Source organism: Drosophila novamexicana, unplaced genomic scaffold (assembly GCF_003285875.2).
Source record: "Drosophila novamexicana strain 15010-1031.04,08,12 unplaced genomic scaffold, DnovRS2.1 tig00000770-arrow-pilon, whole genome shotgun sequence".
NCBI lineage: Eukaryota > Metazoa > Arthropoda > Insecta > Diptera > Drosophilidae > Drosophila > Drosophila novamexicana.
Window position 1 is genome coordinate 1,832,408 of NW_020824821.1, and position 51,148 is coordinate 1,883,555.

General features: G+C 40.7%; 3 protein-coding genes across 7 annotated transcripts; 2 read left to right on the forward strand and 1 right to left on the reverse strand.

The window, feature by feature from the left end:
* The first annotated feature begins 13,517 nt into the window (after positions 1-13,517).
* Positions 13,518-15,368, forward strand: LOC115763656 (geranylgeranyl transferase type-2 subunit alpha). Its single transcript, XM_030706324.1, has 2 exons — positions 13,518-15,143; positions 15,206-15,368. Exon 1 carries the CDS (start codon positions 13,605-13,607, stop codon positions 15,132-15,134), a length of 1,530 nt encoding a protein of 509 aa, XP_030562184.1. The 5' UTR covers positions 13,518-13,604; the 3' UTR covers positions 15,135-15,143; positions 15,206-15,368.
* Positions 15,369-23,501: 8,133 nt separating this feature from the next.
* On the reverse strand, positions 23,502-25,739 carry LOC115763672. Of its 4 annotated transcripts, none has more exons than XM_030706344.1 (2): positions 25,696-25,739; positions 23,502-23,849 (listed from the first exon to the last, which is right to left on the reverse strand). In XM_030706344.1, exon 2 carries the CDS (start codon positions 23,831-23,833, stop codon positions 23,600-23,602), a length of 234 nt encoding a protein of 77 aa, XP_030562204.1. In that variant the 5' UTR covers positions 23,834-23,849; positions 25,696-25,739; the 3' UTR covers positions 23,502-23,599. The 4 variants fall into 4 exon arrangements, 3 of the variants coding, with proteins under 3 accessions (XP_030562204.1, XP_030562203.1, XP_030562202.1); XM_030706343.1 differs by lacking the exon at positions 25,696-25,739 and adding an exon at positions 25,608-25,689 and having other exon boundaries at positions 23,502-23,868; XM_030706342.1 differs by lacking the exon at positions 25,696-25,739 and adding an exon at positions 25,608-25,689 and having other exon boundaries at positions 23,505-23,849.
* Positions 25,740-35,877: 10,138 nt separating this feature from the next.
* LOC115763658 lies at positions 35,878-49,336 on the forward strand. Of its 2 annotated transcripts, XR_004017928.1 has the most exons (7): positions 36,134-36,525; positions 45,915-46,465; positions 46,547-46,826; positions 47,020-47,246; positions 47,309-47,414; positions 48,934-49,109; positions 49,211-49,336. XR_004017928.1 is itself a non-coding variant. In XM_030706329.1 (6 exons), the coding sequence occupies exons 1-6, from the start codon at positions 36,351-36,353 to the stop codon at positions 49,050-49,052; spliced, it is 1,458 nt and encodes a 485-aa protein (XP_030562189.1). In that variant the 5' UTR covers positions 35,878-36,350; the 3' UTR covers positions 49,053-49,336. The 2 variants fall into 2 exon arrangements, 1 of the variants encoding a protein (XP_030562189.1); XM_030706329.1 differs by having other exon boundaries at positions 35,878-36,525; positions 48,934-49,336.
* The last annotated feature ends 1,812 nt before the right edge of the window (positions 49,337-51,148 follow it).

The window sequence follows — 51,148 nt, forward strand, 5'->3', positions numbered from 1 at the left end:
GCTGCTGGGGGTGCATTGTGGAGGAGTGTGGAGGGTAGGGGGCGGTCTGGAGATGGGACACCTACCATTCGCTTGCAGTCATCATCATCATCATCATCATTCGGCAACCTCATCGCTGCAGTTGGCGTCATTGGTTTGTGTGTCATTGAAATGAAACGCCGGCCGACGCCTCTTGAGCGGAATTATTATTACCACTTATGGATGTATGTTTCTGAGTGTGTTTCTCTGTGTGTGTGTATGTGTGTGTAAGCCGTAACCACAGACGGAGCCGGAGCAAAAGCCAGGCCAGCAGCCATTGCCATATCCATTGTTTTCCCACTGCGCGACTTGGTTTGGTTTTATTTTCTTGTTTTTTTTTTTTCATATTTTTTTTTAAACTTTTTTCTTATGTTGTATGCAACTTTGTGTGTTGCCTGCACTCATTTCCACATGAATGCGCCAGTCATGACACCGGGAGGGGGTAGTGTTAGACACAGAGCGGGCATATGGCCAGGGTTGGGGAGGAGGTAAGCCACACAAAATGACATAAGCCGCAAATATATTTAAGAATTGCTGGAGCCACGCAAATGTTACTGAATAAGTAACTATTGGCGGGAGAGAGAGAGGGCGAGAATGAGGGAGAGAGAGGTAGAGAGAGAGAGAGAGAGAGAGAGAAAGGGGAAGATTTTCTATAGCTACACACTTGAAGAAAATCCAAGAAAGTTTTACTTCAATAAAGTGTGTGTTTCTGTGTGTGTCAGAGAGAGAGAGAGAGAGAGAGGGAGAGAGAGAGAGAGAGAAAGAGGGAGATTTCCTATAGCCACACACCTGAAGAACACCCAACAATATTTGAGAGGGAGAGAGAGAGAGAGAGAGAAAGTATCCTTACACATTTATAAGAAAGTGTTTGTATAATTTTTACTAAAATTAAGTATCTCAATTCTATTTCTAAGCCTGACAACAAGTTTTTTATATCAAGAACTATTTGTAATCCAAAAATTTCCCATTCAAAATTTCCTTAAGCACGTTTTACGCATATTTTGTGCTTAAAACAAGACACTTTTTTGTGTGTTTTTAATACTTTGAATTGCAGAATGATTCATATTTAATCTAAGCATTTTAAAAGAACGACTTTACGAATTTCCGCCTCGTTATACTAGTATTCAAATAGGATTTCTTCACTGCGATACTACGAAATGAAAGTTTTGTGAATATCCATCATGGGATATCGGTGGGCGGGCAATTTTTAAAGAGCTTGCAACAGCTTTCAATCTACATAAGAGAAGAATAAGAATAAACAAACTAGTTATTCAGCACACGTCTCTAAGCTATTTACAGAGTAAAAAACTCAAGATCATTCTTAGAATTTCTTTTGCCCACTTTTGTCTACTCGAAGACGGACTGCGGGCTGTCAAGACGGGCTGCTCTATATAAGGTCACACACATATGTGCCTCTCTATGGCATGCCCCTAATGTCCACTTAACAGCCTACTTAAATACATGCCATGCATATGAAACTGGACAGCAACAACAACAACAATAATAAGAACGGCAACTCATCAATGGCAGTCGGGGAATCGAGAACATTAAATGCCAACTTCACGTAGATGGCCAGAGAACAATACGCCGACAATAAATGCTGCTGATGATAATTAAGTGATGATGATGATGATGATGATGGGGATGCTGATGATGTTGGGGCAGCGTCTGCACACTCCAGCTTGAATATTGTCCATTCGAGTCCAGCAATCGACGAGCAGCCATCGACCCGTTTCGAATTCCGAACGCAATTGTTAGTCATGCGAACTTTAATTACACAACGGATCACTTGGGTCTCGCCATGGAGACGACATCGCTGCTCCTCCCAGCTCAGCTCCTTTCTCCACCCGCTGTCTAGTCTAATCATAGGCCATGTGGACATGTAGGCTGACTAAATGCGGCTCATTAAAGTAAATTACAATTTATGTTTGCATGTCGCATATGGGCGTGGCATGCTCATCTCTTGTCACTTCTTTTTGGCTATGTCGAGCGTGTGGCAGGGGGAGGGGGGCGGGACGAGGGTTGACTAGTACACGCTGTAATTAATTTTGATTAACGGGCGAAAAGTTTTCGAGGTAACTTGTCACGCATTACTCATGCATTACGTGGCACGTATTCCTCTAGCCAAGGGTAGCTCGGATTTCCTTATGGTCCAAAAAGTTTACTTTTCATATTTGAGCTGTTAATTGTTAAGCTTGATAAATGTGTTAAATATGAATAACGAAAAGTGAGAGGTTTCTTTGGATTTAATACCTTCGCAGTTGTAAAGTTTAAAGCTTCATTATTCCACCCCATGGAGGACTATAAATATATGATATATGTGCATCTAGTTTCGCATTTAGTTTCTCGTTAGTTAGAAGACAGTTGACAGATGACTCACCGGGCCTGTCAGCAATATCTGCTGAGATCAATTAAGCCGCCCACAATGCAAATTGCCCGTCAGCTGGTTTGTAGAGTACAATCTCTTGATCGCACAGCTGGATAGGATAAGGGGCACAACCGGAGGCCAGTTATCCAGGGGCAGTATCTCATCCCCAACATGAGAAATATGCAATGCTCGCGACCCGCGACTTGCGACTCGCCACTAAAAATGATTGCCTACTTCAGTGTCATAAATTAAAATCTAACAAAATAAATCAATAAAGATTAAATCTTACGTGCACAGAGACAGAGTGTAGGCATAATCCAGCTGGCTTTGTGTCTGTATCTGTATCTGTATATGTATCGGTATCTGTAATCCGTTGCCTCCTCTATTTGTATCTGTAACTAACAAAACGTGTGGCAGCATATATGAAAGCACCGCCATGTGGCATATTACGGCTATACATGCACCGTGTGTACGCATGTATCTGCATCTGTGTTTGTACATGTATCTGTATCTGTGTCTGTGCCTGTGTCTGTCGCTATGCCTGTGTCTGCCAGCCCCTCGAAAACTACTTAAGTATTTAGGTCTCTGTGCGGCTGTCGCTTCGCATTTTGAATGCTGAATGGGTATTTAAATTTCATACAAATTCTATGAGCGCTTGTCTGGCCCCGACCCGGTCCGGATCGGGGCTTGGATCGTGTTTTGCTGTAGGCTGGCGCAAAAAAACAAAAAACACCAAGCAAAAACAAAAAAGCAGTTGAAAAATGCAAAAGGCGGCAGTTCAATTCATTCACTCGCACGCACACTCGCACAATCAAACCCATATTCACTTGGAGTAGACGCGCAGACTTTTAGACGGGCAGAAAGCCGCTTAAAGCTCTCTGTTCCATTCCCAACAACCACAACGCATCCGCATCCGTCGCCGGCAGCTACAACAACAACAACAAAAACAAACAGCAATAAGATATAGAAGTTGATAAAGAATGGATGCGCTTTAATAATACGCAAAATAATAAAAAGCATCGAGTACAACAACAACAACAATCAAGTCCCGCCAGACAATAGAGTTTTAGAAAAACAGTTTTTTCTTCTTTTGACCCCCCCTGGGCTGTGCATAGAGCATGCAGAGAGTATCTTATAAAGGGCGCCCATTGTTAGGGCTGACATATACCCGTAACTTAGAGCTTTGCAGACGGTAATCCTCAACCGCGCAGAAGCTCAAAGCAGTTGAGATAATGCTGGACGTACAACTAAGTAAGTCGGCTTACTTAAACAAATATGTATATTTTTAAGCGAAGAATATAATTTAGATCGTTTTGTTGCTCAAGAGCATTTCGTTATTATTAATACTTTGAATTGGGTAAAAGTCCAAAATTTAATGTTTTAAGATAAGAATAACGAGCTAAAATGAAGTATCAAATATTTTAAATGCAAAAGCCTTTGACAATAAGTTCAATATTTCTTCGATGAAGTGTGGTATTAGCCCCTTAAATTTTGTAAATTTCCGGAATTAAATATCGACCTTGGCAGAGTAAGTCGGGACACTCAGAGCATTTCGTTTTCTAATACTTTGAACTGGAACTGAAAATATTTTGAATGCAAAAACTTTGAATATAAGTTTAATATATCTTCGTTTAAGTATTGTATTAGCCCTTTAATTTGCGGATGCAAATATCGACCTTAGCTACATTTTCTATTTGATCTAAAATATTTGGTATTTGATTTAAATTATTTTCGATTTGATTTTTCTCAGAATGCAGCTTTTTATAGGTATCTATCCTTGGGCGCAGCGTTGTCTAAAACATTTCATTTTTGTTATTCCCACGCATAAATAACATATACATATATAAAGCGCATGTTTTGCATGTCAAGCATTTGAAGCGATTGTTTGATTTCCTGTCAGGTCTTAGACGGAACTCGCTTTATATAACATAATATGCAATCGCCACACCCATTGCTCCCGCCATCCTGTCGGCTCCAATGGTGCGTCATCATCGTGACCAGCCGGGATCCGGCTTCACTCAGCCACGACTGAGCAGATAAACGAATACCGATTGCTGAATACTGAATACCGAATACCGAGCACTTATTATTATTAATAAGAGTGCACGTTAATGTTTGCTTGATTAAGCGCTCAATCAAATGAAATTCTATACGCATGACAAGCACAAAAAAAATGCCATACGAACCTCGAAATGAATGCCCAGGCAGGCGGGCCCAAAAAATGAAAGAGAAGGAAATAAATCCTTTGCGTATTCACTAATTTCGAGTGCGTTCTCGTTGCATGCCTCAAAATTTAAGAGGAACGCGTCGCGCGCACAACAAGTAAACATAATTCATAATTTTCGCTCTATTCAAAGAACGCGACGAGCAGAACGCGTGACAGTGAAGCCTGGCTACGGGGGGTGCTTACTAAAGGTCAGTTGACAGTCATGGTTGCCCTGGCTATACTTATATACCCTGTACTCCCACCATGCTAAGTTGAGCTTACACTCATTTCAATTGGGTAGGCAGGGTAAAATATATGTATGGATGCATCTCGGATGCGATTAGGTTTATAGTATAGTATACAAGCGGGTATTGCCCGGCCTTGGCCGTAGAACATTTTGTGCTAACAATTTTAAGTATGCGCCCGTAGTTGAAATCTATCAATCTTGGTCTCCACTTCTAATTAAATGTTTTAAGTGCATCGAATATGTTAGTCTTGCGGTAAGAATCTTGAAGCTAAAGAATAAAATTTCGCATTTGCCACTCAAGAACATATCCAATAAATTCTCACAAGGATCTTTGAAATTGACTTTAAGGCCACTCGGATGGTAAACTAAAAAACTAAAGTAAATCATTATTTGCGATATCTCCTTTCACTTTTTTCATATCCATAAATATTGATTATAAGACAAGGTTTTCAGAGCATAACTTGAAGATTTTAATTGATAGAGCCTGGTACATTTCCGACATTTCAGAACATTTCACATTTGGATGCCTCATTCTTATGTTTGAGCTCTCTTTTCTTGTTCAAGGGTAGTTTTGTGTTACTATTAATCGATTGTATAGCTCCCATAGCTCTTAATTTTTTTTTATTTTTCCTGCTGCCTATCAATCATAATAAAATTATAGACTAGATCAAAGCAAGAGTCCAGGCGAAGGGAAACACAATCCGAGTCGACGCCAGAAAGTGGCTGCAACAGCAGCGAGCATCTCTTCGCCAACTGTCTGCGTTATATTTTTGGTACTTGAGAGTTTGTAAATGTATCTGTATTTGTATCTGGTATCTGTATCCGTACCTCTAGCCGCACTTATAGCTCTGCATCGTGTTGGGCCTGCGGAAGTGCAACGTTGGATAGTTGCCGCGTCTGCACCTTGCTTCGATGTGTAGCCAGCCGCCACGCCTCCTTCCCTTCCCTTCGGAGGCGTCTTGGTTAATTGTTTGCACAGCAGCCGGTTTGCCGGTTTTTATCTGGCCTTACAATTTACCGTTGTCCGTGCTGCATTGTTTGTTGGTCCTGGTCCAAAAGAACAAGACTCAGTTTTTCGGGATTCGTGTGAATTTCTTGGGATTTTGTTGCTGCGATTTTTTGCATTCCGCTTTGTTCGGCCGGGCAGGACGGATGTTTGCACCTTTCGCAGCTACACATAGGTACTTACGTCCGAGGGTTGGGCATGTATCTGGTTGCTTAATGGCAGGTTGGCAGTTCTGGGGACCGCTCGAGTTATTAATGCCATTCGAAAGCAATTTAATATATGTATTCTGTTTATTTGAGCTGCTCTAAGCAAACAATTCCCAGCAAGCTGGCTGCAACCCCTAATGGACATGGAAAACCCTTTAGAAAATTGCTGGCACTCGCATTTGAGAGTGTGTGTGTGTGTGTGTGTGTGTGTGTGAGTATTTGTGTATGTATTAAGTCAAAGCCAAGCCGCATTCACTTGAGACTCACAACGAAACAAAATGGCATTGGGGCATAGAATAAGTATCCTAAGTATACACATGTGTGTAAAGGCAAATGCACACTCTCTCTCACACACACACACACCTACAAATACAAATTCAAAAGTATCTCAAGTAGTGAGCATTTCTCATGGCGACGACGAGGACTGCGTTTTAAGTGCTTACGATCTGAATTGAAATTTAAATGCGCTGTTCGCGTCTCTGAAGTGCCAAATTCGAGTGCCACGACAAAGCCAAACTGAATAACTCTGAATAGCTCTGAATAACTCTGAATAACTCTTTGAATATCAAATGCAATTTCAATAAATCAAACAAACGATTGCGCAGCGATTCGCAAATCAAAATGCAAATTTAACATTTTTAGAGGAATTTTCGATCATTGACCCACGTTTGATTTGAGTCTGCGGTCTACGTAAATTGTGTATATCAAAAATGTGTAATGTGTAATAATTAAACGTAATATTATAACATTTAAGATGCAGATTAAAAAACATGTTTCGTACTGGCCATTTAAATGCAAATGCTTGAGTCAGCTGATTTACGGTTCAAATAATCGTTGATTGCATATAAATTAATAAAATGGAATTATACAAAAGTGCATTTGCAAATGAACGTACATTCAGGTATTTAATCTAATTATAAAGGGAATTATGACAAGGCAAGATATATTTTAAGCGTTGAACTAAACTCCACATAAACTTTATGCAAATGTGAATAAATTTCAATTTCAATAAAAGGCAAACGAATTAACCAAAAAACATGCAAATGCCAAATGTCATTTAACATTCTCCGAGATGACATTCCCTTAATATGCAGACCGCCGGAGATGAGTTGCAGACGAGGCACCACAGCCTGGATGCCAGCCAAGCGAATGGGAGCAGCGTATTTGAGGCAGAGGCAGGGCCAGAGGCAGGGGCAGCTTGTAGTTGTTGTTGTGTATTTATTTAAGCGCTCAGCGTCGCTCTTTTGTGCCCTTTGAATGTTGCACGTTCCACAGCGTATGTTGCCGAGCTACCCGCCTAGACGAGACCCGGCCCGGCCCGGCCAGACCCAACCAGTCCAGGGCGAGGCAGCGCAGCGCACTTAATCATATTCGATACAGATAAGCTTCAGTGCCGGTACGTGCATAGAATTTAAGCATACATAATAATCATCGACAGGCAGGCAGTCAGTCGTCCAGAAAACAACAACAACAACGGCAACAATGCCTCGCTGAGTGACGTATAATAAAAAATAAAAATAAAAAAAAAGGAGAGAAAAAAAAACGAGGCGTGTAGCGCACATTATTATCATAAAGCAAACACGGCGGCCAGAAAACAGTTGAAGAACAACAGGAACAAAGGCAAATCCCAGCCCTGGTCAGCTGCCCCTCTCCCCCCTCTCTGGGCCAGTGCATTTGTAATATCATATTATTGTTATTATTCTTGAGATACAAAAGGCCAAATGATCGCCAGCCGCTAAGTTCAAATTATGTTCGTCTACCGTTCCAAAGTTCCCAATTTGAACTTCGTCTGCCGCTGGGCGACCCTTGCTGCGGTTGCCAACCAGCCAGTCGACCAGGCAACCAGGCAGCCAGTCGACCAGTCATCCAAGCATCGCAACCGCAGTTCCATGTATCTGCGTATCTGAGAGATTTGAGCTCGACGCTGGCAACATTTGATCTTTGGCTGGCGGCAAGCTATTTTCTCGTTTACTCGTTACGTTTTTTCTCCTGCTTGAAAAACAGGCTTTGTCTCATGTTTCAGCATATGCCACTGGAAACCCACCATGATAAACTGGGAATTTGCATAGCTTTGATTATGTGGCTATCAGGCCAGAAGCTGTGCTTGCAGCCAGCCAATGCCCAGCCCCATATGTCCAGGCAGGGTATCAGAGTGAACAGAAATCAAGACTGAATAGTTGGCATTGGCTCGAAAATACCCAGCTAATCTGTTTAAAAACGTATTCGGTTTCAAGACCACAGACTTGAAAAATCCAAAGCTTTGCAAAAAGTAAACTGATTCTTATGGTCAATATTAGAAAATTTCCGATTGTACTGCAGACTAAAAAAAATATTATTTTCCGGAAAACATCCGGCTTATTTCTGAGATATTGAAAATGTTAAAATATAAATCAAAATATATTCGAATATTCCTGATTTGTCCTGTCGACTAATTTTGCATTTAAATTCGAAACATATTCGTCATCAAAAAGATTTTATTTTCCGGAAAGTCATCCTGCTTATTTGTAAAAAATATAGAAAATATTAAAATATAAGTTAAAATATATTAGAATATTCCGGATTTGTTCTGCAGACTAATTTTGCATTTAAATTCGAAACATACTCTCCATACAAAAAAATATTATTTTCCGGAACAACTTCAGGTAGCCCATGCTTATTTGTGAGATATTAAAAATATTAAAATTTTATTTTTATCAACATCGATTATTAAGAATACAAAAAAATTCAAAATTATAGTAAAGAGTTTTCGTCATCCAAATTTAATAATTTAGTTTTTTTAGTCGAAATTTTTCAATTTTATCCCAAAACTGAGTACATTCTTGATACGTAAAACTCCTAAACCTTAGTCTATATTCTTGTAAGATTTTCAAAAAGTTTAGTTAATATTTGAATATCAAAATTCTGAAATTTCATCCCAAACTTGACAACATTCTTGATACGTAAAATTCCAAAACCTAAGTCTTGTCTTCTTGTCAGACTTTCAATATTTTTACTATGCATTTGAATATTAAAATGTTGAAATTTTATCTTGAAGTTGACAAAAATCAGAATACACAAGATATCAGAGCGAAATCCAATATTGATATCGGTCTTTTCAACACAATTTTGTTCATGGTTTTATTTCTGGTTTGGTTAGCTTATTCAATATATATTTGAAAATAACATTTTATTGATTTTTCTAAATGGAACGTTTGCTTGTGTCGTTAACCTTGTTTTGATCCCTTTTAAGCCATTTTATGGAAATGAAGAATCAAATCATTGAAATGCGAAATATTGAAAATGAAAATGTAAATGGAACCAGGTGAGGGACAGGACCTAAGCTAAACGCTTAATTGGCATTAGGCACGTAAGCATTGACGAGGGGTAAGAGCTGTTGTCAGAGCCAGCCAGGCGTTGGCAATTGTAATTAAAAAGAGATGGAGAGAGAGGGTTTTAAAGCGTTGACCAGGACAGGAGTTGGTCCTTTCAGGCACTGCCTCTTTCTGGCTGCTGCGTATTTATTTAGGCGCTGTACGTGCCGCCGGGCAAAGCCTTTAATGCTCTGAACAAACAAAGAAGCGATTTTGAGGCGCTTACGCACGCAGCTATGAAGCTGGGATGAGTTGAAGGATAAGGGACCTGACGCAGGACTCAGTTGGTATGACACAACCCTGTCGTGGTGCATGTCATCAGCAGTTGCTGCTGCTGTTGTTGTTATTATTATAGCAATTATTATAATTGTGCGCACAAATCGACAGTTACACGCAGGGAAAGTTTGCTCGTCTTCGTCCTGCCAGGCTAGGGCCGCCATCCTACACAGAAAATTGCATAAAACCAATTCAGTTCTTTGCCGCTCGTTTCCTGTCCTGCGTCAGCAGCATCAACATCAGCAACAGCAGCAGCAGCAACGACAGATTTGCATAACTTTTTCAATTTCAAAGCTCAAGCTGTAGCCGAGAACGAGGCCGTGGCATATGTGCCACTGGCAGCAGAAACGCCCCCGCAACAGCAATAAGGAGGAACGGATATCATTGGCAGGCCGAAGATAAAATACTCTTCTGAGAATTGTAGCCAACTTCTTGGCAGATGATTGAGCATTTTGCGTAATTGCTGAGGATATCTCGAAAAAAGGCAGATGGAGCGTAGTATAAGATAGAAAAGTATAAGACACATGTTGATTACTTGTAAAAAGGAATTATCGGTACTCGGATTGGCGATGTTGAGCAGAGCCTCAGAGACTCAAGAGCTCATTGAACGCAAGAATAGAGTTAAAGTTTATATATATCAAATATAAACAATAACAAATTATCAAAGTCATGGCATGTATGAAAAACCAAACTGACACATAAATACATTTTGTGGCAAACTCGAAAAAAAACTTATCAATTGATTCAATCTATAGATCTATATGATGTAGGGCTCCGATGTTGATAAGTTATAACTCTTATATATCAAGAGCACAGTAAAGATAAAAAAAAACCCTGACTTATATACTAGCTGTAATAGGTGACTGCAAAGTTTCACGACAATAGATTAAGACTGAGTACAAGTCTGTACAAGTCTGTATGTCTGTATCGCGTTGACTGTTGATACTGATCAAGAATATATACACTTTATAGGGCTCAAATTGTCTTCTTCAATGCTTTACACATTCCATGACAAAATGATAATACCCTCCATAAGGGCCGCCCATCTTCAGTCAGTCTATCGCCAACGTCATCCGGATCGCCATCTCGCCATTGGCATCGAGGTCGATGTGAATGTCGCCAAGCTGCTTCTTATTTACGTCAATTGCGCACTCTTCGACAGCGGCCCTTGGAGTGAGTCCTGGAGTGTATTCTACTCCTACGTGCGAGCAGGAGCTGCTGACTGCAACTGACTCTGCCAACGTCAGTTGGGCGCCGTGTGGCCGTAGGGTGTCAATTTTCAGCGTGGAAAACGCTACGCCGGAAAATCTCGGGGCACTTGGCGGGCTGCCATGTGAATGGAAAATTGCTGCGGTTTGTTTTATTTTCTGTCTATTTCAGCTTTCTATGCGTCCCTTTTTCTTGGGTTACCTGCCAGTTGGCGATATGAGTTACTCTCCAGTTAGAAACCCGAGGCGCCATTGTGACTTAGTTGGGCATCAACTAATCTAGTTAGGTCTATATCCTAATCATGCCTCTCTCTCTGTAGCTTATAACTGTGAAACCTAGTTAACCGACTCAGCCAAATTCGATATATACGAATCTTAACCAGACGGACTAAAGTACATCTGCTCATCATTCTGGATCAGGAATATAAATACTTAAAGGACTCAAAAATATCCTTTTAATCTTCCCATTTCAATTCGTGTTACAATAATGTGCACAGTTTGTGTTTAATTAACTAAAGTTACGCACGAGTTAGTAACCATTTGATTTCTTGAGGCTAAAGAAAATTACCGATTATTGCCCATTAAATATTCATTTATAAATAACACAGCATGTAGGATAACTTGCCGCGATTCCAAAATATATACTATTATCCTTTGTTTGTCTTTTGTTTGGCTGCCTGTGAATCAACTCTCACGGTTTGTGTCACAGTTTGTGTCACAGTTTGTGCCACAGTTTCTGTCACTGTCACTGTAGCTGGCATCTAACCAAAGCGAACCCAATCTAGTTTGTCACCTGAGCCGGCTGTCCGCCGCCCAACCCTGCCCTGGCCGACCTTCACTTTAAATCGCCTGCCTTTGTCTGTGTGTGTATACGTGTGCGTGTGCCTGTGTGCTTGTGTGTGTGTGTGTGTGTCATAAAAATAAAAATCTCGCTTCATTTAATTTTCATGGTTTTTGTTACTCCAGTTACCAATGCAATGTCGACTCGCTGTCCCTCTCTCTCTCTCTCTCTCTCTCTCTCTCTCTTCCTTTCTTTGCTTCTGCCTCTCCCTTTTCCGCTGTGTCATCGGCTTAGCCCACATAACGGGCCACGTTATGTGATATATTGCTTGAGCTATGGCTTGGTGGACATTTTGCACCTAAGCTGTGGCTCCGCTTTGTTGTTATCCTCAAAATGCCAACCACCCCCTGCATTAGTGCCCGTTGCGACCTGTTACCAAGTTGAACGCGGACAGAGAAGCGGGCGAAGTAGGCGAAGGACGAACAGCAAAATCAGTCATAATATTTCAAATTTCATAAATTGATGCGTATCACATTAGACGGCGACAACAACAAGGATAGCAGCTAACGGTAACGATGCTGTTGCCGTTGTTGTTTTTGTTGTTGTTGCTGCTGCTCAGTGAACAACCCTCGGGAACTGGCTTTGATAAACGCGCCCAGGGGCCATTGAATTAGATTTAAGCGCGGGTGCGAGGCGTGTGCCACGCCTTCATTTCAACGCTCGCCACACCAAATGCGCTGCTAACTAACATATATACGCTGTTATATGCGCTGTTAAATAACATTACATATGTACATATCTGTATGTATGCATATATGTAAAATACTTACACACAAACGTGTAATATATATAGGAAAATATCCTCTTTGATTTTGCTGCACGATTGATTTTCTCGCTCCGAGCTCGGAAGACGTTGCCGCCAGCATTCGTGCCCTTCATTCGCACCTGCTGCTGGCCTGTGCTGACTTAAATTGCTCCCCAGTCGTGAGGTGGGAGATGGAAGTAGCGAGGGTTGGGAGGGTTAGGAGGGGTGAGCACGTCCTTTGCCGGCTTCGTTTATGGCTTTCTATGCGACGTTTTTTTTGTTGTTTTTTATTGCTGCACGGCCATAAAACAATAAAAATTTCTCGTATTTGTATTTAAGTTCGATTGCTTGTAGAGCATCTCGCGGGAAATACTTTCCTAATTAAATTTTATGACTTGTTATATAAAGTTTTTGAGATTAAATATAAACAATAAATATAAATTGGCTTGGAAAACTTTGAAAACTTTTAGAATAAGGCTAGTTGCCCAAATAAACTTATGAAATCTTTTAAACTTTTTTTGTATTTATTTATTTGTTTCAGAAAGTATATAATGAAAACTCTGATAAAGTGATAATAAAATTAAGCAGTAGCACAAATAAACCAGTCGAAAAATATCTGAGATTAAAAAAAATAAATTCGATTAAACTCCGATCGCACTTAAATTGGTCGTTTTAAAATCGTGGAGGTCCTTAGAACCGATTGCCATCAAAAAGATATATTATTCCAAAATCGGACCGATATTGTCATATTTAAACAAATTTTCAAATTGAAAACTGAGTTTTTATTACATGCGCCATCTCTTAAACGCCAGCAAAACACTAAGCGCCATCTCTTGCTTAACTTAAGCACTAGCAAAAGGCAAACAACAAATATTTAAAATATGTCATAAGCGCCATCTGTCGAAGAAATTATTTTCATATCATGCAGCTTTTGTGGCTAAGCGTAACAGCTTAATGTTATCCTAACTGCTATTACAGCAATGTATACAGCTTAACAGCGCCATTTGAGTTAGAGGGAAAATGTTAAAACATCTGATTTTCCTCTTCTTGGACCCGATTAGTCAATACGCGTTCTAAATTTGTTTGGGATTCGCAAGTAAAATTTAGTTTAAAGTATATAAAATTCAGCCAATATGCATGGCCGTGTCAAAGTGCGCACCACCGAGGAGGAGCGAGAGCGCAAAAAGAAGGAGCAGGTGCTCAAGATGCGCGCCTACCGCGCGGCCATGACACGCATCCAGAAAAAGCGCAGCGCCGGCGAGCTCGATGACGAACTGCTCGGCCTGACAGTGCAAATACTGCAGCGTAATCCGGATATCAGTACGCTGTGGAACATACGACGCGAGTGCGTGCTGAGGAAGACAGGTGAACTGCAAAGCACATTAAAAGAGCTCGAAGCAACCGAAGCACAAGATGCTGCAGGCAAGGTGGAGGAGGAGGAGAAGGAGGACAAGGTGGAGAAGGAGGAGAAGGAAAACACGGGCGAGGCAGATAGCAAGGCGGTGACTGGTGTGGCTGCATTGGCACAGCAGCTGCAGGCTATTTATACCACGGAACTGGATCTAACCGAACAGTGCTTGATGGTCAATCCGAAGTCCTATAATAGCTGGTATCATCGCTGCTGGACACTTGAGCAGAATCCTCAAGCCGATTGGCAGCGCGAGCTGCAACTGTGCAACAAGTACTTAAAGTACGACGAGCGCAATTTTCACACTTGGGACTACAGGCGCTATGTGAGCGCAAAGGCGGCTGTGCCCGCCGAGCAGGAGCTGGACTTTTGCACGGAAAAAATCAAGGTGAACTTCTCCAACTACTCCAGTTGGCATCATCGCAGCCTGCTGTTGCCCACGCTTTATCCCAACGAGCAGCATGATCGGCCCATGAGCGAGCACAAGCTGCAGGAGGAGCTGGAAATGGTGCTGACCGCCGCCTTTACTGATCCCAATGACAGCAGCGCCTGGTTCTATCAGCGCTGGCTACTGGGCAGCGGCGCCCAGGAGCGCGACCAGCCAGTCGCAGTGGCTGCCTTTCGCTGTTGGCCCCATAAGGCACAACTGGCGCTAAAGAAACCCTATCCAGATATGGCGCAGCTGCAGGTACAGCTTATTAGCGAGCAGCAAACGTGGCAACTGCAGCCCTGGAAGCCGGCTAACGGCGAGAAAATTCAATGGCAATGCGACCAAGCCATCAATATCGATCCCAGTCAGGACTATGTCCTGGCACTGGCCGGACAACGCCTGAACCTCTCTGTGCAGCCCAGTGATAAGAGCCTCTTCTACTTTGTGCCGCCACACGCCACTGCCAGCTGCAGCAAGAAGCTGCTGGGAGAGCTGCAAACCCAACTGCAGTCCTGTCTGGATCTGCTCGAGTACGAGCCGGACAGCAAGTGGACGCTGCTGACCAGTGCGCTGCTCATGCGCGCCATTGATGTCACCGGCTATCACGAGCAGAGCCTGGCACACTTGTCTAAATTGGAACATGTCGATGCATTGCGCCGGGGCTACTACAAGGATTTGGCACTAAGCTGGACTATGGAAATGGCTCTGGCCAAGTGGCCGCAAACGTCCAGCTACCCGCAACTATTCGAGATGCCCACCAAAATATCAAGCACAAGGACTCCCTATGTCCAGTATCTGATTGTCGCCGACAAGGTCTCCAGCTGAATTTGTGGGGTAAGCTTGAATGCATTAAAGGAATCTCCTTTAAAAATTGCTAAAACTTGAATCTCTTGCAGCTCGCCAGGATGCCTTTAATATACTTAAACTATAAATATGTGTAGTATTCATTTAAATTTAAATATTTTACTTAAAATATTCCTGTTTAGTGAGGAGGAAGTTTGTACATGCTTGTATATACTTTTTATGATCAATCATTGCTGAACACATATTTAATAAACTATTTTACACGCCAATTAAGAAAAGTCGGACGAGAAAGTCAACTCAATTAATTCCATTAGATAATCCACTTTTTTATAAAAAAAAGTTGCCAAGTACAAGGGTCAAAAACTCTCTCTGGGTTAGTTCTTAAGCCAAATTTTATCCATAGCCAGCTTTACATAAAACTTATTCCAAGACTTAATTCAATTCATCATGACTTGCATTATTTGAGATGAACTGCGGCGCAGAGCGAGAAGCTTGCGAATTTTTTGGTTAAACTGCTGCCAAGTGCGGAAGAAGGCATCGATAGCAAGAACCAGACGCTTGCTGCTCGAGTGGCTGATGCGGTTGATGTGCATTGAAGCGCTGCAAGATTTGCGGTTTTTTGGCTGGCTGCGGTTGCATAAATTATAATGCAAGTGTTGCCAGCAAATGGCTGCTGGCGAGGCATGCGGCTCTCTACGCGTCCACAGCGTTGGCAGCCGCATGTCATTACGTGCCACATGAAGTGACAGCAACATTGTGAAGAAGCGTCGAGTGCGTGTGTGTGTGTGTGTGTGTGTGTGTGTGTGTGTGTGTGCACGTGGCAGGCAGCGAGCTGCCTTGGCATTGAGGTGTTAATGCACCTGCAAAGCGAGCAGCAGCTTTCACCTGACACTGCCACCACTGCTGGCATATGGAAATAAGCGAGCAGCTCCTTTAATGCACCTCATGCACGCACGCATCATCATATCCATATCCACAGCAGCGTCTTGGCATTTAAATTTCCGCACCCAACCCGAACCTCCACGAGTGCATAATACTCGGCTGCTGTGCTCGTCCGCCGCCTGACTTAATGTTAATTATTCCGCTTCCATATCTTGTAAATATTTTGAGACGAAAATCGTGACATTGACACGTTGACGCTCATTAAAATATTTGATGCCAATTACTCGCTCAGTGGGTATGGCAGCAAGCAAAAGGCGTACGAGTTGCAACTTATCTTTGCACAGAGCAAACGCAAACTTAATTAATAAGACACGTTGAGCAAACACACACAGGATGCGCACTGAGATGTATCTCTAATGTAATCTGGCTCACACAAATTACGTTAGAAGCTTAGACCGAAAGGATTATTTATTTATTGACTGTCGTCAGTCGGAACTTAGATAAGGTTGAGAGATACTAGTTGACGGAAATTAATATAGAAATATTAAGCTTTGAGAGCTATAATTATGCAACTGACCTGGAAATACTTTAAATTTGCAGCCTCAGGTTCTTCTAGTCCATAAAGTTAGTTGTTCTTTTCAGAAATGAATCTTACGTATGTTATATACGCACACTGCAATATACCCTTTTTCTATAAACAAAATTTTCAATGGGTACTAGGTATAATTCGATTTTATGACTTACGAGTGATTTATCTAGAATATATTAGATTGAGATCCCAGCTGACGGGAATTATTATAGATATCTTTCGATTTGAGCGTTATATTTATGGAACTGGCTAGGAAATACTTTAAGTTTTAAGCCCTTGGCGCATAAGGTCCATAAAGTTAGTCGTTCTTTACGGAATGTAGTATATGTTACTTACATACGCACAACTGCAATATACCCTATTATTTAAATGGACTCAATGGATACCATAGATGGATAGAATAGATGAGATTGGGAGATCCTAGCTGACGGAAATGATTATAAAATAATATATTCAAATATGGAACTTGCTAGAAAATACTTTAAACTGAAGACCCCTAGCTTTTACAGTCCATAAATTTTGTTGTTCTTCTCAGAAATATGTGTTACGAACATAAGCACAACTGCAATATACCCTATGTTTTTAACAACATTTTCAATGGGAGCCTGATACAATTAGATTTTATCACTTGCGAGTGATTTATCTAGAATAGTTATACTACCGGATCCGTGCAGCTAGTGCAACTGCAATGTCTGTTCCATTTACGACCACGGCCAATCTGAGCACACATCGCTGCGCTTCCCTTGTTGTTGTGTTTGTTGTATTTGTTGTTGTTGTTGTAGCTAGTGCCAAAAACTTTAATTGCCTTTCGGCCGAAAACTTTGTAAACTCTGCACAGTGCATTTTGTTAACATTTCCTGTGAGTTTTTAGGCGACGCTGCATTCCCTACGCAACTCCCAACCCATCACAGCTTGCTCCCCTCTCTCCTGACCCCTCTCTCCATCTGCTGAGCCGCTGCGCGAACAGTTTTGCAGCTCTCAGTTGGCAAAGACTTGAACTCTGCTGTTGTCGTCCCCATGTTTTGTATGCCCTTTTAATTGCCCATTGAAAGTTGTTCACTTGTTAAAATGAACTTTTGCCTTTGGCACCAATCGCTGCTGCCCCCGCAATACAGCGATCCCTCGACCCTCCCCGCCCGCACCATTTACCTCAGTGACAAAGTTGCAAGTGAAGTGTAAGCAACAAGCAGCGTGAAAGTATGTGTTATGCAATTAAAAAGTGCTAGCTAAAGATGCTTTAATCGAATTGGGCTGCTATTGAATTTTCCCAAACAATATCCAAAAGTTTCCTTGAAGCAGGTGCCAAGTTTGCGGTTATATAGCGAATGCTTTTCAACGATTCAAAAATGAATGCAGACGAGTAGAAGAGAAAAAAAGCTTGGGTGTGGCGCCTCTTGAGATAATCTTACAATTCTTTTTATACCCTGAACCCATTAAAAATGGGTAAAAAGGGTATTGTATTTGTGCAAAATGCAAATGTATGTAACAGGCAGAAGGAAGCATCTCCGACCCCATAAATTATATATATTTTTGATCAGCATCAATAGCCGAGTCGATATTTTCCGCCTGTGAGCTACAATTTATCATTGATTTAATATATATCTGGGCTATTAAAAATTAACTAACATGAGCTGACAATGAGCATTTCGTTATTTCTTCCATGAAGTTCACTTAGGAGCTGGAGCTTAGGATTTGTGTTTATTTTATAGTTCGCGACCCAATTGCTTATCACTTATAATTTTTAGGAATGTTGGAGATCAGAGCTCTCAATTTATTGCCAAATTTGTTCAGTCTATTTTTGTGTTTGCCTATTCCAGTTGAGTTGAAATTTCAGCTCCGCAATCTTATAATGAAATTCGTTGTTTCTCTATGTGTTCTATATATCAGCCTAATAGTGATCATAGGCGAAGCAGGGTCTAATGAAAACTGGGTAAAAACATTATATTAAATTCCTACATCTATTAAATAAACAATAAAATTATCTATCAAATAAATAATAAATAATAAATAAATAAACTCACAACACAGAACTATGCAAATCAGTCACAAATGTCTTCTTCTTAGGTCTATTTATAAATATTTATCGATTGACAAGCGCTCAACCGCACGAGCTTTCCATACATTTGGAAGACTTTGATGGCAATAACCAATAAGATATATATGCAGAATTTACAATTGTTGGCGAGTACGATCAATATAGACTGATCACCTTGGGTTATCACAGAAATGAGAAATTCAACGCATACGATCGCGAAAATAATCACAAGAGTTCTGGCAGCTGTGGTACAATGACTGTGCAATGACAATTTAACATAATTGTCTTTGTTTGTTTTAAGCAATTTAAATGGCATTTACTATAATCAGAAGGTGTACCGATATAATGCCATATTTTGGGAAAGCAACGTCTCCTTGAAAAAGGTCAAAATTCTTGTACGCCCTAAAATAATGGAGAAAAGTAATGATTCTAATGTCGAGCACTCATGACTAGAGCACTCTTGTTTTGATTATTTGTATATCCTTGCATAATGTATTATAATTTTGTCTCGAAATGTGTATTGCATAGAAGGACCGACGAAATAAAGTATATATATTCTTGATCTCTCTGCTTAATAGCTATTGTCATGAAACTTTACAGAAGTGCTTCTTTCTCCTATCAGTCACACCACCCACGAAACCACTAAGAAACAGCGAATAAATACATCGCAACTAAACCATATTCAAGCCATCAAATGAGTACACAGACACATGCGTAAGTACAAATGTATCTACATACCAACAAGACGATGACCACATAAAGCAGAGTACATTGTCCTACATTGTACAAACACCAATGTCAGCAATTTAACAGGATGCAGAAACATCAACATCAGCGACCACTTCAGACGTCAACTCAGCAGTCTTGGACCCACCAACGGCAACCACACATTTATACATATATACATAACAAAATAAACCAGTTGACAAAAAAATATCCAATATCGAAAATGACATTTTTGTCAGAAAATTAGAAACCTTCCAAGATGGACCCATTCCCAACAGCTGCACTCACGTTGGAGATGATCCCGGCATTCATACAATTAGGAGGTTCTAGTCGGGAGCTCCCGACTAGGGGATACCCTGAATCCTCTTATTGGAACTCCAAATTCAGTAGTAGTAACAAAGATAAATTACAACAAAAAATAAGTTCCCTTGGCAGGGTTCGAACTCGCAACTAACCGCACTACTGACCGCCGTCTCTACTCAACAGCTACACCAGCCACAAAAAGAAAAAAAAAAGTTTCCCCGGTAGGTCTCGAACTCGGGACAGAGAGCACCACTTGCCACCGCCTCTACTCAAGAGTCACACCAATAATTGAGCATTTTTGAGAAAAAAACTAATCAAAATAGTAGCACAGAAAACAATACAATCGCAATTATAATGCTGTTGATGAATTTGCGCTGGTGCCGCAAACACGTGTTTTTTAACCGATCTTCATGAAATTTTCTACAGTATATCTAATTGTACCATAGAATATTTGTGTATTCTCAAAAAGTTAATTGCAATAAAATTGTAGCTTAAATTGGTGGGCAATAGAAGTTCGGTTATTAACTTTATTAATAGCTATGAGGTAGTAGCGGGGAGGTGGCGATAGGTATTATATGAGAGATACTTGATATATACATACTATTCTAGAGTAAACATATCACTTTTGGTGACTCTAGCTCTTATTATTTTCCCAATTTGCTAAAAAAACAGGATTTCAATTTTCGATTGCTTGGAAACTGAATAAGTTATCGATTATTGGAAACAAACTCTGCGCATGAACTAGGAGGACCTACAGCTAAAATGTCAAATCTCTAGCTCTTATAGTTTCTAAGATCCTTGCGTTCATACATACGGACGGACGGACAGACGGACAGGCAGACGGACACGGCTAGATCGACTCGGCTGTTGATGCTGATCAAGAATATATATACTTTATGGGGTCGGAGAAGCTTCCTTCCGCCTGTTACATAGATTTACATTTTGCACAAGTACAATATACCCTTTTTACCCATTGTCAATGGGTTCAGGGTATAATAAATAATGCTAGGTTTGATGGTCCTTGCGACAGTGGGACGGCAGGTCCCGACTAGACGGTTATCCAACAGCGAGTCAATGGTCTGCCAGATTTCTATAGGGAATGGAAAACATATCGCGCGGGCTTTGGCAACTTTGGTGGTGACTTCTTCTTGGGTCGGGAAAATATTCATCGATTGACGAGCGCACAACCGCACGAGCTTAACATACATATGGAAGACTTTGATGGCAATATCCAATATGTAAGATATGCAGAATTTGCAATCACTGGCGAGGACGATCAATACAGACTGATCACCTTGGGTCGGGCTAACGGTAATGCAACACATTATACCATGGATTATCACAGAAATCAGAAATTCAGCACATACGATCGCGACAAGGATGACAAGAGTTCTGGCAACTGCGCAAGTCGAACCCAATTTGCTTGTGGCTGGTGGTACAATGACTGTGTATTCAGGTACGAATTACTGCAGCTTTGTTACAATAATTACAATTTAACATAATTGTCTTTGTTTGTTTTTAGCAATTTAAATGGCCATAATGTCATATTTTGAGAAAGCAACAACTCTTTGAAAAAGGTCAAACCACTTCTTGTACCTCCCAAAAAGCATGTTGAATAATATAAAATACAAATATATAAGATGTATATATGGGTTAAGATTAACTTCTATCTCTGTCGGTCACTAATGATTTTTTTAAAATAATTTTTCTCTATCTGCTGCTGACTTGGCCACAATTTGAATGGAACAATAGAAAGCAGACAGCTTATTTATTTGTCTGATTTTCCAAATGCATTTTCATGTCTGAAAACTGTCTAGCATAGAACCAGGTTCATTGTGTGCCCCCCGTGGCGTGGCCTGAGGGTGATTACACATGAAATATACATCAGGAACTAAAAACTATAAATAATAAACATAGCTGAAAGTTATGAGAGGATAGCTTTAAATCTGACAATTAGACAGTGAAGGGATAAACACTCGTCGAGTTGTTAACAAGACAAAATAAATAACAAATGGAGGGAACTATAAACGTATTATTATTGTAACTATCAGATGTGTGTAGTCTTACCCACTACATAACATTTAAATACAACTTGTTGTTACTACTACAATACCACATCTATGCATCGCTCTGGGATGCGAGCCCTGTTTCTCGTTCTTTAATAATTCAATGGAATATTTCACATAATGCACATTTTATAATTGTCGGTTAAATTTATTACTAGCTGTTGTGAATTCAATACCAAATGCATATACTGGCCCGAGGTACGAACTCGGTTCCTTGTTAAAATATCGATAGTTGCACGGGTTTTGTAAAAATTGAGTGATATGCTCCACTTGAAATGCGCCCATAACAATGCCATAATAGTTAAGTGCTACCAACAACGGCCACAGCACGCCCTATTACGGCCGTAAACACACACACGCACATGCACACTATAAATGCATATTTATGCACTATAAACATTAATTTACTTGCCATTTAGTTAGACGCACAGTTAATTGAAAACAACATCAAAATGAACGTCCCCCCCACACGCCCCCAGCACATGGTCATGGCTGGCAACCAAAAGCAAACAACTTTAAATTATGCAAGAAGTGGAAAATGCAACAGCAAAAATTGCAACGAGCGTTAAATGTGCGTTGCGTTGTGGGGCAGTGGTTGGCGTGTGCGGTGGGGCGGATGGGGCGGGTTTTGTGGTAAGCGCCAGTAATGCCAAATTTAATTGCAATTAATGTGCAGCTAACCGGAAGTGGCACAGCAGCATGCTAGGGCCCTGGTACTTCCGGCAACGGCTGGCGCCAAAGCTAAAAATAATTTTGATGCCACATGCAGCAGAGCCTGCACAAATGTATATAAGAAACCGTGCCACATGACACCTGCAACGGCAGCAGCAGCAGTTACTGTAAACGGGTCGCCAGTTGTTATGATGGGTCTCCATTTCAGCCGGAATTCAATTACTCGTGCACCATAAACCGATTAACTTATATAAATATTTATATCGGTGAAATGCACACGAGCTGGCTTTATGGCTGGGCGTGGTCAGGTTGGGTCAGCTGCCCCCCGCGCTCAATCGTGGTCTGATGGTGTGTCTTTGCATATGCAAACACTTTTACTACAAACCCATTCCCAGCCACAAGGCCATCCCCATTGCCATCCCCGACTGTGGCAATAATTCCATTCTGCATTTGCATTTGTTGGCGTTTATGGTCCACTTAAGTGTTGTCATTCGCATCCATGTATGGCCAAGGATTTAATGATAACACGCTAGGTGTCATTTACAGGTGACACGAGTGTGTGTCTGAGTGTCTGTGTATCTGTGTGTCTGTCTAAGGCAATGTGAAGCCAACTGAGTGCAGGCAGGGAATGGGCTAGTTCTACCCGCACTTGCGACTATAACTGGCAGTTGCTTAGCAGCCGGAATCGGCAAGTAGGGGGTAAGGTGGGCTGGTACTTCTAATGTCTCTTGTCTTTGGTCTGTGTTTTGTTCCATTTATGTTCGAGCTGTTATGTGGGCTGGCAGCGGCGACAAGAGGTGTAACCAAAATGGGTCTCATGGTCAGAGCGGGACAGATTGTGGCCAGACTAGGGCCTGATTTATTGGTCAATGTTGATGCCAGAAATATCAACTGGTGCGGCCTGCAGTTGTGGCTAGCTTGAGAGAACTTGATAAGATAACTAAATATATATATATATATATAATGGTTTGCCTAACTGACCAGCTGATTGAATGATGATCAGGAGACAAATACAAAGACTAACAACTGCCCTTTGTAAACAAAAGGGAGTTTTTTTTTTAATTCAACCCTATATATTAAAATAATTATTTACATTTCACTTTTCAACGAAATTTAATGTTCAAACTTTAAACTTTTAATTTGAGCTTGTGACAATTTCAAACTGATTTCCACACAATTCCAGCTCGTCCAGCCCATCCCCATGCACTTTGCTTCACAGGCCCCAGTGTCGGTTGTGTTTCAGCTGCAGCTGTCGCAGTTGTTTCTCGAGGGCGGCACGCCCCTCGAACAGGCTCCTCTGCTGGAGCAAACGCCTGGCAAACGCATCCCGCTGCAGCTGTGTTAGCTGCTCGCGCAGCCACAGATGATTGGCCTGCAGCTGGCGCAGCTGGACAAGCACATCGACATCATTCTGGCAGAGATCCACGACCGTTGAGTGCGCCTTCATTGGGCGTCGTTGGCAGCTGTCGAAGACATGAGAGGCTAAGCATTATTGAAGCGGATGTGGCGCGGATGTGCGGTTAAAGCTGGCAAAAGTTTGCCCTAATCGCAGCAAAAAGTTTTTGTCTGCAAAAATTACGTATACGCAGTGAATGCCACCGCCTGTGTTTGCCTGCGTTATTGTTTTTCTGTTCGCCTTCTTTTTTCTAGCTGATTGACTTATAAGTTGAAAATTTGCCAGCATTTGGCCAGAGTTTTTAGCTGCTGCCTAATGTCTTGGCTGCTTTGCTGAGCAATGCTCACTGATGCGTTTCTGAAATTTGCCTGTTGCCCGCCCCACTTGCTCCCCATCCTGAAGGTGTGGCACAGACAAAATTGCTTTTACGCTTCAGGCTTCAGCCAAGCATAAAAATGTCTGCTCGACGGGCCGCCCTATGTTCCCGCCAGCTCCTGTCGATGTTCGATTTCCAACCCTCGATTGATTTTGCATTCAGTTTCTATGCAGCCAAGGCCCACTGCACATATGCACACAATTCTTTGCTATTTTGGCCAGTGTAAACCTCAGCTGAATGTGTGCGAGCAATTATGAGTGGCATGAAATGATTGATTGTAATTGATTTATATCTTGAAACAGCAGGGCTTTTTTCTTCTTGTTTGGAAATGGTTAAAACCTTTGCCAATCCAAGCATTACGAGCTCAAAGGAATTTTACCAAGAATTTACACACTACCAGCAAAAGCGAGAGAGTAAGCTAGCTAATACTCCTTTGAGCCACTTTGGTGCTCCAACGCAACAGCAAGAGCAAAAACTGTGATTCAGGCTCAGCGGTTTTGCTTTCAGCAACTATACGGTAGCGCCAACGACATGTTGCGGCCGTGGTGGGCCCAGCCAGCCATGCGTATACGTAATATTCGGGTGCAGGCGCTTGTTAAATGCGTTTCGAGCACTTCGAGCATGCTATTGCTGCAAATGTTCAACTGTTCGACATGTTCTGCCCTGGCTCTTGCTTGGCAGGGAGGAGCTTGGGAGGCGGGACTAAGCTTCTTGCTTGGCATTCATAAGCTGTTGCATTAGCGGCTTTTGTGATGCCTGAAATTTAACGCTTGTTTTCTATTTGCAGCTTATGCTTTAGGCAATTTTTAAAATACGATTTAAGCAGCTATTAGGCATAAATATATGTGTATTTTAATTGTAGCCTAAAGTTTTTAGCATGAGCAACTTTTCGAAAAGCATTCCCGAGAGGTTCTTTGGCCTCAATCACAGAACTGCTCTAGTCGGGAGTGCGCGACTAGGATATACGCTGTAACATACCCATTGAAGGACTTGCATTGTTGAATAGGTTACGAGCTTTAAAAAGTTATCAGGGCACACATATGGCAACCAAATGTATTTAAATACCAAAGGGTATGGCTATAAGCTCTATAGTTTTCAAAAATATATATAGTTTATAAGGTTTGCCATTTTCACAAAAATAGTATACCCTTTTCACAAATTATCAATGGGTATAGAGCCATTTTCAACGGTCATTAACTCGAAAACAATAATCAAAACAGCAGCAGAAGCAGCAGCAGGCGAATAACGAGCTGCCTGATGAGCGCAATCAGCGTGAACAAACTAATAAGGACGATGATTGCACAACAAGGATAATGCCTGCTGAACGAGAGAGAGAGAAAGATTTCAATGTACACAAATTGATCATGCAGCTGTCAGAGCGTGTCCGTGTGCGGACAGGTAAAAGGCATTTATGACTTTAATATGCAAATGTGCAAAAATGCAGCTCACCTTTATGGCTTAAATCCCGTAAAAATATTTAATAAATGTATTCTGAATTGTTCGCTGACTTGCGATTATTTCAAAGTTTGATACAAACCCTTAAAGCAGCGCCAGCTGTGTGAACCCCTCCCAGCTCTGCTGCCAGAGGCTGCCCAATTGAAAATCTATGCCACTAAACTGAAAGCCTGCTTGCGTCTGTCTGTCTGCTTGTCTGTCTGCTTGTCTGTCTGTGTGTCTGCCCGCCCGTCTGCATTGGCAACTTAATTATTTCAGCGGCACGTCGCCGTCGACTGGCGCTTAATCCAAAACTCACGACAGCTGCAAGAAGGGTAAATAAAAAAAAAAAAAAAACATGAAACAGCAGCAGAAAAGAGCAGTGCAGGGGCAAGTGGAATAAACAAAAGTTTGTTGCATGCAACGGCAGCAGCATTGAAAATCTGTGCTGAAAGATAAAGTTGCCAGGCAAACGGATTTAACTGCAAGGCGAGCGAGTGCAACGGGACTCGTGGGGCGGGTCAGATAAGTTACTATAAGGACACAGCCGGAAGATGAAGTGTGCGTGGGTGTGTGCGTGTGTGTGTGTGTGACCCCATTAAGCCAGACACGCCCACGCATCCTCTTGGCATGTGCTGCTGCTCACGATTCCCAGTGAATCCTGCGGCATTATTCATGGACATGATTCATTAGCACGATTTCCTTTGTATTTCTCTAAAAAATAAAAATAAATGCTAGAATCCCAAAGGAACTCCTTGACTTGCTCAATTTCTGTCAAGCAAACTGTAAAAAACTCAATGTATATCTCTATTTATAGAGCTTGGACATTTTGTTGGCGAAAGCGTTTTCAGGAATGTCGCAGCATTTTCTACAACAACGCAATGGTAGCTAAAAGTATTTTTAAAGCATCCAAAAGTATCCATTTAACCTTGTCTTGAGTTTTTCTTGGAGCAAACTGACAAGCTAGCGTTTTGCATGCGAAAGCGTTTTGGGGAACGCGCACATTTGCTTGGCTTTTGGGCGCATATTTAGCCGAGTCTCTTTTTAAATGACTTTGGCAACTTTGGCAGGCCAAAAGTAATTAATTTTTGCTAAGTCACTCTCAACAAAAAATAGAAGAAAATAATAAAAATAAAATTTTAAATATAAAAAAAAGAAGTAAATAAAACGCACACAAGCGGCACAATTAACGCCTGCAACTTTAATTGCGTTTTAATGGGCTGGGCGGAGCTTGGTAGGCATCGTAGCCCATATATGCGTTTGCAGTTTGTGAAATCAGTGTATGTGTGTGTGTGTGTGTGCTGGGCTCCAACGTGACATGTCAACCACAGGCGGCGGCTTAAAAGCGTAACAAGAATTTCGCCGCGCCTGAGTAACATGACAAGCGGCACACACACACACACACACATACACACACACACACACATACACACACACACAGGTGAGAGCCTGTCTGAGTGCCAGCCTCAAAAGCAGCTTAACGAACACACTCACACAATGAGACAGAGGAGTTCATGCACAAGCCTTGGCCAACTATTTACATATCGCCCTATTATGGCCGGATGCGGACACGAGCTCCAAAACTCAAACCACGTAACACAAAGTCGTACCCAAACCCCTTACCGTGGCCCGTAGCTGGTGTGTCCTTTGTGCTATGTCTCTTTCTAAGCGACGTGATTAAAATTTTTATGTCCTTTGAAATTTTGAACTCAAATGCTAGCTGCCTGCTACTGGCTATGACGTCAACGTTGCTGCTTTCGCCGCACAAATCACATCATCTGCCCTTTGTGGGTCAAGCAGCGCAGCCACATATCTATAAACTCGTAAAGCTCAAGAGCATAAACAGTAACTGCAACTGCTGTGCCACATCAGCAGCTGGGCGAGCGCAACTAAATAGTAGATACATGTACTAGTCGTACATGTCTACCCGACCATAAAGAGACAGTTCCAACATGACATGCAACTGCCCCCCGGTCGCCAACCTCAACCCAACAGGGCAAAAGCCAGCGTCAGGTAAATGTCAAGTGCTTGCACTCGAAAGAACAATGAGTGGTAGGATTATTTGCTGTTATGATGTTTTTGAAGACTCGCTGATGACCAACAAACTGTCAAAATAGGAGAAGCTAGAAAGCTGGTGCCGAGACAAAACCGATCGCAACTGTGGAAGATTTGTGGAAAACGGTTTCATCAAAAATTTTGTGCTGTGGAAAAAAAAATTAAAACAAAATCACTTGAGGGCTGAGAATTTATTGCATCATTATAAATATCATAAAGATATCGATATACTTACATATATATAGTATATCAATTAATTACTTTTGCCTTCAGCATTCAGCTGTCTCAACAAATAAGTCAAGATATTTTAATTGTTTAATATGCTTTTAATTTTAATGCGTTCGCTTTCTGCTGACCCAAAAATGAAAATGCCAAAAAAGACTAAAAAGGATGCAAACGGATGAAATGAAAAAAATTGTGTCTCATTTGGGGAAACTGATAGCAAAGGCTCCTCTCCAGCTCACAGTAATGAGGATGCCATTCATAAGGCCATAAATAAATGCAAGAGAATGTGGAAAAAAAGGGGGACTATGGGGAGCCGGTCTTATCGCGGGCAAGTGGGCATCATTAACCTGGCGGCATCCAATGTAATTATGTTAACTGCTAATTGTGTGTGCGGGCACTTTGGATAAGTGGCAGGAGAGTGGGCGTGGTATGGTACTGGCAGTGGGTGTGAGTCACGCAGTCTTATGGCCATTCAATGCAAAAACGGGCAGCATGCTGATAACGTCGATTGGCCAAAGAGCAGGCAAAATAACAATGATTGTATTTTCAGCAGCGGCATTTAAGGCAAACATGACACATGCCACAAGGAGCGTGGGCGAGGGGGTCGCCTGATCCTGCCAGTGTTCGCAATTTCGGCCCGCGGCCAAGTGAAAATGGAAAGTGCGCCTCTGTTTATTGCTTTTTGGCTGCACTCTTTGAATTAAATTGCACTTTTTATCAATTGGTATTGGTTGTTCAAGTGGATTTATAAAATGTGAATGTTGAACATTAAGCATTTAGCAAAACAATCGGAAAAACTCGTTAACTGCGCAACGCTATTAAATTTGGCGCTTTTCTGATGTTGATAAATTTGATTTTCCCGCCATGTTTGTTTATCGACAAATTGCAGCAAACCATTTGAAATGCCAATGCCAATGCCGGCGACTGACAGGCCAAACAAACACTCAAGCCCACAACACCCAACAGCAAGAATTGGTAATATGAGTTTAAAAATCTTTGTTAGGGTATTTCCTAAATTTGTCCGGATCAGAAAACGTTTTCTTCAAATTTACATATCACTTTTTTATTATTCATTAAATATTATTCGATTTTGGAAAAATACAAAAAACAAATTAAATTTAAAACGGCTTGGACTAGAATTTAACTTTCGCCCATTTTCCACCGAGGAGGAGATTGTATTTTTCACAATTTTTTTTTTATCCATATTTACAAATCACTTTTCCACATCTGACTCACTTGTGGTAAAATTTTAATCGAAACTTAGTCTATACTTAACTTTCGCCCATTTTCAACCGAGGAGGTTGTATTTTTCACAATGAAATTTCACAAAAATCCTAGACAAACAATTGTTTTACCACCCTCTTCAGACATTAGGTAGGGTATTTTGTGAATTTGCTCTCAAGGATTTTTTTTATCCAAATTTACAAATCACATTTCCACATAAAATAAACCTAAAAGTAGCCTACTGAAAGGAGGTGGAACTAGAATTTAATTTTCACACATTTTCCACCCAAGGGAATTGTATTTTTCACATGAAATTTCACTAAATTTCTGCAGTTATGGCTAAAATTCTCCAAACCTAAGTCTCAGTGTGCGCGTACATCACATGGAGTGACTGCAGTAGCAGACTACAGTCAGCAAAATAAGTTATTTTCTTATCAAAGCTTTCAGATAGCAAGCTCTACGGGAGAAAAACTGATACACCCAGGCAGAAGAGCTACAAAGCATGTTCGGAGTGTGTGTTTTGTTGTTGGCAAAAACATAATTTACTTTCTGATTTACGACACAATTCTGTTGGCCTGTGTAATGTTTATTTGCATACAATTGTTGTTGCGTTTGCTGTTTGGCCAATATATCATATGGGTCACTGAAAAACTGACAACTACAAATTCGGCTGCTGTTTATGCGGCCAGGACATGGGCGTGGCATACTTTTATAAATGCATATGAGATACATGGTTGTAAGTCTGTATGTGCGAACCCTTGCGACCCGCAATAGGTAAACATATTTAGCATGTATCTCTGTGTTCTCATTTCGCTGAATTTATAATTCACAATTCTCATTTGTATACATTTCATTTATGCATGTTATTTTTTTTTGCGCATAGCAAAAAAGTGGCGCAGCATAAATATGTCGAAATCAAAGCTGGCGCAATTTTCATATAATTAATTGCAATTGAACCGATATGCAATTTATTTATTTTATATACGAATTTTCCATCAGGCAGCAGCAGAAATTATGATAAAATTATTCCACGTTTCGTCTATAATAATTTGCCGCACTTTAATTCATTTAGCCTTTAAGTCTTTTATCCTCTATTCTAGGCAGATAAAATACATATTACAAATTGTCGCTTTGTGTACATTTTGCTAGGGCCTCATTAATTATTTTGGGCTGGTTTTATGTGCTCATTATGAATTGAAATTTGTGCAAATTGCGAAAACTTTTAGACGCATCTGCGGGCTTTACTAATTGAGCGGCAAAAACTATTCCGTATTTGCCAGGCAAATACACAAAAAATCTTTTGAATTTGGTTTCAACTACAATTTTTTGTCCGACATCAAAGTAGTGAAAAGCTGAACTAATTGAATGAATTTAAATTTATTTAAATGCAATTGACAGCAGTTAGTGATTTCGATCAAATCAATTTTTGACAATTTTACAATTTAATCAAAAGCCATTTGACAGCCGTTGAATTCAGCAAGAGCGTGTTTATTTGGCAATAGATATGCTATTATTATTATTTGCCCTGCTGAATATATATATGTTTAACTACAATTGCAAATATCAAGTGGTCATATCAAACAGAAACCTAGATCGCAGACAACTAGCATATGCAGCAGGAGTTGCTTTAAAATCATCGCATCCTAAATCAACCCAAGCCTCAAGTTAAGGGCTTTAACCAACGTAAGTGTAACACATATTGTAAACACACTTGTATGTGTATGTATGTGTGTGTGTGTATGATTTAGCAACGTAACGCTCAACACTTGGCCACAACTCACTTAGAGCGTGCCCTGCCACAAATGGCCCTAGCACTCAGACACTCAGACACTCCGGGTGGGAAAAGGGGCCGGCCAAGCCATATTTATGACAGGCGAGTATTGGGTGTATTGGGTGTGCGTGTATGTGTGTGTGTGTGTTCGTGTTTGTGTCTGTTTGAATGGCTTTCAGTGGCACACAAAGCAACCCAATCAGCAGCTCAAATCAGCAACAACAAAAGCCTGCCACAATTTCCGCAAGTTCAGCATTTGATTGGCAAACGGCCGAAAAGCTGTTTTAAATTTCAAATTGAAACCTGCAGCACCTTTAATAAGTTTGTGGCTGCCCACGAAACTGAACAGAACAACAGCACCAAAATGTACACACAATTCAATTTATGGCACACCTAAAAGAACCCTTCCCATTCATTTGAGCCAACCAGCTCGGACGCTGTTCGCTTCAGTCCCTCCCTCCTTTCTAGCCAAGGAGCTCGAACCCTATCGGCTTCAGTCTCTCCACCAAATGCTAACCACCCAGCTCGAACCCACTTATTCAGTTCTAGCCGCCCCGTTCGAAACCTGTGCGATTGTCTGTACTCATTTTACCAGTCGATGCTATTTGTTTAGCAACTCAGCGAGCGTCGCGGAAGTTCAAGTTGCTTTTCGACCGCCAAAAATTTGAAATGCAATTTTTAAGCAAATATCGCATTGGGTATATATATATATATATATATATAATCTAACATATATATGAATACAAATGGGTAAGCAGGTCAAAACTCAAGGATTCAATCAGAACACTTGCTGCCCCGAATTTAGTTTTTATCAACTGCCCAACTTTGAAAAACATTGCTGACACTTGAATGTGGTCTGCTTTCAGTTTGGTAAACTTCAAAATAAATGCAATGCGAAGGGCATATTACAGCAACTGGTGCTCTATAATATTTGCTTTATATGTAAATATAAGACAACAAGGAGACATAGGCATGTCTAAGCAAATACTAAAATATAATTTTAATTTCGTGTTCGAGCTTTTAGTGGGTCTTCCCTGCTGGCATTGCTGTACACTTTTAAAAATCCTCAAACATATGCTGCACTCGAAGTTGGAGGCGAGTGTAGAAAAGAGCTTGTGGCAAATATGATATATATTGTGCAATATTTAAATGTTGCTTTGTCTTCTTTGTTTGCAGCTGCCATGCAATTTTGGGCATATTTATTTTGCAATCCTTCAGCCTGCCTTTCCTTTGTTTATCAACTGTGGCATTGGCCCAAATAGTTGACCAAGTGTTCGGTTATTATTTTGTCCAAGCAATCTTAGGGAACGCATATGAACTGCAAGTGAATTGCAGAGGCCCCTGAAACATGCAAATGTATGAATGAGAAAAATGTCTGCTTAATGAAATTTCCATAAAAAATTCCGACTGCAATAAGAGTTGTGCCAATTGGACAGAAGTGAAGGTGGGCTATGCAAATGCATCTTGCTCCCTAGTCATAAAGGCAAGGAGACATAATATTACGTATACGCAGCGACGAGCGCTATTTAAACACTTTTTAATGATGTCGCAAGAAAAGTCGTGCAATCAGACTGAAACTGAGACTGAGAAGGAGACTGAGCTGGAGACTGAGATGGAGAAGGAGATTTCTTGGCTGAGACGCAGGCCTGAAGTGGGGGTTGAGTAGCATCTTGCAGTTGCTCTTTTCAATTTGCAGCTACCTCTTTTGAGGGCTTTATTTTTTAACGACTTGTACTTGAGTCTTAAACAGCAATCGAGTCATTGTAAGCATGTATACCCTGCTGTAGAAAGAGCAACGGCCAAAGCGACTTCATTATTCACATTGAAGAGCGTATAAAAAAAAAACAGTCGCAGAGATTAGATTACCTAGTCCAAGGCTCGACGAACGATTAAACGAATCTTGAGCGCCTTTTAAAGGGAATATGATATTCGTTGCCGCGGCCATTGCAATTTCTCTTTACCTCCAGCTTTTGTTATGCTTTTTGCCACGTGTGTCTGTCAATAAAACATGCTGTTCAGTCTTTTCCTTTTTTGGCCAACAAAGTTGAAGGTGGAGCCGCCTCCTCCACCCGCTTCTGGTGCAGCTGGCCGTTAACGCGAGAATCCTTTGTACGATGCGCACTCAATTATTCGTGCGTTACTTATTTTCTTATAACCTCTCCCCCCCTCATGGCTACCATACAAATGTAAGAAATGTAAGTTGGATTTGCAAACACAATTGAATTTACTGAATTGCGGAAATAAATGCACATTTAATATGTAAGAGCTGAGAAGGTAGCGAGGGGCTGCAACTGCGGCGAGAATAAACATTACAGAGCTGTTAGTAGCTCAAAGGACATCATGTTAATTGACTCCTACATGATGGAAAATTAATTTGTTCAAGTCGAAAGCATTGCAATATGAGCAAGTTACGGACTCTTTAATTAATTCGCAACTAGCAATGCTACAAGTGCCAAGGAATTACAACTCTACACAAAGTGAAATTCGCTTTCTGGCTGATTATTAAAACGGGAGTTAAATGAAATTGTAGTCCAATAATATTTCGGTGTCTTAAATCTCGTAAATTATATTTTATATATTAAGCAAACAAGTTCTTCATACAAAAACCACTTTGACCGATAAAAAGTCGAATCTATGCAAAGTTTTTTTTAAGTTAAACGAATGTTCAGTCAGTTTTCATAAAAAAATGTAAATCCTTTATAGGATATGCCCTGCTTAAGGAAAAGTTAAAAGATGACATTAACAAGCCCGCAACAAATACTGGCTTTAACGGTCTGCTTCGTTGAAACGGTTAACATGAGAAATTTAACAGCGTGCTAGGAACAGTCATGCGCTACATTTAACAGCAGCCCACAGCATCCCATTTGTGTTGCGCTCTGCCCCTGAATGCCAGACGCAACGAAATGAAATGAAGCGGAACGAAGCGAAACAACGGCATAAAATGAGGGGTAAATGTTGCGAATCCGAACAGCGGCATGATAGGCAAATGAAATGCGAAACATGTGAGACGCGGAACATAAGGCAAGGGGCACAGCAGCATGCACGACAACGACAACCATGAGAAACGAGAAACGTCAGAAATCAGATGAAACTTTAAATTGGCAAAAGTCTGGCATTGGCACGCTACACGCGTGACTCCTTTTTGCTGTGGCTGTTTAGTTGGGGATTTGCATGGCTCGGCGGCGGATGTACGAGCGGGCGGACTGCAAAATTACCAAAGCGACCAAAAGCTGTTAAGAGGCTGACACATTCGAAAACCGAGCGCGAAGTTAAAAATAAAACGAACATTGTTGTTGTTTTTGCTTTTGTTAACAGCAAAATATCAGGAAGTGGGCGTTGGGCGTGCCGCAGATGCAGCAGCAGCAATAAATGAATACGAATACGAATACGAATGTGAATCTGAATCTAAATGTGAGTGCTCAGCGGGGGCAACAGTCGAGCCAGTGTCTTTTGTGTGTGCGTGTGAATACAAATCAAAATCCAAATCCGAATGTGTCTGTGAATCGCAATGTGTCCTTTATAAATCAACAAAAATCACATTTCGAATTGCTGCGCAACGGATACAGCGTACAACAACAAAAACAACAACAACAACAGCAAAAGATCTAAAGTCAAAGACGTCAAATGCCGCGTCAAACGCTGATTGCGTCGTTGACTTCTCGTAAAATACCAAAATAATAAAAACAAAAAAAAAAGCGAACAGCGAAAAAAGTGAATCATGTGAGACTTGTGAATGCTGTAAAGAATGTGGCAAATCATTTGCAGCAGCCTCCAGGCCTAGGTGCCATTCACACACGTGCTCCTCGATTGTGTAGCATATCATATGATGTAATATATTGAAAGATAATCCGAATCCACTTTTTAGTAAGCACGTCTAGACTTCTGCACTTGTGCTCTGTGGAAAGGAAGGTAGATTTTAAACTCATTAGGGCGTCTTTGAGCTGACAAAGGAAAGCCGTTGAGAAAGCATAATGAAAATAACAAGGAACAAAAAGCGGACAAACAGAAAACTGATGACCAAATCAATTAAACGTGGAAACAGGTTGAAGAGCAATTTTCACAGAAAAAAAATGATGTGAAAAGCTGTTCAATTAATTTCTTATAAATTACTAAGAAATCAAATAAGTAAATTATTATTGAAGACCTATATCAATTGGTTTTAATGACTAACCAACTAATTGATTGATGATCAGCGCACTGTCAAAACCGTTAAAGATAGAAACCAGAGTTTTAAAAAGTATTTAACTTTTTTTTAATATAAGTAAAAAAACGTCCACAACTGGTTAAAGTCCGTGGCTAAGGATAGTATACAAATTAAATAAAAAATAAAATAAAATACGAATTAAATATTCATCATTTAAGAAGGTCTTATTAGAAAATTGATTGGACACATGTTTAACGCATGTAGGAAAATCCACACACCTGAGTCTAAGTTTGTATAGGCCACGATTAAATTTTACTTCTAAATTCTTTAAAATGTCTTTCTTTTGAAAAATGCACACTAGGTTATGTGGCCCAAAGAAAGTATGTATCATTTGCTGTATTTATTTTCACCTATGTCATACAATTGAGGTCAAAGGTATGTTAGTGCTAACTTGCCAGCTTTTGTGTTGTTATTGCTGCTGTTACTTGTCACAAGATAATTTCTGAAAGTTTAAATTGGCTGTGGTAGAAGCTGCTTTCCGGGGAGCTAGACTCTCGATTAACCTGGCAAGATAATGCAATGATTTACATATATTTAGCAGCGGCAACAGTCAAGAGGCTAGCTGAATTTGGTAATGCACTCGGGTATCTACAATCTGGCCCACAATAGATGTCACTTGCCGTTGCCGCGCGCAATTCATTAATTTATTGACTTACAATCAGAGCAGTTCTAGAATCGACTGCCCCCGAGCTGGGCAATGCTATTTCCAGCCAGTTGCCTGGCACTCGGCTGCAGCCAAGATAAATATGCATTCATCCCGTAACCTTGATGGGAATGGTTAGCAATTCCCAGCTCAGTAGCCGCCCAAAGGTGGCTTTTGTGGTTTTCTACAAAAACGTTTTTCATTCTCGTTTTGCACTCTTCTTGATTTTTTTTTTCGGTTGCCTTTGCCAAATAAAATGCGAAATGAGTTGGGGTTAGCTTTTGGGCCTGCGGCTGGCCTGAGCCTGGCCAGAATCATGCGAGCCAGAGTCACGTACGAAGGCTGTGACGAGTTATATGCAAATGCAGGCAACACAACTCTGGGAAAGCATTCAAAATATAATTAAATAGCAGAGCCAGAAGCACAAAACAAGTCAAATAACAAATATGCATGTGTGTTCTATGCTGTGGGCCATGACAAGCTACTTGAGCTGATGAAACTCGGATTAAAAACAAAAACAAGCGAACAGCAACAAAAAAACAACGACTTAATAACAACAACAACAACAACAGCGAATACAAATACACATATCCAAGGTGTGACACGAAGCAGCCACCAATCCTCGCACGCAATAAAATGCGCTGTCGACGAACAGCTGAAGGAGCCACAGCAGCAGGAGGAGGAGCAAAGCCTGGCGCAAAAGTTGTTGCCAGGAGGGGCAGCGGATTTGCTGCTGGATCTGGAGTCAAGGGAGCTGGCAGCGTACTGCTGGCATTTCTGGCAGCTGTCAGCTTTCGTGGCATGCGCACCCGTAAGTACAAAATCTTTTACTTTATAGTGAAAAAAAACGGGCTGTTCCCGGAAACATAATCAACTGCAAAGCGAATGACTGATTGAATGGCTGATTGCTGATCCCGACTGACTGATTGGCTGATTGACAATCCACACAGCTTAGTTAAGAGCAATTTGAAGCTATTTCTTATGACTACTCATTGATTGACTGACTGATTGCAACAACTGATTGACTGATGAGCAAACACATAACACATAGGCAACTGATTGATTGACTGAATGATTGACTGACTGATTGACTGCTAACCACACAGCTCATACACAAGATCAGATGGCGCCTAATTTATACAACTTTTAAGCTGATTTTGTTGATTGAGTTATTTACTGGTTGATTGTGCAGATCCTTACTGACTGATGGACTGGCATTTCCTCACAGCTTAGTTAATAGACTGATTCATTGTCTGATTGATTGACTGATTGATTGCTGTGTGTTGATCAGCAACAATGATAATAGTCAGCATCAAAAAGGTTAACTAAACTCTTTAAACAGATAGTTGTAAAAGTGGGTGACTCTCATTTTCATAGCGACTGCTGGAGAAAGTACTTCAAGGAACGAACCCACACAAACACGCACATACACACACACACACATGCATACAAATAAGTACGCTAAGTACACATATTCTATTCTTGTAAATATGTATGTGCCACATCCCTATACATGGTGCAAACTTTTTGGGCTACGTGCTCTCTTTTCCCGTTTTGTATGTTTTCTTGCATGCATATTTAATTCAATTTCGCACATTTTTGTGCAAGTGTCGGAAGCGTTTGCCAAATCTAATTTGCATGATGAGATTTGCCTGGCTGCATCGTTGTTTCAGTTATTGTTGTTGTTGTTGTGCCAACTCGTTGGCACGATTTTTATAAGCTTGTCGAGTTCATTTAATCGAGCTAAGCAAATTTTCATTTATCCAAGCAGACACACACACACGTAAGCATGCTCACACACGGGCATGTACAGCTTGATATTTCCTAAACACCTGTCACAGGAATATATTACGTACTCGAAACAAAATTCATTACACATACGCACTGTTGACTGGGCAAATACTATGCAAGCTTCTTGTTTTCTTTTTTTTCGAGTGTGCTTTATAAAAATGACTGGCATTTCCTGTTCCAGTATACACCAGAGCTGGTCTAATTGAAAGATAGCCCAGCCAACTGGCAGCATCTGCAGCCTAGCTGCGTAGTTGATTAAGTTTTCGTCTGTTCAACAGGTCGTATGTGTGACGTGATTTCGAGTGCTGTGTGTTACGTGCTCGAATTACAATTCATTAAAACCAAGTCCTGATAGAACACACTGAACTGCATACAGCTTTCACCTAGCTTGCAGCAGTTATTCCTTTGTTTGTTTGTCAAAACATGTTTTTCGAAAAAATATCACAGAATATGTTATTTTGTTATTTTGTGATATTTGCTTGCATTGCTCCTCTCAGTATTTAATGTATGCCAAATACATTTCTGACAGTGGGCACTTGATGAAAGAAAATTAAATTATCTCGCTCGATGAGCTAAATTTGATTTATAAACATTTGGGAACATAATTAAAGTCTATAAACATTTAGAAAATTGGCAACTTGAATCAAATTTTTTACATTTAAGAATTGATTGTGTGAAATAATTATAATCACATCTCTCTATTAATCCTTCTTCATTTGGCCTCAGCTTTACGCAGACTAATCAATCTAAGTTGAGCTTTCTTCAAGGCCAAGGCGATATCATTAATAACACACGTGTCCATCCAATCTGCTGCTTATATGATTTAATAGAGACCAAGTGGGAAAAAGATAGTCCAAATGTGGCAAGAACAAACAGGCAGAAACAAAAGCCAAGAGCAGCTAAATAAAAATCTAAATAGACACTCAAATAACACTTAGACCATCAATCAGCGCAACTGCCAAGGTCAGATTCAGAGCTAGAAACAGAATAGAAGTCAGACTTAGGGGATGATGGCCCGTCCCCAGCTCTGGGTTGCTCGGTTAATTACATCAACAACAGCTAGAACAAACTACCAACTATATTTTATGCGGACTCACACATTAGATACAAGTATTTTGCCAAGAAACTGGCGTCCAAGACAAATGGCGGTCAAATGTCACATTTAATTTATTTATGGGCGCATCACAGACACGCGGGGCGTGGCCGCCCGGGGCCATGGCTTTAATTAAATAACTGCGCTAAGTGAAGCCAAAGAGTTGATGTCGCTAATACAGCCATTAGCCGAATTCGTGCAGAGCTTGTAAATTCTCATTTCCTGAGATGGAAGCTATATATCATTCCGCTCTGCAAAATGTCTGTGTGTGCGTGTGTTTTTGTATTTTGCTGTGTGTGTAATATACAAATAGTAAATTTAATTTGCAAAGCAAACTGGACTATACTCGGCTGCTTTACAAATTTAAAAAATGTTTAATACAAGTCCGCAACAGTCCGAGTCAAGTAAAATTCCGAGTAGATATTGCGCATGTTTATTTGCGCTTGCTCAACGATCGCCATTCCTCTGGAATATGGTAAAACAAAACAATGACGGGGCGTAGCATGCCTGGAAAAGCGCAAATAGTCGCCCCATGCTGTGTCCTCATCAGCAGAAAAAACAATCAACCCCTCGTCAGTTTGAGTCCGATACATATACATACGTACATGCGTATGTGTATGCTTCTCATGCGAGTATTTGTTTATTCGTCTGTGCAAATTAGAAACAACAAAATAACAATAAAAACAACGACAACAACTGTTGCAACAATAACAATGCAAACTCAGCAGGCGGCCAATTGTTAGTCGCTTAACCCGCGCTGAAAAGTAGGCAACATTTTGGCGTCGCTTTAAAGCAATCAAAATAAGTCGACAGCTCGATTTCTTGTTTTTCGTTTTTCATTCAAGAGTTTAATGGGCGCCACGCCCACTCTACGCTTGGCTGGTGTAATTGCTAAAAAACAAACTGAAATACCAAAGAAATCAAAGTAAACGACGATGTGAGCGCCGCCCCGTCATTTGCTAAAACAACACGAACACGATGTAAAAAGTGCTGCGGATATTCCGGACAATTAATACCCTGCTAGGCATACACATACTTGTTAGATAGGCATGAAAATAAAGTCGCTGCCTTTACTCAAAACAAGTAAGAAGCTCTAGTCGTGAGCTCCCGACTAGGGGATACCCTGAACCCTCTTCTTCCAACATCAAATGCATATATATATTCTATTTTAGAAGCTATATGTCAAGTTTGGTGACTCTAGCTTTTATTATTTACCAAAATTGCCCAAAAACAGGATATCGAAATCGATTTTTATCGATTGCTTGGAAACGGAGTAAGTTATCGATTATCGGAAACAAACTCGATCTGCGAAAGCACTAGGAGCACCTACAGCTAAAATTTCATGTCTCTAGCTCTTATACGTTCTGATATCCTTGCGTTCATACATACGGACAGACGGACGGACGGACGGACAGACAGACGGACATGGATAGATCGACTCGGCTATTGATGCTGATCATGAATATATATACTCGAAGATGCTTCCTTCTGCTTGTTACATAAATTTGGATTTTGCACAAGTACAATATACCCTTATACCCATTTTTAATGGGTTCAGGGTATAAAAATAAACGCTCTTAATAATTTGCTTAGCGCTTCAAATAAATTGGTTTCGCTGCACATAAAAAAAATCATTGTAAATTGTATTATCTACACTTGGCTTATTTCTTTTTAGTATGCCATATTACAATTTCTTTTTAGAATGAACATATATAAATTAATAATTATCATATTTAATTTTACCGTTCCACATATAATTATATAAAAGTTGAAAAATATTAAATATAAATACAGTTCATATTCCATTGAAATACTTTTTTTTTATTTATAATATTTAAATTAAAAAATGTAAATGTATAGTGTTTAATTTACATTTTTGGGCATGTTAATTTAAATACCAATAATTTTTAAATTAAATTATTAAATTTCACGTTATATTCTTTTTCTCCGAGTAGTTTTCCACTCAGGACTTAGAGCTTGAGCTTTGGCTCCTTGCAATTTTTAATAATAAAATATATTAAAAGCCATTTTTTAATTTTCGTCGGTTGAAGAAAAAGTGCAATATAATTTTACTTGTTTAAAAAACATTTTATTCAAATTTATATACCATATTGTACAGAGACTGACTTGCATTTCCACAAGACCACAATTGTGCACACAAATGGAATGCTTTAGAGGGACATGTTAGTTTGCTGGAATATGCAGCAAACACGGCGACCCAGTCACGCTGCCCCACTTGGCAGTGCAACAGCAGTAGAAACGTACGGCCGTTGATAAAATGTGCAAAACTGTTGATGTAGGTCGGGAACTGGAAGGGCGGCGCGCTGGTCAGGGGAAACTTATGACTTCATACTTTTCTCTATGTGTTTTTCTGTTGTTTTTTCTGCTTTACTTCGCAATGCGTGTACGCTGTTTTGGTTTACAAGCCAAACCGCCGCCGGATGTGGGTCTGGTGCCCGACACAGCCGGAACCTGGCTTTAAGCATATTGACTTCTTGAGTTTCTCTGAGTGTACGGGTGTGTTTGAACTGTTCGATTATGCATGGATCTAGTTGTGTGTGCTCAAGTTGGCAAGTGCGTGAGCTGGCCAACATTTGTTGTGTGTTACGAGCCAATAAATGACGAGTTATGCCTTCCAATTAATTTGCTAAAATATGCATATGCCAACTGTAACTACGACTCAGGGCCCTGTCTGCAGCTCCATATAACTAAAGCCGAATAAATAAATGTGTGGTCGCCTTCTGGGCGCATAGCGCGACGGCAGAGACACAAAGACGCGGTGTTTGTGGCCGAGTCATGCGGTTGCGTTGCCAGCCCAGATGTCCGCAACATCTGCTGCCACTATAGGGTGTGAATATGCGTGCATTGAAATTAAAGTAACATCAAGTCAAGCGACCGTGAAAAGGTCGTGTGCTTCATCCTCATAAAAAAATGGGAGGAGCGAGCAAACATCCTGACAGGGACAACTGTCTGGCTGCGCAAGAAAACGAAAATTTGACAGACCATAAAATAATAATTGAAAAAATAATGCATTTTATTAACAGCAATGATATATTATGCATGTTTAAAAGGAAAGAAGTAAGAGGTTCTAGTCGGGAGCTCCCGACAAGGGGAATACCCTGCACCCTCTTCTTCCAACATCAAATGCATATATATATTCTAATTTAGACGCTATATGTCAAGTTTGGTGACTCTAGCTCTTATTATTTACCAAAATTTCCCAAAAAACAGGATATCGATATCGATTTTTATCGATTGCTTGGAACGGAGTAAGTTATCGATTATCGGAAACAAACTCGATCTGCGCGGGAAGTCTCAAGTCTCTAGCTCTTATAGGTGCTGAGATCCTTGCGTTCATACATACGGACGGACGGACAGACGGACATGGCTAGATCGACTCGGCTATTGATGCTGATCAAGAATATATATACTTTATGGGGTCGAAGAGGCTTCCTTCTGCCTGTTACATACATTTGGATTTTGCACAAATACAATATACCCTTATACCCATTTTTAATGGGTTCAGTGTATAAAAAGAAAATTCAGAATATCCTTGACACAGTAGTTAAAACTCTACGTTTTTAATCCCAATCATTTTTAATGCAGCTTAATGAAAATGGGTTTATATTTCATGAAAAATATTATAAATACTTGAATTGCTGCTTTAAGAACCGAAAATATTTTGCATCTTCACTTTAACTAAGGCACACACGGGAGCAACAATAAATGTTTGTGTCACGTGTAATTAATAACAAAAGAATTTACGCAAGCAAAATGAAAGGGAAAGTGCGCATGGAATATAAGCCTGGTCAGAATTGGGCATGTTGAACGCGTTATTAGGCCTGAACTCTGGGACCAACATAATTGGCCAAGCGACTAACATATGAGGCCAACTAGCCAAACAAACAAGTATCTTCACTTTAATAAAAGCACAATTCGCTGGGCAAACTTATAAGTTTTTTTATGCCGTTCGTTCCGAACAATATAGCAATCCGATATATCATCTCATATTAAAGCAGGCCATATATTTTCATTTTTGGCTGCGTCCTGCGTTCCGCTTTTTGCGTAATTCGGGGCGCCAGCTGATAACACAACAGACAGAAGCTGTGCTGTTTGCCAACCTCCTGCTCGCTTTCAAAAGCGCTTCCCAATTACAAACAAGCTAAATTATTGCTAAACAATTTGCTTTTGTTTTTATCCCTGGGAAAGTGCCGTAAACAGGCGCCTCTCGCCCAGCCCGAAAAATGCTCAACCAATCATGAATGTGAAGTAACTTTTAAATTACATCGCTGACGCCACATTAGGCAATTGCTATATCAGCGACTCTTTAAACTAAGCACAAGCATACTTATATATAATTATTGTGACTATTATTCATTTAATAAGTTTAATTTAGTTAAAAACTATCAGCCTGGTTTTTTGGGCTTCCCAGCCGGGAATGAGAACTACAAACATTTATGTTTCACTGATGAAAAGGGCAGCACACCAAAAAAAGGTAATAAAAGTGAAAAACCGGAAAACCGGAAAACCCGAAATCAGTTTATGTGGTTTACACAACTGTTCAACTAATTACCACAGCAAATGTTGTTGAAGCTTTAGTTGTGCAGTGATTATTCTTGTTATTGTTGCTGTAATTTATTTCGTATTATTTTTATAAACTTTTGCCGGCAAATAGTTTTTAATTGCAACGATATGTGCGAGCAACAATGACAATATAAAGTTGCAAATTGGCCACAGTACAAATGCGACTACAATAAAAGTTGCAAATTTTGTTAAAATTTATCGCCAGCTTTCACATGATTCCATCGAATAGCTGACAACAGCAACTTTTGAACATTAGATGTTGCGTTTAAAGCTTCTTTTTTCAACATTTTAAAAACAATAAACTTGGCCACTAAGTTGGCCAACAGCCGGGAGCACCAGCTGTCTTAAAGTGGGCTAAACTATTTTAGCAAATGCCTTTTTTCGCTCCACAAAAGCATTTCCATAAAATTGTTAACTTGTGCGCACATTTCTTGTGTTTGTGTGTGTATGTGTGTGTTTGTGTTTGTGTGTTTTCATTTGGTATTACATTATTTACATAATAAATACTTAGCTATAATTTGTTATGCTGCGCGTAAATTTGATGCTCGAGGCGAGAAGCAGGCGAAAGCTGCTGAAATACAAAACGATTCTGAGCAGAATATAGGGGGAAATGGAAATAGGATTAAATTCAGTTCTTGCCAGAAAGTAGGCGTACAACAAGCACACAAAACGCGAATGGGCGTGATCGCCTGCCTGCGGGGGCGGGCTTCGGAATGCAAGGGGCGTGGACTTTTTTTTTGTGGGCCATCTGTGGGATTTTAATATGCCATTGAGACTTGGCCTCGAGCTACAAACTTGATTTGATGATGATAAAGATGAGGCACATCAATTCAACTGGGGGCGGGGGCGGGGGCGGGGGTGTATAATGTGCATCCACGGCGGATCAATTTATTAATTTAAAGAGCAAGCCGGAACCGGAACGGTTGCGAAATCAAATCAAAGTCGTGAAAAAAAGGAAGAGAGGGAAGAGACACAGCTACCAGTGCTTCTTGTACTGTTCCAGTGAAACAGGACCAGGTCCCAGGACCACGAGTAGCAGCAGGCCACCCACAACAGAGAGCGTATGAAAATAATAGTACTTGAGCACATCCCTGCTGGGGTCGTGCACCAGCCACCAGGCATGCCAGTACAGATTCCAAAGGATCAGAATCAGTGCCAAGGTCAGGGCAGCCAACCTGGTTCGATAGCCGAGCACAATCAACGCCATCAGCAGCAGGCCCAGTCCATTGAAGGCCAATGTGGCGAGTCCTTGCCTCAGTCGAAGCAGCGTTAGATACATGCAGGCCAGAAGTATGCGGCCCGCAAGTCGCATTAAGTGCTGCGGACGGCGATTGATCAGCAGGGGCACGCCTGCACCGGCTCCAGCACAGTTGCGGCCCGCTGCTGCCGTCTCCTGGGCATCAACGTGCAGCAACAGGAGGCCGCCGAGCAAGGCAAAGTTACGCAAGAGCAACTGCAGCTGCCAGGGCTCCATTTGCATATGGAGCTGCAGCAGCACCAGGCTGGCGAGCAGCGTGACGGCCACATTGACCCACACACGCAGCAGAATCAGCAGCGAGCCCAGCAGCTGGCCGAACAGATTAACGACCACAATTAAAATGGAAAGCATCTCCGAGCAGTTCAGCTCTATCTGCAGGTATACCAGCTGTTCGAAAAACTGCTGCCACATTCGCAGCGCATCCTCCAAGAAGGTGGCAGTCAGACAGAGTCGTGCCACAAGCGGCAGCAGGCGGCGACTGCGGTTGCTGACCGCATCCGCCAGTTTCTCCGACCACACAAACAAACGCAGCCGCAGGGCATCAAAGTCCATGCTCTCGGGTCCGGAAAAGCTGCCTCAACCTAACGCAATCCTCTTTTCGTGGCAACAAGGATGCTTAACAGTAGCGAAAGCGGCTCAAAGTTTTATTGGCGCTTTGTGATATTTTAAATTTCTCTGATGAACGTTAAAAATACTTTTGACAATAAAATAATGGTCCAGCTATGGTACTTAAGATTTAATTTAAAAATTGTCAATATCTTTTACTTCTATCTGAGCGCTTGGTTATTTGAAGAGAAATCAAAGGGCCTAATAAACCAATTTGAACATAAATCAAATAAGGATTAAATGCTTCGCAATAGCAAAGCACATTTAATAATTATTTCTATGAAAATCGTATGCAGAAATTTGATTATATTACAATTTCATCAATTGCTTCTGTGTAGGTTTTGTCCAGGATTAGGACCTGGTTTTGAGTCTAACCATGCAAAAACTAATTTAAAGTTTACACTTACCAAACACTTGGCAGCCGCTGAACAGGAAACATTCTTGGCAAATGAAATAACTAATTTGTTCAAAGACCATGTAATATTTGAGATTGATAACTTTGTTCAGCCTTTAACCATTTTAATGAAAATGTATGCCATAGGCAGAGCACATCGAAATTCGATATATTTGGGTCATAAATATTTAGCTTTAAGATTAAATTAGGCATTTTATAAACGCATAGCTTTGACTTTTGGTAAGCACACAAAAGGTTTTAAAGTCTGAAGTCTGGCTAAATTCCATTCACAACCGAGTGCTGGGTATCTGCATGTCGAGCACAGTTATGCTTCATCTGTCTTGGCAGCAGCTTATTGGCATAAAGTATTCATTGAAAATGTTGTTACTTAAGTCTTGTATAATTCAAATAAAGTAACTGAGCTTGATTAGATCATAGATCCACTGATGTCCTCTTTCTTGACCTATTTCGCAGCACTGGCAGCAAGTGCGTCCACAATTGGCGACAACTCATCGCTAATTGCGGCAGCAAACGGAGCAACTGACACCAGCCCGGCTTCCACGACTGCCACAACATTGCTGGGCCGAGTGGGCGTCAATCAATTGACCATTGACCAGAGCACAACGGAACAGCAAACTGCTGCGGACATTTGGAGCGAGCGACCCGATACGGCAACTTTGACAAAGGGCTTCTCGATACCCACGTATTTGCCACCGTTTCCGGATTTCATTGCTGCTGATTTGCCCCAGACACTGACAACGACAATGCCGCACAGCCGAATCCCCGCGGGCCAGGACAATGATGCCAACTCCCTGCAGTCGGGTCTTAATAAGCAGCTCCACTCTCACTCCCAGCCCCAGCCACATATGCGTCTACATGCCTACGACAGTGAACAAAAGGAGCAGCAGCTGCGGCGAGAGAAGCAACTGGCACGTGAGCGGGAGCAGCTGCCACGGCGACAGCTCAGTTTGCCATCCCGGAATGTAACAGTACAGGCGGGCCAACATGCCTATCTGCCATGTCAGGTAAGTCGATGTGGTAGTCAGTTGATTATCATGATTGAATGGCAGCAACTCAAAAAGGCACCCACTGTTTGTCCATTGCAGCTGCATCAGCACTCAAACAAGCCCCTCTCCTGGGTTCGGCTACGGGATGAGCATATCATAGCCGTGGATCACACAACCTTTATCAATGATGCACGATTCGCAGCGCTGCTCCAATCATCGCAGGCAAATTTCACAAACAGCCTATTGGAAGCCACAAACGGCAGCAGCCTCGGCTGGACGCTGCTCATCAAATATGTCAGTCTGCAGGATACAGGCTGGTATGAATGCCAGCTGGCCACAGAGCCAAAGATGAGCGCCAAAGTTCAGCTATTCGTCATAAGTAAGTCGTTACGTAATGCTAAGCTAAGCGTTTTAATTGATTGTCTACAAATATGCGACTTTTACCCTGACATTATAATTGGAATACCTCAAACAGGGCAATCCACAAATTATACACTTGCAGCTGAATCCCTATATCATAGACACATTGAGGGATATTTAAATCTTAATTTTCTTTAAACTCTCTTCAATAGCACCGAAAACTGAGCTAATTGGCGATAAACAGCGCTTTGTCAAGGCCGGCAGCAGAGTGGAGCTGCATTGCATAGTGCGCGGCACTCTGGAGGCACCGAAATATATAGTCTGGTACCGTGAAAAACAGCAGGTCGTGGCGGAGAACGAGGCGAGCGGCATTGAGAACGGCTGGTACACTCAAATTGATCGGAACATATTTGGCAGCACGGAGCACAGTCGCAACACGGTAAGAGAGCACAATTATTAGTTTAGTGCATAAATATAAATCTCCAATCCCCACCCACACAGATCGGCAGTCTGGTCATACCCGTAGTGCGTAAGACCCATTCCGGGAACTACACCTGCGAGCCGGAAAATAGTGATGCAGTTTCCATACAGCTGCATGTACTCAGTGGTAAGATGAACCCATTAAAATTGGGTAAAAGGGATAAAATGTATTTGTGCAATTGTATGAATCAGGCAGCAGGAAGCAACTCTGCTCCCATTTATATTGTTGATCAGCTTCAATAGCCAAGTCGATCTAATCGTGTCCACCTGTCCATCCGTCTGCCTGTCCGTATGTATTAACGCAAGGATCTCAGAGCCTATAAGAGCGAGAGACTTAAATTTTGGAACGCACTATGTCCTCCTAGTGTCCGCGCAGTACGAGTTTATTTCCGATTATCGATAACTTGCTCCGTTTCCAAGTAATCGATTAAAGTCCATTTCGAAATTGTGTTTTATGAGCAAATCTCGTAAATTATACTAGCTTGAGTTACGAAACTTGACATGTCGTTTAGTTGAGACCAAGTTCGATTGAACGTGTCATTAAAATGAACTACTGAACTAATACAGTGATTAGTGAACTAAATTGGTCATTTAGTTCACTCGTTCAGCTATTCAGTCGGTCATGAACGATGTATTCTGAACTCGTTCAGTCGGTCATGAACGATACATTTTTGATACTCGTTCAGTCTGTCATGAACGTTGTATGCAACTAAGAAGTTCAGCCGTTCCTGAACGATACATTATTTTAAAATGTTCAGTTCTTAATAATCATAAAAGATATTAATGAAACAGTATAAAAGGTAAAAAGTATAACATATTTTTTGCAACTGAAAACATGAAAAATAATTGAACAGAAATATAAAAATATAATTTATGATTGAATGCATAACTGAACCAAGCGAATAGTTCATGACCGACTGAATAGCTAGGCAGAATTCATGGTTCATGACTGACTGAATGAGTGAACTAAATGACTGATTCAGTTCACGGCCAGAAAATGAACGAGTGAACTTATTCAGCAAATTGAACTAGAAATCCCCACTCTAATATTAAGTACCTTTAATTTTATAGCTATCGGCACCTCTCCGCTACCTTCACACAGCTATAAATCCACTAAATAAGCCAATCGGAACTGCCCACCAATTTAAACCACAATTTAAATGCAATTCAAATTTTGAATATACGAACATTCTATAGCAAAACGAGATCTACTGTTGAAAATTTCATCAAAATCAGTTAAGAAACACAAGAGTTATTAAAGAAAACGTGTGGTTTTATATACATTGGCAGCCCACGTGTCAATTCCTGTATGCATGTACATACACACATTTACGCATTGTGTTTACGTGCTGCTATTTTAATTAGTTTTTTTCACGAGGATTAAATTGTTGGTATGTCTGTCGGGCTTAGGCAAGTTGTTTGTGTTTGAAAGTGGTGCAATATGTCACAGGTTCGATTCCCCAGTGAGTGGGACATTTTTTGTATTACTGCTCTAGCAAACGCGCTCGTTACCCGAGCTGCATTTGGTCTTGGTAGAAGGAGGTTCAGGTAATACCCTAGTCAGGACATCCCGACTAGAGCCTCTTACTTGTTATATAATAGATTTATTGTTATGCTGATTATTCACTCATCCCCTTTCCTTGCAGGAGAGTATTCCGCCTCAGCAATAATGTCCACAGCTGCCGGCCTGTACAGACATGAGCATGGTTATAATAGTCTCCATCAATGGCTAATATTTCTGCTGGTGGCTCTCCATAAGACATGAGCAGATGGTATCAAAAATTGAGGCATTATCTTTTTAAGACATAAGATTAATTTCTAGGTAAATTGCACACTTAATTAACTTAATATTACTGCCGACACTTTCGAAGGTGTTTGCAGATTTCTTTCACATCATTTCAGCACCTTTTTCTTAATTTTCAGTTTCTAGATATAATATGTCATGTCCTTTGTTATTGCTTTTGGAATTAGATTGCTAAGCATTTGTAACTGTTTAAGACTAAGGCTAAGACTAATTTGCGTAAATAAAGCCAGAGGCGTATTAAGTAAGAACCTAAAAATGCAAAAAAAAATAGTAAATAGAACAAGCAGACGGAATCTCAGCTCGTCGTTCTAATCAAAACTATCTGTGTATGTACTTAAATGGGAGCAGAAATGCCACCTTATTACGTTACACAATTCATGAACAAATTAAAATGACCTCAAATGGGAACAAAACGGGAAATGATCAATCTGAGAACAAAAATGCTTTTTTTAAGCTTTTATTAGAATAACTGCACTCTCTCGCTCTCTCTCACTCTCTCTTTCTCCTAATCGGAATATGCACAGTTAAAAGCGCGCTTTTTATACCCTGAATCCATTAAAAATGGGTACAAGGGTATATTGTATTTGTGCAAAATCCAAATGTATGTAACAGGCAGAAGGAAGCATCTCCGACCCCATAAAGTATATATATTCTTGATCAGCACCAATAGCCGAGTCGATCTAGCCATGTCCGTCTGTCTGTCCGTCCGTCCGTCCGTCCGTCCTTATGTATGAACGCAAGGATCTCAGAACCTATAAGAGCTAGAGACTTGAGAGACTCCTAGTGCCTGCGCAGATCGAGTTTGTTTCCGATAATCGATAACTTACTCCGTTTCCAAGAAATCGATCAAATTCGATATCGATATCCTGAGAGAGAGTTAGAGTCATCAAACTTGACATATAGCTTCCAAAATAGAATATATATATATATATATTTATACATATGTTTGATGTTGGAAGAACAGGGTTCAGGGTATCTCCTAGTCGGGAGCTCCCGACTAGAACCTCTTACTTGTTTTTCTTGTATAAAAATGCATTGCCTTTTTCTCGATAGTTTAATATACATGTGTACCTTTAAGGACGGAGAACTGACGATTGCAATTAGCCAACACACACAGCACAAACTATACACTTTTAACTTCATGTAATTTATTAACTCTGTTATAAACCGATTTTACACACGCACAGAAGACACGCCCGATCAACAGGACAAACGTGCACTGACTAAACTGTCGGTCAATACAATTACAATTAAGAGAGCAACATACAAAATGCTTGCGCTTTCGAGTCTCTCTTAATGGTGCGGTTTGTAATAGAACTAAAATAACAGGATCAAAAACATCTCGACCAATGGCGTGAAAGTACTTCACTTACGTATATCTCTTTATTTAGCGATCCATAGTGCTTGCTCTCTGTCTGGCGTAGTTGCAGTCCAAAAGAAATAACAAGTTCAAAAGCATCAATGTGAATAAATTATTTCCTACGAGTTACAATGTCCACTCGTCGGGTAAATGTTCTCTGCTTAAAGCTAAACATTTGAAGATTTGTTGCTTATAAGAGAAATATTCTGTGACCCAAAATAAATGTTGCAATATAGAATAATTATAAATGAACAAAATTCGTGTATTTACTTCTGAATAACTTTCCTTGTACATTTTCACGCTTGAATTAAAGTGAAGTGACCCTCTTAATACTTTTTTACTCCTAATTTATAATCGCATTTTAAAACACTGCTATTTTCAAAAGCCTGCCAACAGCGTTTTTTCGTAGTTCTTGAGAACTTTTCAGTCTTTTCATAACCTCGATTCAAACTCATTAAATAGTTGCAGTTAGCTGTCATTTTTTATGAAGCAAATTATCTACGTATATACTATCATATAGTATATACATATGCATATTGGAAGATGAAAGTAAACGAGAAAGAAGTGTTATCTTCGGCACGCTGAAGATCTAATACCCTTGCAGACCCAACCTTTTCATAATGCTTTGCCCCTATCTAAAAAGTACCGGGAAATAGTAAATGTCGATTTTGGTCTAGATATCTTGATAACCAAAAAA

Coding starts and splice junctions, on each gene's coding strand:
- LOC115763658 (XM_030706329.1), top strand. CDS start 36,351: ATGCGCTGTCGACGAACAGCTGAAGGAGCCACAGCAGCAGGAGGAGGA. Junction 36,526..45,914: donor CTTTCGTGGCATGCGCACCC/GTAAGTACAAAA, acceptor CCTATTTCGCAG/CACTGGCAGCAAGTGCGTCC. Junction 46,466..46,546: donor ATGCCTATCTGCCATGTCAG/GTAAGTCGATGT, acceptor TGTCCATTGCAG/CTGCATCAGCACTCAAACAA.
- LOC115763672 (XM_030706344.1), bottom strand. CDS start 23,833: ATGAAGGCGCACTCAACGGTCGTGGATCTCTGCCAGAATGATGTCGAT.
- LOC115763656 (XM_030706324.1), top strand. CDS start 13,605: ATGCATGGCCGTGTCAAAGTGCGCACCACCGAGGAGGAGCGAGAGCGC.